Source organism: Carassius auratus, unplaced genomic scaffold (genome assembly GCF_003368295.1).
Source record: "Carassius auratus strain Wakin unplaced genomic scaffold, ASM336829v1 scaf_tig00026611, whole genome shotgun sequence".
In the NCBI taxonomy this organism is placed as follows: domain Eukaryota; kingdom Metazoa; phylum Chordata; class Actinopteri; order Cypriniformes; family Cyprinidae; genus Carassius; species Carassius auratus.
In genome coordinates this window covers 478,506-550,594 of record NW_020525536.1, presented here as the reverse complement: position 1 = coordinate 550,594, position 72,089 = coordinate 478,506, and the positions used below count along the sequence as shown (strand labels likewise).

Here is a 72,089-nt window from a genome sequence, read left to right as displayed (position 1 = left end):
CAGACTTGCCGTTTGAGCTCAGAGGAGAGCTGGTTTAATGATAGTGAGGCTCTGGTCTAGACCAGCTCTATCCCCAGACCAGTTTGTGTTTATAAAACATTTCCCCTTTAACTTTTCCTATTATTTGTCTAAAATATGTTGACTGTTCTTTTTTTGCATTTTAATGTCACTATAAATGTTTAAATTGTTAAATAAATATTACATTTGTTTTTAATTTGCTGTAAATCAGAAGCTTTTTTGAGATCGGCTGCTGCCATGCTCCCTAGTATGCTCCCATTTTAGTGGATCAGATCTCTTATGCTCCCAGATGCTGCGTTTATTCAACCAAAAATACAATAAAAATTGTAATATTGCGAAATATTTTTGTCATTCAAAATAACTGTTTTCTATTTGAATATATTTAAAAATGTTATTTATTCCTGTGACGCAAAGATGAATTTTCAGCATCATTACTTCAGTCTTCAGTGACATGTGATCCTTAAGAAGCTCAGATTAATAATGTTGAAAATGTTTAATTTAATTTAATTTTTATTTTATTTTATTTTATTTTATTTTGATGGAAACTTAGTTTTTATTTAATTTAATTAGATTTTTATTTTTTTTGATGGCTAGAAAGTTAAAAAATAAAATAAAGAACTTATTTGAAATAGATACGTTTTGTAAATATGCACACACACACGCATATATATATATATATATATATATATATATATATATATATATATGTATATATATATATATATATATATATATATATATATATATATATATGTATATATATATATATATATATATATATATATATATATATATATATATATATATATATATATATTGTGACGAGTCAGCTGCCTCCTCCCTGATTGTCACCGGCACCCCGTCCTAAATTGCCGCCCTTCACCAGGCTCCCGACTGGAGTGGGTGTGTGAGAGGAGGGGCGCTGGACGAGTCAGGGCTGGCGGCGTGTGATGGGGCACACCTGAAGGGAATGGAGCCTCATCACCGTCGCTGTTTGAAAGCCCAACGCGCCTCTCCTCGAGACCGGTCTCTTCCCCGTGCATGCACACTGGTGTCCTCGTGGGTCCAGGAAGGGTGCGTTGAGGGTCTCCCGTGCCACAAGAGACGTGAGCTGCCGGACCCGCGATCCGGAAGCGAACCGCACCCGTTTACACGGCCGACGGGCCAGGATGCCGGGCCGTCCATCCCCTGCCAGCGCCGCGGCCAACGAGAGTGATGCGGCCGCTAGAGAAAGCCGCCGCCCCTCGCGCCCCGGACCGAAGAGGGGAGCGCGTGCGGCCACCGGACTCCGCCCCTTACCTGGACCCTTCCTCGATGAACACTGCCCAACCCACACGAACCCTGCAGCACGACGAGGACACCAGATTCCCCGTTATTTTGGACACTTTCCCTTTTGGCCACCTTTTATCCCCTTGTTTTATTTGATTTCTGTTAATAAAAGCCTCTCCGAGGCCTGACGCCACGCCCACTGTGTCTGTCTTGGGCTCCTCCCGTGACACTAGTGGAGAATGCGGGCAAGGCGGAGCCTGGACAGCGCAGTTGGGAAACATCTGGTGACGTCACTCCCTCTCGCTTGCAAACGTTCCTGAGAACCCGGACTGGGACGGAGGAAAACTGGGGACAGCCTCCCAGCCACAAAAAGGGTAAGTGACTTTTCGGTTATTGTCATTTTTACCCAGTGGTTGGTTGAGGCTGTCACTAAAACCCGGTTTCTCTGTCCCTGTTCTGGTGCGCTGCGAGAGGGAGGACCGCCCGGAGAGGAATCCCCGCCCACTCCGACCGTAAGGAGCCTGGTTGAGGATGGTAGCACTCCCGTGTGGGCGGCGCCCTGATGACGGGGATGTCGCTTGGGAGGGGGAATGTGACGAGTCAACTGCCTCCTCCCTGATTGTCACCGGCACCCCGTCCTAAATCGCCGCCCTTCACCAGGCTCCCGACTGGAGTGGGTGTGTGAGAGGAGGGGCGCTGGACGAGTCTGGGCTGGCGGCGTGTGATGGGGCACACCTGAAGGGAATGGAGCCTCATCACCGCCGCTGTTTAAAAGCCCAACGCGCCTCTCCTCGAGACCGGTCTCTTCCCCGTGCATGCACACTGGTGTCCTCGTGGGTCCAGGAAGGGTGCGTTGAGGGACTCCCGTGCCACAAGAGACGTGAGCTGCCGGACCCGCGATCCGGAAGCGAACCGCACCCGTTTACACGGCCGACGGGCCAGGATGCCGGGCCGTCCATCCCCTGCCAGCGCCGCGGCCAACGAGAGTGATGCGGCCGCTAGAGAAAGCCGCCGCCCCTCGCGCCCCGGACCGAAGAGGGGAGCGCGTGCGGCCACCGGACTCCGCCCCTTACCTGGACCCTTCCTCGATGAACACTGCCCAACCCACACGAACCCTGCAGCACGACGAGGACACCAGATTCCCCGTTATTTTGGACACTTTCCCTTTTGGCCACTTTTTATCCCCTTGTTTTATTTGATTTCTGTTAATAAAAGCCTCTCCGAGGCCTGACGCCACGCCCACTGTGTCTGTCTTGGGCTCCTCCCGTGACAATATATATATATATATATATATATATATATAAAAGCTGAGCCCAGTAGTGTTTATTTCTGCATAAATAGAGGAAAGGATTTTTACATTGGGACACATGACCTTTAAAATGTGACCAGGGTCCATTTTTGCATGTTAATATCAATTACAATAGCAATAAGTGTGCAATTACAAGCTAGACTAGTAATTGCATATTAGGTCATTAATTTGTATTACTGAGGACTTAATTATGTAATTAGTTACCATATAAAGAGTGCATATTTCAGAGGCCTATAGAATTTAACAGGAACACAAGTGTTATGTAATGCAGCTTTTAAGCGATGAGATACTACCAAACATGCTATTATTTATCCTGAGATTAATGGTTTTTCCTGATGGCATTCATTCCTCTTGGGATTCTTGGAAATCGTGGAGCTTTGTCCCTAGAGGAAGTCTTTGAATGTGAGAACGGGGATAAAAGTCTTGAATCCTTCAGTCTGCGGAAGCCAACAACAATAACAGCCTTCAATGACACACATTTGTATTGTTGTCATGTGTATGATCTCACAATCATAAGGAGTTAAACAGAGACTCTAGGCAAAGGCTACATTTTGTATTGGCCTGAGACAAAATTGCTGGCTTGGGAAAAATAAAGGATGGCTTAAAAATATTCACCCCTCAAAAAAAAAAAACATCCACCCTCCATATCATTCCAAAGGCATAATATTATTATTTTATTATTTATTTTTTTTTTTTCTGTAATAATCTAGGATCTTTTAGAGAATGTCCATGCTTTCTTTTTCCCAGAAAAAAGTGACTGTTGAGCTCTAAAGACTTAAAATATAGCATACACCCTAAATATAATTCAGTTACTTTGTAAATATCACAATAATAAATAACTAATCATACTTTAATATTTGAGTTGAATATCAAAATAAATGTCTAAAAGTACCAACAGTTGATTTTATCTAAAATAGTTAGTTTCTCTATTATTATTTAGTTTTTTCACCAAAAAAAAAAAAAAAAAAAAAACACCTATTATTTAACTAACCAATTATATATTTTTTTTAGATAATGTTCTTGTTAAATTTCAATTCAAATGCTCGCAAATGGAGAAATTATACTGATCAGTTTTAAGATCTTCAATTATTACTCATTTCATATCAATATTTTCCGTTTTAACAGCAACTTAAGAAATTGATTATGTTGGACATGATTAACAATCACGCTCAAAGAGAGGGAAATTTGATTTTCCCAGCATGCTTTGATAACAGACTCTATAAGGAATTGTTGGAAATGTTGAAATTAAGGGTTATTTTCTGTGTTTTTGCACAAAATATAGGAGATGTGTTAATCATTAATGTTCTAATAAATAATGTAATTTATAGTGTGTGTGTGTGGGGGGGGGGGGGGGGTTGTTGTTGTTATTTTGGAGACCAAGAGTAAACCAGAAAAATTTAGTACATCATACTTAAAAATTTCTTTATTTTGTGCTTTTTTTGATCGTTTCTGATTCTCGACAGCCCATGGTCACTATCGACATTAGTTTTATGGAAAAGAGCAGTTTTTAGATTATTCAAAAGAAACATCTCCTTTGTGTTCCACTGAAAAAGTAAGCTATATGAGTTCAGAAGGGTTTTAATCAAGGTTTTATCAATTGGCTGAACTGTTCTTTTAAAATTCTTCTTCTGACTCCTTTTCTGGATGCTTTCTATGAAGCTGGAAGTGGATGGCAAGTTACAGGTTGGGACGGATGCCAGTGATTCTACTTGTTTAATTGTAAATCAAAGGTAGTCTATAACCCACTGTCTTCTGCGGCAAAAATATATTTTATTGCTGTCGTTTGGCATGCAAACTAACACTGCAATCTCCCTCTCTTTTCCTCCACTGCTCCTTAATGCTGAGATTCACCTTCATGTCCGTGGAGCCCTGGCCGTGACCTCACCGTGACAGGGAGCAGATGTCCAATGTGAAAACAACTGTTCAGACACCTGGCTAGAGGTAGGCCAATCTCCTCTCCTCTCTTCTGTGTACCCACAATCCACTTGCCCTATTGACCGGTTCAGCAGCAATATTAAACTCCTAAAGCAGCCATGACGTCTGGAGATGAGAGGTTATTCCAGTTGCCATAGATACAACACCCTTTTGGACACATTTGAAGATGTCTGCCTCGCAGGTGCCTTATGGTGAAAGAAATATCTGCGCTTTTAGTATTTCCATGATATGTTAGAACATCTGGGCATCTTGTTTTTCTGAAAGGTTATGGCTTTGATTGGAATGAAACCATCAATGATTATGTTTAGCTTTTGGAAGATGTGATCTCACCTTGGAATTTTTTTCCTCTCGCATTCTCTTCTATTTCTTGTGTAGTATTTCTTAGAGGCATCAAACTCAGTCAGATAAACATTCAACTGCTTCAGCAAACTTATGCAAATGAGTGATGAGGTGTTAATTACATCAGGTATTACTGCAGGGTTTTAAAAGATATGTTATTACATTGAATATTTTTATTGTCTAATTTTCTGCTTAGTATTCATCACACTGTGTGCCATGAATAAAACTGTTCTGTACAGTGGAAGCCAGTATATCAGGGGTCCACCATGCTTTTTGGTGCAGGACAGGGTCATATAGTCCTATATTCAGTTTGGATTTTGATTAAATTTATTAAGTGATTTTATAGTTAAACTGACATCAACTAACCCTCTACAGTTTTTATTCACATTGTGTCACACATTGTGAAACGCTATGTGCGTGGACTTCTGTTGGATTGTTTCCTTTGGCGGAGGAAAAAAGGCTTGTTCAAAAATATGATGTATAAATATATCTTTCAAAATACTATAATATTTATTTTTAAACATTTTATATGTATTGTGTGTGTGTGTGTGTGTGTGTGTGTGTGTGTGTGTGTGTGTTTATATGTATATGCATCTCTGGCTTGTGTTGCTTAAATTATACACTGTTATTCTTGTAACGTAATCTTTGAGCAATTACATTTAGTTTTTTTCTCTTAGCTCTTCAGGTACAAATTCTGTAAAGTATTTCTTATTTATGAGATGACGTGACCCATACTCAGAATGTGTGCACTGCATTTATCCCATCCAAATTGCACACACACAGCAGTGAACACACACACACACCGTGAACACACACACAGAGTAGTGGGCAGCCATTTATGCTGTGGCGCCTGGGGAGCAGTTGGTTGCCACTGAAGCCCCTTTGTAGAATATGGTTCTTTATAAGTAAACAACAGCACAGCAACGGAGACGGGTGCTGCAGTAGATGAGATGATATCAGTCTGTACAAAAAAAAAAAAGAGGAACCAATCGTACTTCCCCTGATATGTTCACATTCCCTTTTTGAACTGAATACATGAGATGCTACACACACACAGACAAAAGCACTAAACAGAACCATCACTCCAACGTCCCTTCTTGAGTTTGTATGTTGTAATCTGTCACAAGATAACAACTCCTTGTACTCAAACTCACCCACACACACATGCTCACACACACAAACAAACTCAATGAATGTGTGTGTTCTCACGCCAGTGGAACCGCCTCTTCCTTTCATTTGGATCATCATTTGGCCAGTACAGTGAAATATGGTTTTGCCGTTGGGCAGATCCTCTCAGATCTCTATTGTATATCTGTCTAATGAATTTTAGATTTAGAGTGCAGCCACAGTTCGTACTAGCCTAACATATGTTGCCTTAACGTTGGGAAATGTAATGTTTAACAAGCTTAGATGTGCTAAAGCTCAGTGTATAGTTTGTCCATTTTCTGCTGTGGACATAAACCACGAATCATGTGATCAGATGTATAAGTTTTATAAAATTAGTATGCATCCCTCTGGAATGATTGATTCTGATTGGTCAATCACAAACGGGGAATGTTCTCAAACTGTTCTGGCAAAGTTCTTTCTTCTTCGTTTGGAGTTATCTGGTGTTTAATAATGTTCTCAAAAAAGTTAGGAACAAAAATAAATGTTTTATTTCTGCAGTATTGTAGTTGGACGTTCATCTTAAAGGGGAATCCGGCTAATTTATGGTGTTTCTTTGGTGATTTTTGGATGATATAAACTGTTCTGTCTAGGCTAAAATGGATGTTTCTTTATTATTGCCTTAAAGATTGGTTTTGAGTGTCAAATGTAGGATTTTAGTTACAAGTCCAGCTCGGTTTTGCTGGTCGTAACTCATCCATCACGTAACTCTCTCAGTTTGGTGGCAGGTTGCTGGCAAACAGCCCTTTACTGTATGCCGTCAGCTCATAAACACTTCAATGCAAACTAGCAACATTTTAAAATGAAATTTGCATGCTTAACTTTTCTATCAAAATTGCCTTTTTACATGGCAGACTGCATGAATAATAAAGCAACACAAACTAAGGTAACAAGAATTTAGATTGAATTTGTCTGTCTCAAATTACTCTTGAGAAAGACTCAAAATGCAGTGCATTAGCAATCCGATTATTGTAGAGTTGGCCATTACGGTGAAAAAAAAAAACAATTTATTCCATTATCACCAATGAAAAAGTTGGTGATGTAGATGCAAATATGGTTATTCTCTGACATTATCCGGGTGCAGGTTTGCAAAAAATACAGTGCAGAATATCTGAATAGCTGTAACATTTCCAAACACAGCATTTCATCTTTATTTCCTTATGTTTTCTTATGTTCAGCATTTATGATCATGACATCGTACCAGAATCTGAGTGCTTTCTGAAGGAACTATGAGTGACATATTGTGGTGTTGTACCAGGCTGAAATCATATTTCCAATCACTTTGAATAGTAATAGTATACCTCTCCCAATAAGCAGCACAATTTAATGTATCATTCATTTTTCATGGCTTAAAAAAAAAACAAGAACCACTAATTAGTTTACAATAAAAAAGTACAATTAAAAAAGGGATTGAAACTGACAGACTATGGCAGACTAACAGCTGTATTTCCGATGTCTAATCCATCTTTATTTGAAAAAAATAATAATAATTCAGGACACTTGACAACCAGAAAGACGTTTCTGCTCACTGAACACCTCAGAAGATTTCAATCAGGTAATTACCTCTAAAACATGCAATAATAACCCAGGCATGTGTTTCAGCCAAACCGGCGTAATCAAAGACTCATCTGGAGAGGAGTTTTCTTTCGCACTTCTCTCATCAAAAGCAGTTTGATTCGTGCATTGTATCCATTTGCAATGTTTTTATTATATCAATATAAAAAAACAGTTATGGATTATATTGCTTCACAGATATTCTGTCAGAGCTTTAAAGCAGCTGCAAAAGAATAGTTCATCCATAAATGTAAATTGTAGCAAATATAAAAAGTTTATATCTTGCATATCTGGGTTTTATGTCGCAATTTAAACATATTCCCAGAATTCCTTGAAACAGTTATTATTATTACTTTATTTATTTTTTCTGTGGCAGAAACAAGCATCAATATAATACAGCTTACATTATTTGTTGTGGGAAAAATCTGCACAAATGTTGTAGGAAAAGATATGGCACTCTGTTATTTATTGTACATTAATGATTGTTCTAATGATCATCTAATCATCTAATGACTTTCTTTTTTTTTATGTATGCGATTGCTGGAGTAAAAAATTTGACGATTTCATAAATTAAATGTTTAATTAGTAAATGTATTTTATATATATTTAAACAGATTAACAGATCACAGCTGATCCGTGATACATTTAGCATGCATGTGATTCACAGATATATTTGCCAGTGTACGTACACATTCAGGTGATTTTAAACCACAAGAAGCAGCTGCAAAAGAGAACTGGATTAGTTACTCATGCTGATTTCCAAAGCGTGCATGCACAGATTAATACCAGGCACACAGATATCAAGTTGATTCCTCTTTCACATCTCCTTTTTTATATATAAACCCATGCCCCTCCAGCCGGTTCGTGAGAATATTTCCAAAAACATAACCGATCCGTGGTGTAAAAAAGACTGGAGAGCCAGACAAATTTAAGTCATTATTTATTTAAGACATTCTTTTGAGGTTAGTCTTTTGAATAAACGAATTGATCCAGTGCACAAACCTGACCTTAATGATTCTTTTACAAAAAAAGAAGAGAAAAAAATGCCTGAGCATTTAATTACAGAATGTTCATTTCTGGCGAACTATTGCTTTAAAGAGAAGATATTCCACTCAAATTTAGTTTAATATGAGTTCACAAAGTCTGCAACTGAATCAGTTTAAATGTTAATGCATTTGAATAGATTTACTGGACAGACACACTCTTCAGAAATATTTTTGTGAAGACGCATGCTTCACAAATAATTTTGTTTGTGTTTTCTGTTGTTTTATGGCTAGCTAAAAAAATTAAGAATTTCATAATGATGGGTTTGTCCGATACTGTGATGACCAGCTACAAATTATAGCTACATTGGTCTTTAACTGCCACTTTTTCTGTCAACTGCAAGGACATGCAATAAAAGAGCAGGGCCATGCACATGGGGTTGGCTCCTGAGGCTAGAGGCCAATGACCCTTTGCCCTCATCGGCTGAGGTGCCCCCTATCACCCCTGCTCAAAGCGGTCTGTTCCTTGGAAGGTGGAGACCACAGTCCCCAAAGTTTCGTTGCATTACCAGGTTGATGCATTACGTTCCACAAGTCATTACGTTCCTTGATCCGCTGAATTAGTAAATAGTCGGTAGCCTTGCTTTTAGTTTTTGTTTTTTTCAGTAATGTCTCAGCCTTTTAAAAGTGCTAACAGCTTGAACAAAAGTTGTTGGCACACTTTGTAGACAAAAAAAAAAAAAAAAGCCTTCACAAAAAAAAAAGAAGACAGCGAGAGAAAGAGCGATAGGAGGCTGCTAAAGGCAGTTCAACATACAATACAATATTTATTTGTAGAGTACATTTAAAAACAACCAAAGTCGACCAAAGTGCTGCAGCGAATAGAATAAAAATCTCAAATAAGATGGATAAAACAAGACTATCAAATTTTGAAAACAAGACTTACAAAACAACAGTTGAACCAACGATCAAAGGGTATTGAAAGCTAGAGAGAAGAAATATGTCTTTAGAGCAGACTTAAAAGCAGAAATAGAGGGGGCTACTCTGATATGAAGAGGCTGACTATTCCAGAGTTTCTGACCTGCAGTCGCAAAAATATGATCGCCTCGTCTACATCTAGTCTACATCTAGACACGGTGAGTAGACCGAGATCAGAAGATCTCAGTGTTCTATGACAAATGGTACTAAAAAAATATGCTTTATTGTAAAAAAAAAAAAAAAAGTGTTCCCCTGGCTCTGTTTGCCCCAGGTTAGGAGTAAGTTGACCCGAGTTGTGTCAGTGGGTAAGATGCACCATCTGGGTGTAAAATGACCATCTGACTGAATCTGATTCAAACCCATGTGAAATAAATAATAATTTAAAAAGTTATTTAATAATTTCCTTTTACTGAAAGTCATATTGTCTTTTGTTAAAATAAACTTTAACAACAAAACAAACCAAATGAAGTTTCAATTTCAACATTTAATTGTTTGCATCTCTGAGACAATATGTTGAACACCAAAGTTATAGCCTTCCTAAAAACAGACTAAACAGAGTTTAGCCATTAGTGACTACCGATGGAAAGATACTTTTATTTATGTATTTATTATTTATTTTCATAGCAATATCTGGCAACACTGCCAGAACTTAAACTGATAGCAATCTAAAGAGCCCACAGAGATGGTGTCTCTGACAGGATACCACATATGACAAGGCAAACACCAAAAAAAAAAAAAAATAAATAAAAACACACATCACAATATTATCTGTCAGAAACTTTATCAATACTATCAAAACAGTAGCATATAACACTAGTACAAAGTATGTTATGTCTATGCTATTTCATATTGTAGTTCAAAAAGTCATGGTAACAACATCCATAAGGACACTAGACAAAGTTATCATCTATATAGCAATGGTTATTAATGAAAACTATATACATAACAGCAATAGGCCTATGTACTGAAAATAATAATAATAATAATAATAATATTTAACTGATACAATTATATACTCCTAACCTAAAGTAATGGCGCAATGCTCATTCCTCCAATACAGAGAAAACATATTTCACAAACATCTACATATCTGTCTTTAGTGTTTAGTGTATATAATGAGTGGGGTTATTGTAACACAATTCCCACCAAGAACTAATTTCCAAACACTGGCTACGGCCATGGTGCCTTCCATTCCCCCAATGCATTTCTCCTTTTCACAGTCTGGCAGAAATGATGGCTGGTTCCAAAATACATGGTCACATGGCAGTAAAAGTGTACAGTTGCCAAGATGCAGGGGTGGGCAAACTTACGCACTGGCTCAACTTACCCCACTCTCCCCTACTTCCATTGAAGATGCGACAGAAGCAGCCTACACTAATCAAAACCTCTACAATAAAGTCAGTTATTACAGAGTGTGCTGTCTTCTCTTTTAACTGTATATTTATATCGTATTAACAAGAACCCACGCTCCTTGTGCCCTTTTTTTGTTTTGGGCCATTGCCCCTCAAAATGTCTGTACACAGCCCTGCCCGAGGCTAAGTGGTGCTCCTTAATGGCCTTGTTAAAACTCTTCATTATGCTAGGTAGTGCTAAAGTGAAAAAAAAAAAAAAAAAAAAAAACTAGATCTTGGTAAAATATCACTTTTCCTGGCTGTCTGAACTACTTTTAGTGGACTGACAAATGCTCGAATGCTTGATTGAAAAAATGCTAGACTTACGCTAAAGAAGTAAAGGCCCATTAAAGGCATAATGCATCATTTGCATAATTTACATTAGGTTTTTCCCCAACCTGTATACATTTCTTACAGCTGTTTAACACAAAGTAATAAATTCTGAAGAATGTAATGTATGTAGCCTAGCATTCTTTAACACCAAGAATGTTAACTTTAAATATAGCTATAGTATCTTTAAAGAAACTGAAAATATTGTGACAAATTGTAGCAGTATGTAAAAAGAGGAGAGGAAGGAATCTTGGGTTTTGCGGGGTCAGCTTTGAGAACGTGACATGGGGACGGGGCGGTCTGCCTCCTCTTTGTTGAATTCTGGCTATCCTCTGTTGTTCATTGTTGCAGAACAGACGGTAATGTAGGGGACAAAGCAGTGGTCTATTGATACCACAGGTTAAGTTGACCGTGCTTTACAACTACTATTGAATCAGAGGGACAGATAAGGATGTTGATCATTTGAGAATTGTGAAATTGAATTTATTTCTCAAGGAATGTTGGAGTATGTAGGAGGAGGAGGGTTTTCAGAGATCCTGTGATGTTCATTACAGATCTTGAACATCACAGAGAGAGGCTAAACAATGGTTCAGTACTTTTGTGATTGTAGTCTAACCTAATTTTAGGACTAGGAGGCCTTGCTTTCATGACAACCTCTGGAACATGGTGTTCTGCTTCGTTACCACATTTGTGGGTTACATGGTTTCCTTCCTTCTGTTTTCACAGAAGTCTACATAGTAGTGTGTACAGTGTGTCACTTATCTAAACCATTTGAAGGAGAACAATGCACGGCATGAGAGAAAATTCACAAGATAAGATGTCTTAAATATCTCACCAACAGAGCAAAGTGATTGGATGATGGGCAAATGACTTCAAGTCTGCTTCTTCATAACAGCGTTCAATTATGAAGACAGAAAGGTTTGTCATCAAAAGTCCCTAAAAAAAAAAAATGCTAGTGCTCATAGGGAAACTGCTATATTTCTACCCTTCTGAAAGCGTCTCCTACTGTCAAAAGAATGGATTTCCATTTTCAATCATCCCATCTTCTGTTTTTGTTCAGATCAATGAGAAAATCCACCCAAATTTTGTAGTCAGCATCACACAGAGTTATAAATGTGAACTGGTGGATCAACAAGAAGATAATGCATTGTAATAATTATTAGGAATTAAATGAGAAACACCTGGGGGGTAAAAGTCAGTTTTTACATTTCCCTAGTTAATTGTGAGGCGAGTTTGCATCTGATCTGGTTGCTAAAGTGTTCTGGGTGGTTGAAGTGTTAGTTAGTCTCTAAGTCAAAATATGACTAATTTCCCTCCTGCATACAGGCCTGTGGTATTTTTTATTTTTTTTTAACCGACTAATAAAATCAACTTGACCTAGCACTATTTATTTTTGACATTAATATAATAAAAAAAAAAAAAAATATATATATATATATATATATATATATATATATATATATATATAAATTGTATTATACAAATAATAAAATATAAAATAATTAATACATAATACATAAAAATATATTAAAATGCAATCAAATAACACTTCTCTCGGTTATGTGTTGCACATACACAAATACAGACCCGACACAAAGAGCTGCTCAGACAATGAGTTACAGTGCTGATACACAGAATGTGAGAGAGCCTGGCATTAACATAGTTTGAATTGTAGACAATAGCTGATGAGACGGGCATAAAAGAGGACTGGCAGATGTGGACACGAGTGAGGGGCCTCAGCACCAGTGAGAAGGACTGAGCGTGAGAGGAAGTTCAGCGTTAGGGCGTGGTGCACTAACCAACAGTTATATCAGACCGGCAGATGCTGTGCTCTGTTTGACTCCGATTGGATGTGGTACGCAAGATCAAAATGAACAGCAAGGTAAGTGAAATCAAATAATAAATATTTGTGCTTAGTTTTGGAGTTTCTGAGCTTGAGTGATACACAGATGCTACAAGGTAAGCAGATGTAGAGATAGAGAGGAACATGATATGCTTAGCAAGAGGCACACGTGCTTCAAGCATGTGAGATCACTGTGGACCAGCCTATTCGTTCATCTGATCCATCGATCATGGAAGACCCAGAGGACCATCTGTCTTTACAAACAAGTAAACACAGTCACTCACCTGCAGAAGAAAATGAAGTACACAGCCACAGTTCAATACATGCTTGCCCTCGCATGGATCAAAGTGGCTACTTCTAATGAAAAAGTTCTTATAGAGGCCACAAAATAAAATAGAAAGGAACAATTAAATGTAAATAATAATAATACATTTTTATTTATTCACGTCAAATGGTCAGCTGGGTGTATTAAACCTATTTATTATTATTATTTATTTATTTATTTATTTTGCAATGAGGCAAATGTATTAGTGCATTTAATTTTTTTTTAGATTTGACATGAAAAACACAGGCACAATTTATATATATATATTTTTTATGACAGCTTAAAAAGTTGCATTCAAACTCTTATTTTAATAGTTAATGCCATGTTCTATAAAGTTTGAAATGTTACTTTAAAAGCTGTAGCCAGTATGAATATATTATTGCATAGATCCGTTGAGACATTGAATTATGTTCATACCCCGCTTTATGACTCAGTCGTCTCTGCATTAAAAGGTGTTAAACAAGACAGGAATGAGGGGCTTGATCTAATTTTTCAACAAATTGAATGTGTAGTAGTAACACGTGGCAGCGGTTCACAATTACAGGAAGTGATGTGAAGCAAGACTCACATGAATTGTAAGTGGGCACTACAACCATTCATTTTTGATGTTGTAGGGGAAAGCAAGGTTAGTTGTAACTTAGTTTGGTTTTTGCTCATTTATTCAGAAAATGTTTAGCCTAAAGTTTTGATATGATGCATTTATAATCTTTGACAAGAAGATTTTACTTAACTGAGACAGATTCAGTTAAACTGTAAAGACACAAAGGCTTTGTGCTGCATGGGCTCCATATGAAGATTTCAGCAGAACATGCTATGTCCACGTTTCTGCTAGCTTAGAGGAAGCTGGTACAGTCAGGAACATTGCAGGGCTTGTTGTAATAGTGTTAACAAATCAGACGAGACAGCATGAAGCTAAACATACAGCATTTATGTAGAGATCACTTAAAAAAAATGTGTTGATTGTTATTGATAACATTTCTGTATTTGATTATTAGAAAATGTTATCCCTACTTATCAACAAGACAAATATAACATTTCCTGCATTTGAATGCAAATCTGATTTTCACTGTTAGTTTTGAAATTGACTTACCCCACACTGGACATAGTTTAGCCCACATTAAAAAAAAAAAAAAAAAAAAAACTTTTATTGAGCAAGAACACTAAACTTGATCAAAAGTGACATTAGAGACTTCTGCATTTTTGTAAACAATAGTTCTATTTCAGATAAATGTTTTGAGTTTGATTGAAGGATCACGTCACACAGAAGACTCAAGGAATGGCTGTTAAAAATTCAGTATTGCATCATAGGAATAAATTACATAAATTTAAAATATATTCAAACAGAAGACAGTTGTTTTAAATTTTAATAATATTTCAACATTTTGCTGATTTTTATTGTATAACTGATCAAACAATGAGAGCTTTGGTGAGCATAAAAGACTTCCAAATCTTACATACCCCAAACTTTTGAAAAGGTAAAATAAAATAAAATGCTTTATTTTATAATTCGTGGCTTGCCAAGGGGTTGACACAGTTTACCCAGTGACGCATCATACCCCACACTCCTTCACACCCTAAGACTCTGCTGTCATTGGTTCATATTTAAAGCCATGAGCTTTGGCCAAGTCTGCGGCAGTCTGTTCTTTCACACCTACAGAACCGCTTTATTTTTGGTCCTGCAGTTGTTTGATTATACTAATGGAGAGCTTGGTGCCTGTAATGCCAGCCTGTCATCTGATGTGTCATAATCCAATGTTTGTGTTATGTACTTGCTCATCTCAACCCCTCCCTGCAGAAACACTGGCAGCCTTCTGTTGTTGGCCTTTTATTGGCGTACATTTCCAAAACAACCGCAACTGATTGGCTAATGATAATGTTGGGAAATGTCAAAACATTTCATCTCAAAATGCTTTCATTACACAGGCAGATTGTTTACAGTAGCAAGAGAGAACCGTAAAGCACCATGACACATGCATGCTTGCTAAATATTTAACATGAAATCTGAAATGAAACTACTTACAATATTCTACCATTCAGAAAATTAGGATTGTTATGCTCACCCATGCTACATTTATTTGATCAAAAATACAATAAAACCAGTAAAATTGTGAAATACTATTTCAATTTGAAATAACTGTTTTCTATGTTAATATATTGTAAAATGTAATTTATTCCTGTGATGCAAAGCTGAATTTTCAGCATCATTATTCCAGTCCTCAGTTCACATGAGCCTTCAGGAATCATTCTAATATACTTATTTGCTGCTCAAGAAACATTTATTATTATTATCATTATTATCAAAACTGGGGGGGGGGGCGTTGATTTTTATTTACTTTTCACTGTATATTAGTCATTTCCAAATAGAAAAAAGAAAAAAAAATCCTCCAATTTTACAAACGTCACATTATGGAAGTAAAATGGGTTCACATTACTTTAAAGTTGCAATAGCATAGAATACTTAAATAACAGCAATGCTTTGTGGGAAAATCTCAAAGCAATTTTCTACAGTCACCTTTTTCCACAGTCAAGGAGAAGTGTTTTTAACCTGGTTGTGTACTCGTGTTTATGGGTGTTTTCTCTTTTTCAGATCATTTTACGAGGGGCCGCCTTTTTCCTGTTACTCGTCTTCAGAAGTGAGTTATCATGATTCTTCTCCTCTCTCTTTCACACATGCACACACACCGTCTTTTATGACGTTACACGTATACATCACAACCATTTGTCAGCATAATCTGATAATGCATATTTTTAATAAAATCCTACATTACCCAAAACCACAAATGACCAGTGGGTCTAATCTTTTTCAGATGAATACTTCCAATAAAAGATTGATTTATAGCCGTTCTGCAATAATCACAGTGTTTGCCAGTAGAATTGCTCAGTCTCATGTGGCCATTCATCTTGTGAAGGGATTCATTGGAAAAACTGCACATAGCCGGAAAATGCACACAAATATGCCGTGACCCATCTCTGTTAGACCACAATTAGTCCTTGTTCTGTGGCAGGGTCTATGAGAGGCCTGCCTTCATTACAAACCGCTGCACTCTACATCACCACACTGTTATTATGCCTGCCACAGAATACATTTGCATTCATCTGCTGCTTGTGTGTGTGGAAACTCGAACTCTGAAGCCGGCGCGGATCACTGAATGTGTTCTTCAAACACTCATAAGTCATAATGGTGTCAGAAGGAGATTGTTGGTAATGCTCTATAAAAAAAAAAAAAAAAATCAGATGCTCTAGTAACAATCTCAAATATGTGTCTCTGCAGCCTTAATGGAAGTATCAATTTAATATTCTCTCTCTCTCCTTCTGTAGTTTTATTTGACACTTGTGATTTGTGTATGAATACAAAATGGTATTAGATAGTCTAAATGCCTTTAAAGGGGACATAACACACAGTTTCAGCCATAACACACACAGTTTATGAAGACATTTCTGCAAATGTTCGGGACACTGGCTTTTTTTTGCAGCAATTCCTGGTTAGGCAAAATTACTAATATTATTATCAGTTATTATTGCATGAATAATTTAATTGCACAAGTTAGCCTAATTCATGTACCCCCCCCCCCAACCCACACACACACACACACACACACAGAAAAAAAACAAAAAAAAACCTAAAAAACCTTCTGTAGCGTCCAACCTTTCATTCTTCACACGTATTTAACATAAAAACAGCTCTTTGCGCTTTGTTACTTTTAATATAATGCAAATGTTCAGCTTTCTGTACATTTTATCATGAAATAAAAACAATAAATGTGTTTTTTAGGCTCTTTAATGTGTTGTGAGAGATCGCTGTATTTGACTCAGCTCAAGAAGCATGTGAATCAATTAGAACTATTACATGATTAAACATTAATTACATTGTACTTTATCTTTCATGCATTCTGCTGTTCATTCATGTTTATTTCATGATACAACTGTATTAAAAAGGGAAAAGCACATATATTGATTGCAATTCATGATAAAATGTGCACATTTTGAACACAAAAAGCATTAATAAAACATTAAACATTATTTCCTATCTGCTTATTAACTTTATTCATGCAAAACACTGCTTTATTCTCAAAATATTACATCAATTAATCTCGTCTTGCTATGACTTTATTCTTGTATTTTGACTTTATTCTCAAAACAGGCCTACCACTTCCAGTAATCGTATTATTATTATGTGGCACCAAAACGCTTCAAATATAGATGATAAATAAAACATTTATAGCCTAATTTATGTGATGACATTTACACACAAATTAACAAATTACAAAACAAATATATTCATTAGTCTAGATTAGAAGCTCGGAAAATGCTGAAAATTAAACAAAAACAATAGGCAAGTTTTAATACCGTTTTTGCATCTGCCCCCTCACACTAATTGTCACACACTGCACGAGCTGACAACAACTCTGCTAAAAAGTTGTTGTTGTTTTGCAAAAAAACTTGTGCTGCAAGCTGTTTGCGTGATGATCTGTTCTGGAAAATATATCTCCATTTCTTGTGTCCAAACTTTTCTTAAAGCCATGTTGCTGCTGCTGTTTTCCTTCCGCTATATAGTGTTTATATGTGTGTGTGTGTTTGTGTGTGTGTGTGTGTGTGTGTGTGTATGTGGTGTCTATATTAATATTAATACAAACTGCATTTCTTGCTGTAACTTTGAAATCAATCCGTTTTTGGGCCTTAAATTGCGTAATATATTTCTATCAATTGCCCATTTTAAGCAGGGGTTTGCTGAAACCGTTTTCTGGTAATAGTATTTTTATATGCTATAAATAATTTTACAAGATAGCCATCAGCTTTCAAAGATTTTTGAAAAATAGCCTAGGTATATTGTTGAAAATACCCCTGGGAAATCAATATCCCAAGATCTTGAACTGTATCCCAGAAAATATACTTTTTCAGCAACTCCAAAAAAATATGAGATGTGATCAGCATCCAAAAGATCCCACATAATACCTAAAGAGACCTGAAGAGCACAAGATTTCCACACCCAAACTCTCCATCTTCATGAAGAAGTTTTCTAACCACAGCCAAAATGTTTCTGTGTTTCTGTCTATAAAGGTTTTGCAGCTGAGAACGTGACAGAAACAGAGACCCCAGCACCAATGACAAGCCCCACACCTCCGTTTAATAACACTGAACCCACAGACGAGGGTAAGGGTAGGAATTTGATTTCCTTTTTTACATTTTTATTTCCCAGCATAACCACATAACCATCCCAGGATTGCCTGTTATGTTTTATATTATAGTCAGTATATGTTTATTCTACACTTCCAATTTGTTTGCGGTTTTGAATCGAAGTGTTTCCAATACAGCTAAACTGAGTTACAGGTCCAGTACAAAATGTCTTCGTAAATTGTGTTCTGTCACAGAAGGAATTGATTTTTGGTGGCATAATAAACTGGCGATATTTGTCTCTAGTCCAATTCAATCATGAAAGTGTTTGCCTTGTTCATTCAGATAACTTGAAAACAACAGAGGTGACAATGAGCCCAGAAGAAGAGGATTCTAACCTCACCCTAACTGCAGCAAACACTGAAGACTCTACAGAATCCCCTGTGCCATCCTCGGTGACCTCCAAAAAGACATCTGCCGCACACCGTAAGCCCTGATTCTGACTGAAATGCAACTTTGGTTTTGGTGAAAGGACTTTCAGTGTGGGATTGGGGGATTGGGGGAGGGTAACGGAGCTCAGGATTGCATGAATAGCTGAGAGGCTTCCTCTTTACTCATGCAATTTATATCAAGGGCACACATAATTAGCAGGTAATTAGAAAATGTTCAAGGCTCTTTCCATGCTGAGAGGCTTAAAGATAATGCAGCATTTCAGCAGGATTGAGGAGCACTGTCGCGGCGAGCTGATATGCTTTATGAAGAATCAACCAACCATATATCCTGGGAGAGCAGGGCCATTGAAATATGCAAAAATTGAATTTGAAAGACAGGGCCGGACAGAGAATGAGTGCTGCTGGAATTAAATTAGAAGCTATTACGGACAAATCCATAGGATTGCGATAAGAAGCAGCATCTGCTTTTCACTCGGAAAGTCTTTGCTGTCAACCTACATTATGGACAAAAACGGGATTCAAAAGATCACTCCTATTCATAACTCTGTGAATTTGAGAAAAAGAATGTACATGCTAGATTAGGTTTCTCTCTTTGTCTTTTTCCTTGACCTCACTTCCCTCTCATTTTCTCATTGAAGCGACCCTTAACACCACCACCTCCAGAATCGAGGCCGCCAGACCTGTAAAGTGGGGTAAAACTTTCTCATCTTCCTCTTTTTTTCTTTTTTTTTTTTTTTTTTTTTACATAAATGTGACCCTAGATCACAAAACATGTCTTAAGTCACTGGGGTATATTTTTTGCAATAGCCAAAAAACATTGTATGGGTCAAAATTATCGATTTTCTTTTATGGCAAAAATCATTAAGATATGAAGTAAAGATATTTTGTAAATTTCCTACTGTAAATATATAAAAACTTAAGTTTTAATTAATAATACGCATAGCTAAGAATTCATTTAGACAACTTTAAAGGCGATTTTCTCAGTATTTTGAATTTTATTTTATTTTTTTTGCTCCCTCATATTCCAGATGTTCAAATAGTTGTATATCGGCCAAATATTGTCTGATCCTAATAAACCATACATCATGTATATGTGTGTGTGTGTGTGTGTGTGTATATATATATATATATATATATATATATTTCATTACATTTCACTGATTTTCTTTCAATTTAACCCATCAAATCTTAAAGTCATTTGCATAAACTGCATCTTATTAACACAACTTTGATTGAATCATAGAAAATTAGTGTTGGAGATCATGTGATGTGGATAAGTGAAAGATTGTTTCTTCTCATTAGATGCAGAAGGCTCATGAATCCATCACCATGATCACACACACCCACACATATTCTACTGGCTTATTTAGAATATTATGAAAATGATAGAGTCTATTACATTTTATAGGCATGTGGACTGTTTTTAGGTCTTGTTTATGATGTCAACATCTCTCTAAATTTTGCAATTTCCTCAACAGACAAGAAATGGGACGAACCGTTTAATTACAGTAAGTATTTGTTTAATCATTCCTTCATTAATAGTTCTCACTGATGCAGACTTCACGATTACTGCTAGAGCAAACCTCTAACCCAAAGTATTGTATGTCATCTGTAACTCGTGCCGCACTGTTTGATATGGATGATACTTTAAATTATGTGTTGTTTGTGCTACAATTTTTTCAAGTGACTGGACTTATAGATTCTCACTTAATGGATGAAAAAACACAACAGAAGGAATGTCACAGAAATCCAATAGCAGTGTTATTCAAATAACATTATTATAATTTAGTAATTATAGTTGAGTTGACCCAAAAATAAAAATTTGCTTAAATGTACTCACCCTCAGGCCTTCCGACTTGTACATGAGTTTGTTTCTTCATTGGAAGAGATTTTGAGAATTGTAGCATTATATAACTTGTGAATGGGTGCCGTCAGAATGAGAGCCCAAATGGCTGATAAAAACATCATAATAAACAAATCCATCAAAACTTTTTTAACTTTGTTGCTGGCAAAAAATACATAATCGATAATAAAGCTTCCTCCAATATAAAAGTGCATCCCCTTTTGATGTCTCACATCAAAATCCACGGACATATTTGTTTAGAACTAGACTTTTGGACTGTTTTCACTTGTAAACAGGGCTTGATCGGTGCATATTTCTCTCCTGATTCAGATGAGATTACTTTTTTTAATATTGGATAAAGCAACACTATGAATGAAAAGCTTTATTTTAGCCATATAAGCAACAGTTAAAAACATCTTAGTGTTGAATTTATTTACAAGCCTGCAGTTTAATTGATGGACTGGAGTTGTGTGGATTATTGTGGTGTTTTTGTCAGCTGTTTGCACTCTCATTCTCACGGCACCCATTCACTGCAGAGCATCCATTGTGATATAATGCTACATTTCTCCAAATCTGATCTGATGAAGAAACAAACTCATATACATCTGGATAACCTGAGGGTAAGTATATGTTCAGCAAATTTATGGTTGAACTATTTCTTTAAAGACTTTCCCTTAACAATAACATTAATAGACCACACATTTGTGACCCAGGAGCGCAAAACCAGTCTTAAGTCACTGGGGTATATTTGAAGCAATAGCCAAAAATACATTGTATGGAGAAGAATTATACATTTTTCTTTTATGCCAAAAATCCTTAGGATATTATGTAAAGATCATGTTCCGTGAAGATATTTTGTAAATATATCCAAAACCTATTTTTTAATTAGTAATATGCATTGCTAAGAACATCTGGACAACTTTCAAAGTGATTCTCTCAGTATTAAGATTTTTAAATCTAAAATATAATTTTTTTAGAAATGAATCTTTATAACTGGTTTTGTGGTCCATGGACACATTTGGTGATCTTGTGGAACTCATTACCAATTAATTGTCTGCTGATTTCTCTGGTACAGCAGCGTACGAGCTGCTGTCAGTGCATTCAACCACAAAGACTGGAGGAACTCAATCTCTCTGTCAGTGGAAAGTATTGTGTTTATAAGAAGCGCAGATGTGCCGAGCTCAGGAGCACTATTACTGTCTCAAGAGCTGTAGTTGAAAGCTTATGACCTGGCGACAGCCTCTGCTTCAATCACTTCCTATTGTTAGGGCAGCTACAAGAAATCTGATGTTCAGGAAATAGCCTCATTAGCTGTGACCCGAAGATGTCTCTGTTCTGCATTCATTCCCCAGGAACTAAGTTTATAAGAGCCTGAATATGTTTCAGAGTTTCATCAGTTAAGGGTGTTTAATGGCGGTTCGCTGTTACTTTAAAGCATGTGTTGTGTGTGTGTGTGTGTGTGTGAGAGAGGGGGGGGGGGGGTTACCTGCTTTGTGTGTACTGAATGCTGCATGTGATAAAGTTTGAGGATTTGTTTATAAAATTGACTTTTGTTGCTTCTCTTGCTGTGAGAGACACTCGATGATTGAAAGTCTGTTGTGACATCCACACACAAGCATGAAATTAAAATTAATGTGACTTTATGTATGTTTCCAGACTGCTCGACTGGATTCTTCTGTTAGTGTGTTCTGCATCGTGTTTAATGCATAACATGACTTAAGTTTATTGTTTTATTTATTTATTTCAGATTACTCCAATCTACGTCATGTAGGGTTAACCATCGCCGCAGTTCTCTTTGTGATGGGAATCATGGTGCTTGGTTGTAAGTAAACTCATTTTCAACTCTCAATCCAGTCAAAAATAAATGGACAAAAGCTGTCACTGGGGAGGTACCTTTTCAAAAGGTACACTTTTGTTCCTTTTAGGTTCTAATATGTTCACTTTAATTAATCATATGTAACGTTAAGGTTCCAAAATGGACCTTTTATGTACAAGCGACAGCTTTTGTTCCTTTTATAAACCATTACAATTTAAATCCCCAAACCTCTCTCCTCTCTTTTTTATTCTTCCTCCATCTGTAAGGTGGCAAAGTGAAACGAATCCCACGGTGTCATATTGGCAAAGGAAGGTGAGAAAAAACTGTTTACCATGAGTGTATTCTTGTCAGACAGTCACATACTACCAAACAGTATATAGTATACACTTTGCATTATGCAAATGTTGCCAAAATGTTCAGTACATATACAAAAGATCCCAATGTGTAGAATACTATATCCCCATAACGTATGAAGTTGACATTTTTAACCTCTTTCTTGATTCATTATTTGATTGGACTGACCAAATGTAATATTTTCATGTTTTTGTAATTGTATATAGTGTATAAACAGTATATAATTGACTAATATTACATTCTGAATAACATGCTAAAGTAGTAGGTGGTACACCATGTAAACTACACTTCTCTATTAATACGTTTTGTGTAAGCTCTACTGTAAACTGATCATTTAGACAAATCGATAGTTAATTTGAGAACATTTGCATACTGTGCTTAGTTTACATGCTATTTACTGCTTTAAAAGTGGTATGCTCTTTCGTACATATTCATTGTGTACTTTTTTAATGCATGTAGCGATCAGATGCCTAATAACATTTTGCCTCTTTCTGATGTGTCTTTATAATCATTATGGACTTCATTGTGTTTATACGCCATTAGGGCTTTTATATTGATTGTTCTAAAACACATGACTTCATTCTTTCCACATATAATGAATGCGAAGAGTTAAACTTGAATGTGCTTATTATACACCTGTCAGTGCCATCTGATAATGAAAATACACAACCATTGCATGGAGAGAATGTCAACTGAATTGACTCGTGCAAGAGAGACAACAAAACAGTATATAATTTTAGTAATATAAGAGAAGAATAATAACACTTCTCTATGAAAAGAGCCTTTTCAAATGATCTCGGCTATTAAGGCAAAAAGGCATAATTTTCTTTCTCTGCAAAATATTAACAAGCGGTAACGCTTTACCTGGAGAGAAAGCAGTTGTTGACTTGGCTTTAACTCACACAGAGCTGCTGTGAAAACCCTGCTGGAGGCTTTAACAGCTGATTTATACTATATTTAATGGAATATTTAATGCCCTGTGGCAATAAGCTGACTTATTAAATAAGGTGTCCATATTTTAGTTTTCCAGAATGAGGACTGTGGGTGCAAGGTCTATATCCCAAATATCAACCATTTAAATTGTCATTTCCAAACCTAAAATATATATTTTACAGTAAATTTTATGTATATTGATCATAAACACAGCTAAAAAAACTTAACATCATAGTTTTATCATATACTGTAGAATACAAAATGTTCCAATACAAGTATTTCAGGCAAATGTAACTTATTCAACATTTCAAACCTTTAACCCATGGGGGAGAATCAACCAATTGGCAAAAGTAGGCAAAAGTAGCCCAATACCATGAAAAACAAAATGTTTGTGGGAGCAGGCGGAATGGACACAAAACAATCTGGGGAGTGAAATATACATGTTACAGGTGCGGAGGATAATGGTCTAAAATTCAGCAGCATTAAGAAAACAGTCCCTCGCAGGGCTCTAATTCAAAAATGCACGGTGAATGGTGACTGTAGACTGCAAAAGCCGAATCCTGAACATTTTTGTCGATTAGAAATCCCGGCCAAACGCTTTTTTTTTTAGCTCCGAAAGGGGACATGTCCGGTAAAGAGAGGATACATGGTAACATCACCCTACTGTATATTAAATGTTTAGTAAAATTTGATAAAACTTTTACTTACCTTCAGGCCATCCAAGATGTACAGTACCTGTAAGTGAGTTTGGTTCTTCATCAAAACAGATTTGGAAAAAAAAATAGCATTACATCACTTCTCTGCAGTGAATGGGTGAGGTCAGAATGAGAGTCCATCACAATAATCATTCCACACAAATCTAGTTGGTCAATTAACATCACAAAGGTACTGGGTTACTCCGCCGCGGTACCCCCAAAGCAATCTAAAATAGTCAGAATATAAACACTTATTATAGGTGCACCCTAGTGATTCAAGACAGACTAAAAACACGGTTTGGAAAATGGATTCATGGTGTACTCGCTTATTATATACATTTTGTATACTTTGAACACAAAAAAAAAGTTACGGACCGCAGCTCTGATTGGTTGATTTCTTACCGGGAGCGGATGAATTTGTGCAAATGGCAATAGGAGCACTGGGAGGAGCCAGAGGAGCTTGATTTTTTTCACAAATTATCTGTCTCATATTCTACTGTCAGTACATAATGACAGGTTTTATAAATATGTAAAAAATAAATTTTTACAAAAGTTACCAACTGCAGCTTTAAATCTACCAACATATTTATTTAGAACTGGTTTCGCTTATTTATGCGTCACTTGTGGATTATTGAGATCTTTTTTATCAACTGTTTGGATTATCATTCTGATGGCACCCATTCACTGCAGAGCATCCATTGGTGAGCAAGTGATGGAATGCTAAATATCTCAAAATCTGTTCCGATGGAAAAACAAACTAATCTACCGTACATCTTGGATAGCCTGAGGGTGAGTACATTTCCTGCAAATTTTCATTTTTTGGGGTAAATTATTCCTTTAGGGACATTTCCACAAGATGTTACCGGTGAGAAAACCTGCTCACAAATATGATTGATTGTGGTTAGAAATTACTCAATCTAAATTTAATTTATTCTAAAATTAATTTTATCCTTACAATGAATCACATTGCATTGCTGCTCGTTTTAACAAAGTTAAACTCTGGAAATGTTGACAAACTTTTGCCTACATAGAAAACTAGTTCATTGCCAAAATGGCCTCCAGGTAAACTGATTTACTTGAATGGAAAGTTTTTTTTTTTTTTTTTGAGAAAATGCAAAACTAACAAATTCTCTCTCTCTCTCTCTCTCTCTCTCTCTCTCTCTCTCTCTCTCTCCAATCTCTTTCTAACATTATTTTATTTAATTTTTTCTGGGTGCATAGTTCATACGAGGTGACCAGAAGTTAACACTTTCCCGGCATTGATCAGCTGGCCCTGCAAATAAACAGAAGAACAGCAGAACACCCAGTCAGTCCTGTTTCCACAGCGGTTACAGACTTACATTTCCCCCTTGTGAGGACAACATCATAAGGACAAGATGGAGAGTTTGTGTGTGTGTGTGTGTGTGTGTGTGAGCGTGTTCATTATTTCAAACTGATCTCCAGGATTGTCACAGAGGCGCCGGGGAATAAGATGTGTGCTATCGTGCTGCACTAAACGCCAGCAGTAACACACCGGCTGGGACTTTGGCAGATCCCAACGTAATCACGCATCACAGACACAAAATCCCTTCATCCCTCTGCTCTCCTGCACCAAACTGCTTGGTTTAAGCATCAAACTTTGTACAATATAGGCCTGTACTTGTGTTTTATTATTATTATTTCAATACCATGCATCCTCAGATGTGTCAATCTTTGTGTAGCTCACAAGCGCCCTCAAGAGGCCTTCAGACACATTTATTATGAGATCTCCCAAGAGGAGAAGAATAAAAACAATTTGACTGAGTCTGTTTAGTGATTCATGTTTCTGATTCTTTACATTTATTTTTTAATAAATAAATAAAATACAGCTTTATCAGTGTATACCGCCTGAGTTTAGACTAAGTGGAGTTTCATATTATTATCTTGCATAAGCTGGGCTGTCAACAGTGGAAAATGAGTATATGCTGTTGTCAGAGGAAAAATGAAAATATCAAGACCATCTATTGGTGACATTTACCATTAGCATATCTCAGCTGGAAAATTGTGCAAGGTGTTTATGTTACTATTCTATAATTAACCCGAAAATGCAAATACTGTTATAAAAAAGGCAGATTTTATTTTTCTTCCATAGCAGAACGTTCAAGATGCTCTTTTGTAAACAGCAAAACTGAATGGTTGATACTGATAACTAAGCTTAAATTAAATGAGTAAATAATTAAAAACTTAATTTAAATAAAGCTGAAATTTAAAAGATTAAATGAAGAAACATGTTAAAAAAAATACTTTTAATTAAACTTAAACTTAGAAAACTGAAATGTTGCTTTGGTAACTAATTAAAATCATAAGTACAAAAACTGAAATAAAAATACATTTAAAATGTGAATGTTTGAAAGGCAAATATTTTAAGAAATATACTTTAAAAAATAATAGAAATACCAAAACATAAAAAAATACATAAAAATATATAAAAGTTATTCAAATTATTAAATAATACTAAAATAACACTGATGGCAAGCACAAAAAAACTACCTTAAATTAAATTTTTAAAAAATAACAATTAATTATTAAATGCCTTATTTTACATAGGCTAAATGTATTATTTAAAAAAAATACACATTTTTCAAAGGAAATTGTTTCATTCACAATAGCACCATGCTAATGGAGCAGATATCACCCATTGTGTAGATGATGATGATCAAACTGTGCATCTAGTCCTTTTTATGATCTCTATATTAATTCCACCCAAATCAGATACATATAATACTAGCAAAGTTGTTTAGAACCATAATGTTTATTTATGTCTCATTCAACAAATAGATGACATGTTGTCTTATAAAATATATACAGCAACAGGCATTTAAATTTAAACTTCAGTAGAAATCACACAAATGTCCATTAATTACGGCGACGGTTATCATAAAGAATCGAGTCTGTGCACTACCAATGCTCCAGACTCTATTCTTGTGCACTGGGAGTGTATAGTACATTATCAAACTGCTGGTCAAATGTAGTCAGAGAGATGAATGTATGGATTATTGAAAATAAGCCGTACAGTATCAACTACTGCATCAACTACCAAGCGGTGCTACAAAAGAGTTCAAAGGAAAAACATTACTGATGACATTTAAAAAAGAAAACTCATAAACGTTTCATAAAACTATTTTAAGTATACATTTTTGCTGACAGAGCATATTACATAACATACAAGAAAATAAGCTCTGATGTCGATTCTTATCTCCAAAGATTGTTGAGCAATCTACATCAGCATTTTCCACTCTGTTCTAAATTCAACCACTAAGAGAAACCGGTAACAGAACTGAAACGTGAATCTGTGTGAACAATTGTTATATTACATCGCTGATTTTTACAGTGTAAAGTCCCATAAGCAACCTGCCCCAAAAAACCCATGAGACATTTTAATAAAACTTGACGGTTTATAAAAACCTCTATTCAAAAGAGGGAGGAAAATGTCAAAATGATGTGAAACTGGCTTTCAGAATGACTCAAATGAGCTGATTTTTTATTGTTTTTCCCTTGTTTTTTCCAATTGCAGTCATCTGAAATTTTATTGTCTACACTATTGTCTAGCAAAGTATTTACCAGAATAGCAAATCTTGATTAATGATTCACACCTATGTCTATGTCAATGTTTTTGGACCCCAAAGGTTCTTCCTAATATCTTCTTCTGTGCTAGACAGAAGAAAGTAAGTCATATAGATCTGGAATATTATTGGGTTAAGTTAATGGTTACAAAAGGTTCATATTTGTGTGCACTGCCCCTTTAGCAAGATAGTAAGAAAGAACAGAAAACATAGTCTCAGCAGTGTTAAAAGTGTTTGCTAGCCTGCCGTCTTTGTGTAAATTCAGAGTAAAGAGCAGAGAAGCTCTGAGTCTTGAGACTCAGGCTAAAAGGGGTTGATTGATTTCCATTTTAATCAAAAAAAAAGAAAAGAAAAGTGGAAGAACAAAGATGAGAAAGAGGAGGATAGAAGTAAGCAGCTCGCTATAGTGTCTCAGTTTCAATCGATGATGTCATGGATACATTGGAGTCCAAAAGTCCACAGTAAAGATCTGGCATTCAAAATCTGAATATATACTTGTGTAAGATGTTGTGAAAAAAAATGCTGCATTTTTACTACATTCACTACTAAGAAATTGCTGGTATATTTCACAAATAGCCTATTTAAAAAGAGACGTCAAGTAACACATTATAGGGCTTTTCACACTGCACTTAACCACGGGAATTACTGTTGTTATAAACGTTATTAAATTAGGTTCACACTTGTAATTTAGAAGGCGGTTCGACAACACTTTTGCAGTGTTAACCTCACATTGCAGTGCCAGAATGTAACTGCTAGATGCTTAGCAATACACACCCAGTCGCTTTCCTCATTGACTTGCTTTGGACCCTCATGGAAACATTGCATATCAATAGTTGTTTCATTGAATGGAAAACTGTTTAATGGTGATTGAAAACACATGAATTGAGTGAAGAAGGATTGCTTTTACCTGGGGTTTAGAATGACCCAAGGTTAACTATTTCAGATGTGAAAAGCGTATAGAATCTCAAATCTTTTTTTTTTTTTTTTACTTAAAAATTTTTTTTTTTACAATGCATAGTGGACTTTTGGACCTCAATGTATGTGTTATGTGTCTGTATCCTTATTTCATCCGCCCATCAGATTATCCGGCATCCCAGAGCTATTTACAATCTGCTTTGCTTTAGAGGAGTTGGCCACGGTGGGAGAAAGGAAAAAGAAATCAACATCGTTATTTAATGCGGTTGATTAATTCACCATTTGACAAGTGGGTGTTCAAAACCACTTTTTTTCACTTGCATTTCTCTCCGGTTCTTTCTCTCTTCTGTCAAATAATCAGAGAGCCAGAGACTAGTTTTATCTTTTATCTGCCTTGAATTTGTCATTTTAAATGCATTGGGGACTGCAAACATTAGAGGATTGTAAGGGGAAATAGGGAGGATGTTTGCTTAAAGGTGCAGCTCATGATTTTTTTGGCACTGTCTGCCATTGGCTAGTGAATTAGGTAGTCCCGCCCCAAACTCTCGCCATTGGTTGCATCAGTTTGCTCAAATAAACCAGAGCCACAGTGTTTGTTTATATTTGGAAATGTGGAAAAAAAAACTATGAATAGCTTACTTTTAAGGTGAAAGTATCTAAAGAAGGAAAATATTACACACTTTTACGCACAGTTTCAAAAAAACGATTTGAACTTGATTTAAATAAAAAGTAATTGCAGGTGAAGAGGAAAAAGTCCCTAATGAGCCGTACTCGACAGTCAAAGGACTTTCTCTGTGAGTGCAACATATGGCATGTGTGCATGAACGGTATACATTGTGCTTTTAAAAACAGTTCATAGAAAATTTATGATAGCAACACACTCTCGTCTTCTGACGTTATAGAATCCACTATACTGTAGAGACACGTTGGGATGAGGAATCGCATGCTTGCAGCTCATCCCTGAAAGGATCCAGTGGAGAGAGGAAATGAAGAGGCCCTCGTGGTTAGACAGCAGCTTTCTGTCCTTGCTCTGCTGGCACAGAGTAGACCCTAGAGAAACAGAGAGAGAGAACAGTCAGTTCGCTATAGACTTTGATTAAATCTTTTAGACGCACTGTCTTATTTATTTATTTATTTTCTGCCTTTTCCCTTAACAGGAATTCTTCCCTCATTAAAACATTTTACACATAATGAAATTAATGACATATGTTTAAAATGATGCACACTAAGTGAAGGGCTTCATGAAAGCTGTTTTATTTTTAAACGGAGCGAGTCATGAGATTAGTCAAAAATTACTCACTTTTTGTGGGTTAATTAGATACTTTTGCTGTCAGCAAGTCGTTTAGAATAGAAATTAACAAAATAAGCCTAGCAACAAGACCTCCTCATATCACATCCTCTGAGATAATGAGCGGAGTGATTAACTGCATTTCCATCAGTGATAGCCGATGTTGTGCAACAGGGTTCCGGAAAAGAAAAAGCCCATTCATTTTTGGCATAAAAAAATTTAAATAAAAAATAAATTAAAGACAGACTTAGTCTGAACTATGAAGTTGTTAATTCATGGTATATACTTTTGTTGAAGCAATTAGTTCAAATTATTTACTTTTTATTTATTTATTTATTTATTTTTATTATCATTCAACAGTGGATTTCCTGATAATTCTGACTCATAATTCTGCAAAAAAATCTCCAACAATCAGAGAATCGAAGCAAGCAACTTATGTCAAAATAACTCTTTATTATCCACACGTCCGTTTCTCTTTGTATGCATTTGTCTGCATATTTTGCAATAAACTTAAAATCTTTCTGTGTCAACATTTTTATAACTATCTGTAATTTCTTAATTGGATAACATAGTTTGCAAAGCTTAATGGGATTGTAGTTCTTTCCATTTCCAAAAGTGCTGACAAATTGGGCAGGCATTGTTGGATTCTATTAGTTCATTTCAGACCACTGAATGTTTGACTGACCAAGCTATATAATAATTATTATATTTATAGATTTATATTTTTACATTTGTATAATGTTAGTTGTGATGCAAAGGCAACCATAATTCAACATCTAATATATATGACACAAGATATTCAAGGATTTCCTACCAAGCCATGTTTAAAGATCAGTAATAGTCTTTTTGAACTGTGGATAAAGTTATCATAGTACAATTAAATGTTATCTCAAAAGATAAATGAAAACGTGATTCCTGATGATGTGACCCATTTCAACATGCTTCAGACTTATTCAGTGTCTAAAGACAGAGAGCACTTCGGTATTACCAACAATAGCTGGATAAATTTACACAGCCCGACTGATATCTGTAAAGAATAGGGTCAGCTATGGGTCACATTGTACTTAAGGCAATATAAATACATACATGAGAGAGGAGCTTAACCATGAGTTGCATGCTGAGTAGAGTGACATTCAGCATATAGCTGATGAGAAAGATGAATGGCGCTCTTTGTGACACATTCATGCTGTTCAAACACATGTACGTACGCTTGCTTTCCTCGGGTAAATGGTGTTTAATTTGCCTCTGTGATGAAGCTGTTCACAGTTTATGGCTTTATGAACTATGGCAAGATTTTTTCCACCGCAAGGCATTTTTGGGGGGCTTTTATGGGTTTTGTTTTTTATTGAGTGTGCTTTCTGTGAACATGCTCAGAAAGGTTCGGTGTTGATCCACAGACCCTGTGGTTGCTGTGTGATTAAGCCCCTTTCAGCCACCCTATCACTCAACGAAAAACTCACTCAAAAGAAAAAATAAAAAGACGTGGCTCAGCTAACTGCATTCCCCTGAGGTAACCTGTAATCCTGCAGAAGAATTTAACCTCAATAAAGAAAGCCAGAGAGAGAGAGAGAGAGAGTGAAAACAGAGGATCTTTAAGCTTGCTGTGTGGAGGTAGGTGTCAGATAAATTCTGCTCCCTTCCAGCATTCTCTCACATATCACCATACTCAGCAACTCACTCAAACTGATTACTGTGCAAAACAGGTAACCATCTCAGCCAAATTCAGTTACACAACCTATCAAAACAACAGTGAGCTTTTTATATATATATATTTAACCGCATTGATTTTGTCACCTTAAAGGGACAGTTCACCCAAATATAATAATAATAAATAATAATAATAAGTCTGCAGGTATTTCGAAAATACTTGTTTCTTAAAACAACAATAACAACAACGCTACAGCTAGTTACTTTACTTTGAAATGTGTGTTCCGTGCCAGAATGTCTGTTTTTGTTTTGGTCTGGAGTGATTACGCCCACTGCCAAATTGTCGAATAGTATTTCGACACCTTGTGTTGCCAGTTGGTGAAAAACACAGCATATTTCAGCCATGGAGGCCAGCAAACAAACTCAGTCAATCATTCCCCCCAACCTAAAAAGCTTCAGCATCCATCTAACAAGCTTGATGACCAGGGAAATATTAAAATGCAGATAAATCAACTCATTAATTTAGGGGCCGTTCACATAGAACAGATTTTTCCATAGTTTTTCTATGTAAACATGCAAGATGGATGTGTATAGCTAGCATTTTTTTTGCAGCATCTCACACATGAGCCCCGCATTTTTAAGATGTTGTGTCAAGTTAAAAGAATTTTAAGACCCTGAAGACGGGGCAAGTGATGCAAGCTTTTGTTTACAGATTGAAATATGGCAGATGATGCATTTTAACCTCAAGTTTTTAGATCCATTCTGTGTCAACGGCCCCTTAGGCTTGTCGCATTACATTGTCAGTTGTGTGCATTCCAGTTGCATGTCATCAATCTGGCAACCCTCGTCAAAGTTGAGACTATAGAGTGGGGGGTGGGAAAAATAACTCTACATACTGCACATTAAAGTCAGTGAGCTGAATTCAAGAATCGGATCCATCTTGCAAAGGAATGTATCATTCAGGGTTTTGTGAACTAGATCAGCTGATTTCTATAAAAGGATCTAACTCAACAAATTGGATATAGACAAGCTAATCTCCATTCGAGACAACGTGAAGCTAAGTAGACAATGGCAGAATTTTCTTTTTTGGTGAACTATGTCTTTAAATGCACAGGGGACTGAATGACTGAATGCTTACTTACAGATGCAGAGACTTTAAGGCCCACTCCCACCATGGACAATAACGATAACTATAACTATAATTATAACTATAACTATAAAGTTTTAATAATCATTCTAATTCCACATCACAAATATAATGATAATGAAATTTAGAAATGATATCACTTGGATCACTTTCAGAACAAGTTTTTCCAGCTGATGGGTGATAAATACATTGACAACCATTCAGAATCCGCCCAAAGCTTATGCATGTCAACATAACTGCAGATCACATGCTATTTATAATAAACAACATGTTTGTGCATTGGAAGATGCAAATATAGTTATCTCTCTTTTGTGATCAGGCCTTCAAGTTTTAAGGAAATGGTCCAATCCTGCTTCAAATACTGAATCATTTTATGATGTCACTATTAATGCAATGTACAGCTTAATGGCATGTAATTTGTTATGCTGTTTAATCTATTGATTCAGGTGAGGACATGCAGTGGGAGTGTGGCGGTGTTTGCACTAAGAATAAAAATAATGCAACACGAATTGCAACACCTTTTTCTTCCTTGTTCCTTCTCTCTCTCTCTCTCTCTCTCTCTCTCTGATAAACATACAAACTGGTTCGGGCACTTTTGTCCCTATGCAAAAACACCATGATAAAAAGATATGGAAAAAGGTCCGTTTTCTTACTTTGCATCCACGTTTATAGTTTTCAGATGCAGCCATGACATTATTCCCACACTGTGAACTCTCTCAGGGTTTAGCAGGTCATATCTTGCTCAAGTTACTCAGCGCCTGGCTTGTTTTCTGATCTTTTTTCTTGCTTTTTGTTTCATAGGCTTGTTTCTATTAGCTCATGGCATGAGGGGCGTTTGACAGATGGCTGGAAAGTATAGTCATCAATGCACCAACCCGCTGCTAATAGTGGCCTATCCCTCCTGCATATGGCCCTCTTGTCTTGTTTACCAATGTCGTCTTGTGTTTATGGGTTACCAAGGATTCAGAGAACTGTTACCCATCCGACTGGTTGAACCACCCCAAAAGTCGACGGGGTGGATCATGCAAGCTGCCTTGTAAATCTAAGCACTGATGTGTCACTCAAGATAAAGTGTCAGGTAAGCTAAAGGTGAGACAAAAAAAATAAATAAAAAAACTCCCCCACCCATTTTCCAGCAAGTGCTGCCAAATCCTTCTTAGATCCAGTATAAAAGGGGGACCATGTGGAGCAACTAATAAATAAGTAATTGTGCTTCCACAAACAGCTTCAGCTTCAATATTTTCCGAATTATTAGTGAGTTTGAAGTACATGAGATATTTCCATACCTCTACACACAAAGGCATGCACAAATCCACACTGCATTTGAAGGCAACATGGGTAATAGTGTGTGGAGTGCTCACACACATTTCTGTCAACTGGATGGAACTTTGCTATATTCAACACAGCATGCTTTAAGTCTTTAATAACATTTCTTGAAAATATGTTTATCTGGCAAACAGGTCATTTGAAATTATTTGCAAGCAAAACTAAATGAGTCTTACCCCTGTTCCCGGCTTTGCAAGTAGCGTCTGAAGAGGACAATAGCTGTAAAGATAAAAAGGATCTTAATGAATAACCTCACATACAAGTTACTGTATGAAAATTGTGTTGCTTTTTTTTTTTTCATCAATCCATCAATGGAACTGTTTGACTTGTCAAAAATTTGGCGTAGAGCTTTAGCTCCTGTGTTTCTTGTAAAGTAAACACCCATATTAAACTGACTTTTAACAATAAGGCAAACCTTACAGATATTCACTTACAGCTTGTATCATATAAACTTTAATTAGAAGGATGTGTCTCATTAGTAGTCATGGGTATTCAAAGTGTGTTCCTTTACTCACATTTTCATAGATTTGCATAGGCACTGAATGTACAGTACGTTACTAATCAATTGAAAGAATCTAAAATGGCATTTTAGGTATGAACAACTTTATAGAAGTACAAATGTTCATTAATTATTTTAAGCTTATAGAATATTGAATTCAAATTAATAATAACACAGGTATAACATGGATGATCCATAATTACATTACATTACAGAAGCTGTCAGTATTTCCACATTGTGCATTTCAGTTTATATCCAAATACACAAAATTTTGCATGCAAACATAATACAAATACGATCTAGTTACCATTTGCTTGAATCTTTTCGCTAATCATGATCATATAAGATTTTTGCACATACTGTTTGTGAAAACTAATAGAGTGACTTTAGTATCAAACTGAAGTGATCTAGTAAATGTCTGTGTTTGTGTGACTGGGATTCAACCTACCTACGATACCTCCAATGGCCAGAACGATGACGCTAACCGCAGCTAGGATGATTACCAATGTTCCACCTAAGAATAAACAATTGTACTGTAGATTAATTTGTGCACGTGTTCTTTTAACTCCAGAAATATAATAGTCAGAAATATAAAAGTTTTTATCAACCTTCATTAGCTGCATCCTCTCCTGTGGATTTATCTGATCCAGGACTTTGTTTAGGAATATTTACAGGATCTGCGTATACAGTATGCACTGCTTTCTCTGGAAAAATAATAATAATAATAATAAATTAACACATACAAGGTTGATATTCATGGATGAACTGCAAAAACATTGTAAATGATTACAAAATTCTTAATGTTAGTACTGAATATGTTTAAACAGGGACCCATTACAGCCTTGTAAAATGGTTTTATGGGGCTTTTAGCCATTTTATTAAGGCAACTGTGAATATTGTCCTCTAGAGGCAGCAAACTGAAGTACTGAAGATAATGATTGTTTTAAGCAGGTAACCCAAACACTTCCCTGTCTGCCATTGGTTAAGCAAGTGTTTTTTTTTTTTTCTGTTTTCTGTTTACAGAGTCACACAATAGTTTTAATAGTTGTCGGAAAATGTTTGAGACTCTTAATATTCCGTAATATCATAACTGTGACTGCGGAAGAGAACAAAACTCAAACTAAATTCAACTCAGATGAATTTATGTTCTTTGCATTATTGAACTGAACTGAATCAACACTAAAGCGATTTGAGCTGAACAATGACACTATTCTCTTGTAGAGCTGCTTTATTGAAACTAATGAACTTTGCAACACTGACACTACTACATTTAATCAACATTGCACTAAACTGAGCTGAACAATGACAATATTGTCTTTTTAGTGCTGCTTTAAGCTGAAATTGTATACATTTAATAATTAATGAAACATGAAATGCAACATTATACCAGATTTGAACCCATATGAACAGCATAGCTTTATATGTCAATAGGCCACATCTCCAAGCCAGTTCTTTAAATTAAACACTAACATTTTTTTTCACCTTTTATAGGAAATTAGATGGGAAATTCATCTCAATTCTGATCGCGCCCATATCAGCAAGATTTACTTCCCTCCATCTCACCCCCCATCTGCCTCTGGCCAGAACTGGTGAGCAGGGCTTGCCTTTACAGCTCAGTAATTCTATCAGAGAGCAATCTTTCTGCTGATGAAGACAGACAGCTCCACGCACTGTAGAGCTGAATGAACTGTCAACGTCCATTAAAGAGACGGACAGTGGTGTGGATGGACCCGGGGCTATCAGCGGCACTCTGCTGGGAGACGCTAATTGATTTCTTTCAGGAATTAATCTGGCAGATGAGCTGGTCACGTCTTACAGTAACAACCTGTCTTTATGTTACATGAGAGGAAAACCCACCTTTAAAGACATAGTCTTCATCGTCACCTGGGTAAATGGGAATATGAAGACCGAATAGAAAAAAAGTTAAAGACAGAAAATTGCATTCAAATATAACAGTTATAAAATAACAGTTGTTGTTTACCAAACAATAGTTACTATCCGGATGTCATGAAAACATGTTCAAGTAAAAAGTAAAATACAATTATGTTTTTATTTTTTATTTTTTATGATAAAATTATTTATTTATTATAGACAAACATTATATATTTTCATTATATATAGTTTTCATTTAAATAATATATTTTTATAATATACACATATTTTCATATAATTGGTGAAATGTTGGATGTAATGCATTACTAAGTTTTGTATAATACAAAAACATTTACATATTTATTTGAGAAGTGTTGGGTGTAATACATAAGTAATGAATAACTGTAATTTAATTACTACTGCATTGAAAAAGTAAATTAAGTGATTCTTCTTAATTTTTCAGTAATTTAATTACAGTTATACTGGATGTATTTGCATTAAATACTGTATAGACTATAGAACAGAAGTGGATTTAACATCAAAATGTAATATTTGGAATATTTTTAATTTGTGTCATTTTTCTATCACTTATTTGAAATAATTTAATAAGCAGTTTCATATCTATCCTTGTATTATTCAGCTGGGCGAAGTTGATATGGGATTTAGAAAGTAATTAGTAATAAGTAATGCAATACTTTTTAGATAGATTAATTTTACATGAATCAAATTACACTGTTGAACGTGATTAGTAGCTAATAATTCATTTGTTTTTGTTTTTTAGAGCAACTTATCCAACACTTATTTTGAGAATGAGACATAATATTATGCACATAATATTATTTCATGGTCTTAAAAATTATTTTCCTTTATATATGATTTCAATAGTTACTATTAGTTAATTTGCTTTGTGCTTGTGGAATGAAATATGACCTGGGTATGACAAGATGAGAGCCACACATATTCAGAAAACATGAGAGATGTCATACCCATGACATCTCCTGAAGAATTTCCTTCTGTGTCTTCTGATGTTGCAGCTGTTGATTTGAATACATAAATAAAAGGTTAGAGGTCACATGAGACTAAAGGTCACAACTAAATAACTTCAAAGGTTATTCCACTGCCAGACAGTGAAGGTGAAACAGCCCAGTTGTGCATCACTATTTTAACTTGTATAAATATATATAGCACTGCATTTTTCATCTAAGTGGCTGATAAAAAATTTACATAATTTGACGGAATCTCTAGTGTTAGCACAAAACTTTCAGAGTGTTCAAGGCACTTTGGATGAAAAGCATCTGCGTAATGGCGAGTAACATGAGGTTCACAAGCCTGTCACTGATACAGATGCTTTAAACAGACATGAGAAGAAAAAGATGGATTGAGTACAAAAATAACCATCTGTATGGGACAGAGAACTTTTGATCAAAGTACGGCAGAATAATGTAAACCTAGATAGAGTGAACTTACCTGCACCTCCAAGAATCAAAAACAGAAAGAGTAAACGCAGCATCTTCTTATTCTAGGAAAAAAGATAAGGAGAAAAGTACACATTAGAACACTACACCTAGATTTCTCAATAGCTTTGATACATATCCCACCCCATGAACCTGACCTAGTGTAACCTAGATAAATCCACATAGAAGAACTGCTTTATCTCTCTAATCTCAAATGGATCACAATAATCTATTGCACCATGCCATAGTTGAAAATATATGCCAGTGTTAATAAATAACTAGAAATATAATCAGCCCAGTATGAAACTGAACTGTGGTTATCCAGGCTAAATATTTCAAATTCATCAGAAGTCTTTAGTCCTTATCCCATCATGAATTTACTGTGGGCTGACTCATGGTTCATGGCTTGTCAACTTTGTGGCCTGGTGTGCACTTGTGAATGCAACTTTTTTGTTTTGTTTACCAAAGCACTTGAACAAGCACACTCAATGGGAAACTTATGCTGAGCGCCATAAGCTCCATTAAGAACCATGCAGGCTAGTCATGCTAAGCAGTTTTAGTTTAGTTTATCTTCCCATAACAGTGAATTCCTGAACCGTGTGGGTAGTTATCAGTTTTGCCCCCTTGAGATCCTAATCTCAAAAGAGTTTTGTGGCTTTAGTTCAGATATATTATCTTCATCTTCAAGGCCATTTCTATGCTAGTCTTCTCCTAAAAGTTAAATTAAACTTGTGATATTAGGCAATTTGTGAACCAAGTGATTTAACAGCCTTCATTCTGAAATCATCAGACAAGCTGCTAAATGACTTGAATCAATCCTGCTAAAATAAATGCACATGGAGGATCGTTCCTCTTCACCTATTATCACCTATCAAGATTTTACTTCTACATGGTACTGTAACTTTCCCAGAACGGCCTTGTTGTGGACATAATCCAGGCAGATGTTTGACACATGCAGCTGGCCAAGCTGGGCTTCCGCAGGCTGTTATTACTCTTAACAATTACGTGTATTTATTTTTGTTTCCACTTTGGACTAGGAAATGTGAACTAGCTGGGGAATGATGTTTTCCGGAGACCCAAAATGGTTAAATAAGGCTTTTGCTCGGTGCCAAAGCTCCAAATTCCCCTTCCGTGGCCTGCACATCAATTTCACAAGCCGCTGCTCTTCATCCAGATATTGTTGTTGGTGCCCATTGTGTTGGGCTTCCACTTCCTGTTGCTAATTGCTGTTATGATGTCACAATAACTGGGAACCCCAAACAGGGAAGTGACACTTGGACATTATACACCTGCTTTCTTCATTCATATTATACTACCCCAACTGGATGTCCACTTTGGACAGTTTTCCTTTGCAAAGACTGAAGCTAATAATAGGCCTATTTATAATTTAATCAGTCATTTTGTGCTGGCACAATTAATGCTTTTAAAAGAATGGACAATCTCAAATAGATACAAATTAGAATAAAGGTGAAAATGTGGAATAAAGACAACAAAAACATGTTTACACAGATGAGTCGAAAGCAGTAGCAAAGGGATCTGAATCAATGAATCGTTCATTGAATGAATTAATCTAAATGAACTGAAGAGAGAGAGTCATTTAGGTGAGCGCATTTTATTATTTCTTCTACTCTGACATTAAAAATAGTGACATAGCATTTTTCTGCATGGAATATTAGTGTTAAATTCAGTTTGTTTCATTTAATCACGAGTCATGTTGACATAGATATGTATACGTAGAAGCCTCATTAGCGACTTTTTCCATGGGCCGCTATATGTAAGCCGTTCACCCTATTTGAAGGGTCAACTTGAGGTCATTCACCATAACAGCCGACTACCTATATGTATAGGTAGATGCCCCATTCAACTGCGTCTAGTACGTAGAATGCTTCCAACATTTTTAAACAGTCAACTTGATGTCATTCACTATAATAATCAATGAACATTCAAAGATGCCACAATCCTCCACAGCTGATGATTGTAAAAATTGCCAGGGTTTAAATTTCAGAAGAAACGGGAAAACCTTTCACAGGTGAGAATGTGTTGGTTTTATGTTTTAATGTATTAACTAAATATTTGTCACTTTTGAAACATTGGTAACTTATGTTACTGTTGGTGAATGACGTCAAGTTGACCCTTCAAATATGGAGGATGTATTACGTATAGCGGACCATAGTAACAGTAGTTACTATGTTTAAGTTCAAAACTTGTAATTTTAGAGTTAAAACAAAACACATGCTCACCTGTGAAAGGTTATACAGTTTCTTTGGGACTTTAAATGCCTGTGATTTTTAATACCATTGGCTGTGCAGGATAGGGGCATCTTCGAATATTCATTGATTATTATGGTGAATGATGTCAAGTTGATCAATAAATTGGGGAACGTGTCTATGTGCTTGACGCAGTCAACTCTACCTATACATATAGAGGCACGTTCATCTGAACGCACCACAAGATGGTGTCACAAGAACATTTCTTTGTGGTCGAAAAGCTATAATGTTATTTTAATAAAAATGCATAACGTTATTTATACATTTAATGTATTCACAGAAAAAAAATAGTTCAATAAAAGATATATTTTTATTTACAATAATATATATTTTTAGTAGATTTAGTGCCGTGCCAGTTCGACGATGCTATTTGTTTGTGGTTCTCACTGAGGTTTTATGAATATCTCACTTTGAATGGAATTCCATTGTTAATTTTCAAATAGTAGTTGGGAAAATTCCTATTTGTGAGTTGTCTGGATATCACCAGTACTCCCCATAAATAAATACTGGATCAGCATGAGGGACAGGTCATGAAAACATAAATAAATGCAAGAGAATGAATAATGCTTTTGACACTGTCAAATGAACTTAGTAGTTAGAACAACCTGTGAGTACTTGGAACTGTGCTGAGCGGAGAGGAGAGTTTGCTTTGACCCTGACAAGTCTATATTTGTAAGTCTAATTAGCAAATTATCATATTATAGTAACAGCAGCTGAAAGGAGCCTGGAACACTTTGTTCTAATTTCGCAATCATGTTTTCATCTGTGGCTTACTTGTCTTAAATGTGTCAAAAACTGTTCATAAGTGAAAATGAAAGAAGCACTGGTAATGATACCAGTAGGTCTATGTCAGTCTTAATGATAGGCTGTCTTGGCAAACTCATCCATAAGGGACTGCAGTAAATGTGAAAAAAAGAAAGAAAACAGGCTCTCCATAAAGAGAGAGAGAGATTGCGGTGGCTTAACTCGTTTCGTGATTTGGAATTTCCACGCTCAATTCACGGCAAGAGAGATTTTCGCAATTAAGCTGTTAATCAGAAGTTTTGGGACTGGTTGTCAGAGCAAGCACAATCCAAGCTTGTAAAAATGTGACAGCAAATCTCCCATCAACAGTAACCTAGAGACATCTAAATCCCCCTCCGACCCCCTCCCTAAATTCCAATTTGGTGCACCCGCCTGCCTCGGAGAAATAATAAGCTGAACCAATTTGAAAATATTTATCAGTGCAGTCCAACGCCTGCGAGTTGACAGTCCTCCTGAAGCTTGCGTCGCCGAGCAAGTGGCTAATATATTTGTGTTTATTTGAATTCAAATTGAATTTGGTCTGTTCTCCTGTTTTTGCACTTGTTTTGCCTCCACCTAATTTGTGCTCTATCATTAATATGTGCAGTCCTGCAAAAGAGGCCCGACATGAGCCTGCAGCAAAGCCATCAATGAAAAACCACTTTTATACCTCGTGAAATCATAAATCAACACAAAGTATAACAGGATTTTATTTTTATTTTATTTATTTATTTTTTTGGCTTTGTCCTGCAGTGTGTGATTTCTGTGTCTTCGTCTACTAGGATTATTTGGGTTTATGTTGCCAGAATTTTTATGTGTGGTGCGTTCTTGGTGTTTTCTTCATTATGATGAAATCATTGGAAAATTAGCCTGAGAAAGTTTTGTGGATGACAGACAGACAGACAGACAGACAAATAAAACAATGATTAGCTATTTTGAAATTGGTTAACATTATTCAGATTATACATATTCTTGCTCATAGTATGTAAACTCTTCATAATATGAGCAGGAATATGCATCTAAAAAACAGCTAGGGTCGTAGGGTCAGCTGATTACATGTAGAATTTAAGCAGACGAGGAAAGGGTCAACAAAAACAGATATGAAGATTATTTTCTACAGCACAAAAACAATTTTCCACACAAAACAGGAGCAAATAAACTGGTGACTAAGAAACTGCCTTGCTCCATTCTTACGGAAAATAATCTGGTCTGATGTCTTACTTCATCTGAGTCATAAACTCTCATTCATGTCTCAAACATATCTAGGCCAGACTCACTAACAACTCCCAGTTGAATCAGTAAATCCGTTTATAATGTTTGTATTATAGCTATGTAACATTCAGGTTCTATAAAAGCACAGACATGCACAGTGTCCTAACCAGACGAGACAATATTATAGCTGATATGGCTGGTTAGAACAAAAGCACTTAATGTGCATTAAGTTAGCATTCAAAAGCTTATTTTTCTGAAGACTTCTTGTTATAAACTAAAACTCCAAAGCAGTACAATGAGGCTGTATTACAGGCTGAATTTCCTTTTTAGTCACTAGCTGCCCCATTATGCCAATTATGCCAACTCTCATAGTGTGAGTACTCGTTCTGCCAGCTCTTTTCTTTATTTCACACTTTCACATGGCACAAGTGACATGTAACACTGTATATCACAATAAGATTCTAAACATAGAAAGCCATCTTTTGATCTACGGTTCCTCACTGCCAACACCTCGACTGAACCCAAAACCTCAACGCTGCAGATATGTGACTAAAGTTAATAGACATGGTTTCAGTAAATGTTTAAATTTGGCCTGGACTGAAAGTGAAAGACTTGTGGGATAGTAAAAACACAGTTTATGTGAGAAACACAAACAAAAGTTTCAAAAGTGTGATTGCTTGAAACAGAAGCTGTAAAACAGGAGGTTGAAATGCTGCTTTGGTCGAACAGTATTTCCTTTATGGTCTATGAGCAAGACATTCAATAAAAGCACAGATCAAAATAACACTATACTGTACAACAGTAAATATATGTAGTAAGAGGGAATTCGGACTGTTTGAATTAGATTTAAAGGCAACATTTACCAGAAAATATTTTTTTTTTATTATCTTTAGTCAGCCCTTATGTCATTCTAAACCGGTTTTACTATTTTTTTTTTTTTTCTTCTTTTCTGTGGAAACAGAGTTCGGTTTGTTTTCCATGTTATTTCAATAAGGGCTGAAAAAAGTCCTGATAAAAATATGAACGCATAATACCACTCGCACTTCTGACAGTTCATCTAATCCTATATTCCCTATTCATGGAAAAGAGTGACCAGCACATTATTCGAAGCATTTTTCTTTTTGCATTTCACAGAAGAAGACCAGCAAGTTAGAATGGCTTAAGGGTGAATAACTGGTAGCAGCATGTTTTATTTCGGGACCAACTATTCCTTTATTTATTTATTCCTTTTTTGAGCTTTGACAGGGGTGATATGTAACTAAAGAAGAGCAATGATGATAGACAGGACCTACGGTACAATAGTAGGGACATCAAACATTCATCAAAGGGTTTTAGAATAAAGCAGCACATAAAACATACTCAGAAGCACACTTAACCGCAGCAACCAACCACATGGAGCTCATATAATAGGACTATGGTTGTGATTACATAAAGTTTGTGTTACATGGTATTTTCTGATGGAGGTCTTGGTAAAAAAAATAAAATAAAAAAAATAAAAAAGTGTGACAAGATACGCAAACACCCCAAAAAACCCACACGCATCCAAGTATGAGGTGGCTCAGAAACTGGTGTGCTGGTACAGGGGAAATTTGCTAAAAAAAAAAACAACAAAAAAAAATTATTTAGCACTTCAAACAAAACCTCACATCTGGCAACTAGTGGTTTGACATTCTCTATATGTGTGACATCATTTAGGTCGCCTGATGAACTGCACAGAACTCAAACTCAACTGACAATGTTCACAAACATGACAGGAGAAAGAATATTCTTGAGTGCAGTCAAGACAAACATATTGCACAATCTTGCTTTAGTATCTGAAAGCTGTGCAAACAGTTTAGGTAAACTTTAGCAAAAAAAAAAGTCTGCATACCGGGTTTTCCTCCAAACCGTGCTCTGAGACCACTGGCAGCCTTGCTTTACAGACACACACTGTTGCATTTACAAAAATAAACTAGCATATTCTGTGAATCTGAGCTTTTGAGACAGAGAACTCCTTTAAGCATTATAGTTGCCATGCAGTACAAACTTTTGAAGAACTCCTGAGAGCAATAAATGCAATGGTAAAACTAACAGTAATATTAATAGTATGGTAGGAATAATAATATGTATATGCAATTTTATATAACCTGAAAATAGTGCCTGACATAGTTTATTTGTACCAAAAACCTGTTTTCATATTGGAGGAGGAAACATCTACAGCACTTCAACATATTCAACATTTGCACTGACCATATGGCTTTCAGTACAACAGCAAATAAACATCACTAGTGAAAAATCCAGCAACCAATGAAACACTGCATGCACTATAAATGCTTCTGCATGGGCATAAAATATTGACAGTAAAACAAAGTTTAATTACAGACTCACCACTTCCTTGGCCCCTGACGCACTGAAGAGGACAGGAAGCTGAGCTGACTGAAGCGGAGTTCTGAGAGCAGCAGAATCATTCTCTCAGATCTTAAAACTGCGCTTTGCACGTCATGTGCACAAAACTACACCAGTGTTTCTCAACCGTTTTGAGTACAAGGCTCTATATTATTCAAAGACAATATTTAGAAGCACACCATAGGCTAAAATATGCCTTCTGGTATAATGATATAAAGCTATTTGTTTTTAACCTTTTTATTCATAGAAAATAGAAGGGTCAGAAGGTTAAAGAAAGTGTCCATAATTAATTTTGTGATTACTTAAGTTTTAAGAACTATATGGAAGAATGGGCTACCAATGCTTTTTTCTCAAAGAACTGTGCATGCGCTGGAAGACAAGCGACAGGTTACATGAATTCATAGATATTTATGCATTGCACACTCAGATGAAGGTGAAGATGTATCTATGCAATACATTTGTAAATGCATTGCTTTTGTAAATGCATTTTGATACGTTTTGTATAAGATGCCACAAAACCAGTACGTTTCTAATATAATGCAAACATGAGCGATCTTTAAAGCGTAAATGTGTCAGTTCTTCACATATTGTTGAAAATAATGATATTTATAAAAAACGAAAATTGAAGTTTCAAACACGGTTAAATCTTTAAGGGTGAACCAATTTAATTATCCAATTTGAAATAACAAGCCACTGAGCAGTCAGCTTTGCTACCATGCCAAAGTTGCAGGTGACACTCATGTTTGCACATCGACGGCAGCAGCAGAACATAAAAGTGAATATTTTGTGGGGAAGTTATGTTTAGCAGTGGAATGAAGCAATAAAAGCTTTAAATGTGCCACGGTGTCAAAGATGCATGATTTTCAAAGTGATGCACTGATATGTGAAAGCAAGTCATCATGTGAGTTTCATGCATCCAATATTTGGGAACCAAAACCGAGAACAGACCAGGGTATCACGAGTCCTTCCCATGACCCAGTTTGACCAAAACTTATTCCTTCTCTCAAAAAGATGCATGCATGATATTAAATAATGATAATAACAGTATACATGCTATTATAAATAAATGACATGCCCCTATTAGGTATTGCTGAATATGCAAATATATGCATGTGGCAAACAGCGCTGTGCTGACAGAGTGTGAAGTGTGTTTATCACGCATACAGTGAGGCGTTTAAAGTGTGATAAACAGGCAACAGTTTTATTGTCTTGTCTTCTTTCAGCAACAAGAATCCAAGAAATTCTTAAGGGTTCACTGTGAAGTCAAGCAGTTTAAGCCATCCCAACACGACACACACACACACTGAAGTTTTGGAGTTGCTCAACCACATCCAGTGGAAACATATTAAACAAATGACTCTTTAAAAGAGGATGCAACTAATCCTGTTTTGTATAAACAAGGGACAAGTTCCCTATGTTACTGTTTATGATAGATTCAGAGATGCTCCATCAATCTTCTCAAGAAAAGTCACCTATAAATACATGCCATTTGCTAAACGCTAGTTACAATCTAGTCTAGTAAGCTGATAACTGACCTGCATGTTGATGCAATTGCTGGACACTGAAAGCAAGTGTCAACATGTTTGTTTACAGTCACAGAGGACACTGCCTTCATTGATGACTGTCAGCACTATGATGTCTATCTAATTTTAACTCAAAGCTGTAAAAAAAAAAAAAGATTTGTGTGTGTGATGTACTCTGTAGCAGTGCTTTGAGCACCTATGTTTCTGCAAAATAGCCACAAATGAATCTGCAGACATTTATTTTTCTTTTTCTTTTTTTCTTGTAGCTTGTTGCCATTTGCTCTGTATTGTATCACAGAAATGTACATATGAAAAACTATTTAAGAGATACAGCTTTTCGTATTCCTGAGTTAACTAAATGGTTTATTAAAAAGAAATGAAAAGCCCTCCTTACTTTAGAGACATACACTATATTGTGCTTTTAGAAGCAGTGAAGAAAAAGTCCCACTCACCAAATTTTAGTCCAGTGCTGGAGGTTTCGTTCACGTGCGCTTATGACTGTCTCTATTCTCACATGAGCTCCTATGTCAACTTTCCTTGTGGAATGGGAACTTCCTTGCTGTCTTAACCCCTGTGCTCATTTGACAGCGCTGTGATGTGAATGTCTCATTGGCTGAGGTTCCACATGAAATCTGACACCAGTAGGAGTTTCACCTACACCTTGCTGACTGTAAAAGAATGGATTTGTACAGCGTGTATTGTTGACATTTATGCAGGGACCTATTCTGTATCATATATCAGTTCAGATTCTGGTTCTCTTATGCAGTCAGCATTTTCGCATGAATGATTCATATAGGATAGTTGTAAATGCTGGGGGGAAAGATTCCATGAATCTCAAATGAATATGAATTGATGTTTCAAGAGTGCTGTATTTTTTTGTATGAATTACATGTTTGACAAGAACTAGGATTGGCTGGACCCCTCAGGTGCTGAATGCAATGATGAATATCACGATGAGTTACTTCTATATCTTTCATCTGCTCAACATCATTTCAGGGGAACCAGTCTCTTTCCTGTCCTTACATTGTTTTACATTTTCTTTATTTCCAGCAAGGCCAGATCTGGTTGATTTAATTGTATTGTATTAGTTTGAACTATAACGAAATTAAGTGTTCTTATCATACTTCTTCACTGACTTAAGAATATCGTTTAGCTTTTAACAAAATATATATATAGATTGTCACTGGTATGTGTTTAAGCAAATAATATACAAACTGAATTGTTATTCAATTTTTCTGTACATGGTGTTGCTTATAGCATTCGTTCGACTTTTTACAGCAGAAGTTTTTAATGAGGGTAGATTTTATCAAATGTTTTTCAGTAACTGCTGTAAATGATATTAACTAAGTAGCGTGTCACATTGTAAAGCGCTAGAGCGTAATATTTTGACAACATTGTAGCAATAAAAACATTATTTACATTGCTCGCTGAATGTTTAGCATCAGAAGGAAGCCCGTCTCATTCGGAAATGATTGACTCTTTTGAATCGGTTCATTTAAGTCCAGGATTCACTCACTTAACTCTATTTGTTTTACAGGAGGTGGGGATTTTGATTCATCCCAACGACTCAAATCTTTTGAATCTTTCTGTACTGTAGGCTACATTGCGTAGGTGGCTGCAAGCCTTTGCATGTTATGAGTGAGTCATTCACTCATTCTAAAGTCACAGACAAAACTAGTCTAATTATCATTTATTAAAAAGAAATACATGGATCTGCAAAGAGACAAGATATTTAAACATTATTATTATTTACCACAATTGTCAACAAAACAAAGCTATTACTTAAAAGTTTGATTCAATCGCGAACAAAACACTAAATTCTTCAGAACTTGTACAGAGTAAAGCCTGCATGTCAGTCAGCATCAGTCAATAGTAGGCTACTTAGATGGGGTTATTCTTTTATTTTTTTTTTTTATTTATTTGGTAACTGACCAAATTATGTCTAAAACTTAAATTGCCTGATTTTAAACCAAATTGCCTGATTTTAAACCCATGCTTAAGCTTTGTATAAAAGCAAAACCCGAAATTGCGTGGTCAAACTAATTATACTACTAGTTTTTCAGCAAAGTTTTCAATGATAATGTATCAAATATTGTTAAAACCTATACTGTATCATATTTCATATTTTATCAAAGTGATAAAAACTTTGCTAAAAAACTTGAAGACAACCTTCTACATTCTTTCTTCCCTCATCATATTTTTCTACCAAGTAAAAGTGAGCATAAGTTTATATTATAATTAATACTGAGTGTTTGAACTGCAGCAGCTCCCTTATAAATATATTAAACACATGCAAACCTTCCAGTAAATGGTTTAAAAAAATAATCTGACTATTATTTTATATATAGGATTTATAAATGTTAAATAAGTGCCATAAATGAAAGATGTTTGAACCTGTGAAGGCTTTGTAATATCAGGTGTTTGACTGATGCAATGGCTTTTGGTGATCAGCAAACATGTTAAGGGTTGAATTAGTCACATGCAATCCACCTAAACTAAGGAACAATCGTCATGTTCTTTAAATGTATAATCAAGCCTTAGCTTGCCCAGCCAACTCCCATTATAACATATGCACTGACACAATATCAAAGCAAATGATTCTCCTGAAGAAGTTTTCAGTGGATGCGAGCGAGGCAGCTATATTAAAAGAGTTCGCACAAAAATAAACATTTTCCATAATGTACTAAGCCTCAGGCCTTTCAAACCTTGATGGATTCCTTAGTGCAGTACAACACCAAAGGAGAGGTTTAGCAGAGAGTCTGAGTTGCGTCCTTTCATACAATGGAAGTGGATGGTGACCGGAGGTTGTCAAGCTTCAAAAGGATCCTAAAATCAGTCTATATGACTTATGCATTACATTTCAAGTCTTCCAAAGTCATGCAATAGCTGAGAGTAAGCCATTATTCACTAAAAATCTTGTATTAAAAGTGTTTGGTCACCATTCACTTTCAATATGTAAAAGAGCAGCTCGGACATGTACTGTAAAACTGTCCTTGTGTATTGTTCCTTGGAAGAAATTCATTCATACAGGTCTCGAAAGATGTGAGGATGAGTAAATGATGACAGAACTATTCCTGAAGTGTATTTTATATATATATTTATGAAAATCTCTTTGTACGCTTTGAGAATACGTGATCCTTGAAGGTTTGTATATTTGTCTTCCTGGCTCCTTGACGCCATGATGATCTTGTTTTTGAGTATCGGTCATGCATCTGACTCACTCATGTCTCTCTTTCTTCTAGTTGGCTGACGAAGGATTGTTGAAGCCCTGTAGGCAAAGGTGTTACTCCTCAGCTACTCTACGGTGCCAAAATAACACTTACCCGGAGGGTTCCGCCTGTGCCCTTTCTAACGGATTTTTCAGCTGAAGTCAGCAAAGGAACGACTGGTTCTGCTGGCATTCATGCAGCTGTTGAGAAGTTAAAGAACCAGTTATGGTACGCCCACACTTGTTTTGAAAGCTGGCTTTACAAACTGCATTGATATTCATCACTCTTGGATACATGACGTAAACGTGTCTGAGTCACAGGTGAACTGATAAACAGTTAATTTGAAAAGGTGCTTGGCACTGTTAATGACTTCTAAAGAAAGGAAGATAAAGTCTCTAACTATGGGAATATATATATATATATATATATATATATATATGAAATATCTTCCGTGTTCTCAAAAGAGTTAATCAAACACACCGATGGTTGTAAGTCACACAAAGTGTATTTATTTGATAAAAAAGGGGGAAAACAGTAATATTGGCATTTAAAATAATTAATATAATTATATAATTAATCAATTATTTTAACTACTTCAGTCTTTAGTGTCACATGACCTTTCAGTTTTAATTTTTTTTGTAATGAATAGGCAATTCAAAAGAATACGATTTTTTTGTAACATTATAGACGTCTTGTCTTGATGTCATTTTGAATCAATTTAATGAATCCTGGCTAGAAATAATAATAATAATAATATTTTTTTTATTTATTGTTTATTACAAATTATTTTCACATTTAATACACATTTAATACCATGTCGGGACAATTTTATTCTTATGATTTCAACATTTTAGATTTTCAGGATTTAAAATTAAATAATAATCTTTGTAATGTTATTACATTTTAGTCTCAATGTACTGTAAAAAAAAAAAAAAAAAAAAAAATATTTGTTTTTTTTGTGTTCTATTCTTTTTATTTTAGAATAAGCTTACCCTGAAATACAGTTTCTTGTGCTAGTTTTATTTTTTTTTTTTTGTGCTAGGGCAGTTATTTGCTCTTTGGTATTGCTAGAGTCAGAGTCAAGTGGTGGGACTTTCTCATTCTACATTTGATCTAGACGCAGATCTGTTTGGTGCAGGATGAGTCATGACTCTTCATGGACTATTCTCACCGAAGAGAAACATGTAATTTTATCAACATTTGGCAGTTCACTAGCATGACCTCAAAACGGACATGCACGAAACAGGAGATGGCTCATGATAACTATGTGCCAACCTTCTGAGCAAACATGCATGTCTTGGAAGAGCCCGCACTGCAGCTTTGATGGACTGATATGGTGTACAACAGCTGTTTTGAGAACGATCAGGATCTAGAAACTGTCTCAGCTGTGAAAACTCTTCACAGTTTCTTACCCAAAGACCACATAACCATTCAAGAAGGCAGGGAGGTGTTGTCTGAATATGCTCTTGCCGTCACCACAAACAGAAACAAGCCCTATTGTGTGCTTGTGTGCAGTGGAGGTGCGTGGGGAGGGGACCACGAGTCAAGAATAGGGGCAGCTTGTTTTGAATTGCAAAGGTTGCATCATAACTAGCAGGTTCCAGCACAAATGGCCTTTAGTACATGTTGTTCGAGTACACAAAGGTTTGCAGGGCCACAAGCCGAGTTGAAAAACAGGTCACATATTTCCATGATGCCTTGACTGAGCCTTAGGTGATCCGCACAGGTAGATGCACTGACATTCAGATATTAAAGCGCTCCATCAAACAATTAGTTCACGGATAGAGATAAAAGTATGAACAACAGCCCAAGGTGTTTCAATGGAGGTCTGAAAAAATGAGGCTCATTTAACAAAAAAAAGGATGAAATATTTTCCAATTGCAAATTGTATTTATTTATTATTTTTGTTGTTTGTCTAATGTTGTTTGTTTTGTAAATGAAAATCAACAGGCATGTTTTTGTGTTTGGCTTGGTATAGGGTTACAACATATGAAATATGGCAGGTCCTCCAACCTGATCTAACCAGGTGAACGGCCAGAGGGAGTTTGTAGTAGTCATACAGTAGTTAGAGGGCATGTTTGTATTCTAATCATCTCATCAAGTTTCAGCTTGCCCCACTATTTAAATGTTCAAACTGGAGAGACAAAGTCTTTGTTCTTTTCAGCTTTGTGAAGATGAATGAGACTAATAATATTTTGAATATTTTAAATATCAGTTATAACTCATTCACTGCATTTTGAATATAAGATTTGCTATATTTTAATCAAAACATGTGACTCAAAAGACCCGTGTTCTAATTTGAGATGGAGTGGCAATCTTGTCTGCTTTAACAAATGCTCTGCTGCCACCCGTGGCCTCTGTGGGAACTGCAGCTGTGATGTAAGACATATATGAAGGGCTGAAGTAAGAGTTGATGCACATTGAACACGTGAAGTCTTGTTTTCTGAGAGGATGAACACAATTAAGCCAGACATGCTTAAAACAATAAGAAAAAGCTGTTAGTGGTGTTTGAAAACTTGTTTTCCCTTTGAATTGAGTTGATTTTTCCGAGCCCACCTTGTCCATATTTTAATCATAAACTCAAAAAATGAGTTTCTCTTCTTATTTTATCTTGCATTATATTTGATAATCTTTAGACATTTGTTTTATAGTTTTTTTTTCTATTTTATTGTTGTTCTATTTGTTTTATTATTTGAAAAATAAGACAAGATACTGATGAGTAACATAACTTTTATATTAATAATAATAATAATAGTTTTGACACCAGATTTCCTCAGAACATAATAGTTCATTACATTAATATTATCATGGAAAATTATTGTTTATAATTAGTTTTGGCTGCTACCTAATTTGGCTATGTTTTGGTGCAAGGCATCAACGCTTTCTTTTCCCCTTTAAAAGTTTTCTAGCCTTTTTAACCATGCATGATTAAATGGTTAGGTTTTGTTAGTTGCATTTAGCATCGATTATTCCCCTGCTGTTTGTGACCCTATCACGCCCTTAATTTTCAATCATTTTCAGGTCAAGACCAGCCAGTCTATAATGGCTACTTACAGTATCATAAAGTGCTGGGGCGGTCCTGAGTTTTGGACATATTATGGTACTGGTACTAAGTTTGTATTAGTTCTAAACAAGACATAATCAGTCTTATTTTGGCCTACAGCAGCTCCTTCCCCTCTGCTTTGAGTGAAAATGCTTTTTTCCTGTCCACAATCAAAATCATGCAACCCACAGCAAGTTTGATGCATTAATTGCACCATAGTGAGCTATTTATGCATGGCATATTGCCAATTGAACCCATGTCAAAGGAAGCCCCTATGGGATGTGTTATAAGATGATATTGATGGCACCAGTGCAGAGTAAATGCAGCTAAGCTGTGAGTTTGGGCTATTCATATTCAGATCTGAGCCTTGGTGGCTTTGTGCAGTGCATTCTTAATGCACCAGTTATTGACCGACAGGAATTTAGATTAGCAATTTAATCTTGCATAAAGCAGCCAATAAGGCCTAAATGGAGTCTGATAGGTCTACATAATCACTAGATGGCAGTATTACACCAAGTATCAAGAGCTTGTTAAAAGGTTATTAATGCATAACACCATTTTAATTTATGTTTGTTGAGTTTTATTTACAGGTTTTAAAGACATTTAAAAGCCTAACTGTACCTTGCTGTATTTGGTGTCTTTTAAGTTGTCTTACAGTACAATGAATTCATCATTATTTGATCATCTTTTTCGCTTTATTCAGATCAACACTGGGCATGCAACTGCATTTACAGTCAGAACAATAAGACTGCAACTTGCAATCTTAACCATGTATTTCAGAACTTCTGAAAATTAGCTCTGATAAGCAATAGCATCAGCAAAACACATATTAATTAGTAAGAATGTGCTTTCCTCACTCACTCACCGATCCGTCCAGTGACGTTAAACTGTGGCAAACCCAAAACTGTTGATAAGTCATTGCATGCAATTTGTGTGCATGAGTTTAAAAAGGTCATAGAAAGAAACTTTCTCTGTAGACCGATAGTGCTGCGTGTGAAGATGCACATGCATGTTAAAACTACAGAGGACTTTTACAGGAAGTGGTAAGCACATGGAAAGAGAACATTTCTGCACTGCCTTCTGCAAATGCTTTCGTTTTAACCATTATATGATTAATGACCAATAAAAGAAAACTAAAAGAAACTTTTGAATTTTCTGTCAGATATTTTTTGATTCTATATTTTTTAAAATCAAAACTATGTAGTTTTGTGTGCATTGTGTTAAGTACTTTTTAGGTGATATTAATACAGTGGTCCATTTAATTTAATTTAATTTTTATGTAAAATTTGCTGTGTTGCCTGTAAGAGAATCAGAGATCCTTATAAAGGTAAAATTGAGGTAAGAAGCTTTTTTACATTAATAAAGACTATACCATTCAAAAGAAATGGAATACCATTTCCTTCAGGGAGGATCCATTGAATTTATAAAACTGAGATTAAATGTAATTATAGTGTTACAAACAACTGCTTCAAAAAAAAAAAAAAATTGCTGATCTTTAGAACTTTCTGTTCATTGAAGAATCCTAAAAAAGTATCATGGTTACCATAAAAATATTAAGCAGAACAGCTATTTTCAGCATTGATAATAGGAAATGTTTAGCATATTAGAATGATTTCTAAAGGTTCATGTGACACTGAAGACTGGAGTAATGATGCTGAAAAGTCAGCTTTACATTACAGGGATAAATTACTTTTTTTTCTTTATTGCAATATTTCACAATATTATTGATTTACTGTATTTTCGATCAAATAAATGCAGCCTTTGTGAGCATAAAATACTTCTTTCAAAACATTGACATCCTTTTTAAATCTTACCAACTCAAACTTTTGAATATTAGTAGTAGAAGTCAATTTTAACTAATAAAGCTTGAGAGAAGTTAACAATATTGATGCCCATCTGATTTAAATTTTTATTCAATTTTCTTCCAGAGAATAATAAGTTACAACTCGTCTCCATTTATTTATTTTTTTATCACAGTATTTTTCCCCCCACTATATATTATGATTTGAACCAATTAATTGAAAAAAAAGTGCTACAGGAGAATATAAATATGATTTATTTTTTCATCAAATCTCTTGAAGGGAGGTGTAGTAACTCTGCATGGACGGCTGCATGGAAAAAAGTGAAAGGCCACCTTGTTGCATGGCTAGGAATCTCATTACCTCGCCTTTGACTGCAAGACCTTTGCAGAAAAAGAAGCAGAGTGAATTAACGTTGCATGCTGAAAAACAAGCAAGAGGATACTTTATCTGTAAATCTGTATTGGTCTGAATTGGATGCTGCTGTCCTCTTGAGCTTGGCATAATGCTTTATTCACCTCAGGCTTCGTCATGCTTGATCTTTAAAAGGGGGTGATATGTACAGTAATGTTGATTCCATTGTTCCTCTGGACTCATGGGAGTACATGTCAATGAACAGAAACCACAGTTAACTAATGTGTTGACTCTATTTCCCCTCCTTCAGTCTGTTTTCACTGTGAGGTGTGTTTTGCTATCCTCTCTCTTTTGTTGTAAATCTGCTGTTTCAGCTCTGGGAATATCTTTTCACATGGCATCTAACTGGGCAGGAAATATCATGTTTACAATATTGACATAATCACTTGTGTGCTCTGATAATAGCATTTGTAAGGTAGGAAGCCTTTCTGCTGCTCAAAGCCCATGTGGATTGTATTTTTCCCAGATATTATGACAGTGAATTACTTTTTTGTTTTGTTTTAGAGGGAGGAAATTGGATTGCAAATGCACTATATACTGTAAATGGTATAAACACAATTTAGAAAAGGAAACTTTATGCTTGTTTTATCAGCCCAATTATCATTTTGAAATACTGATTGTTTGCAGGTTTTGGTAGAAATAGAAAACCTGATTCAATCAGCAGTTGTTAAAAAGCATTTATGGAAATTATTTTTGTCATTCAGGAATATCATTGACTTCAGATGCAAAAGCCTCTAAATGCCATCTGAAATTTTCATCTAAAATTAGGATTTTTATCAGGCTCCTATATTTATGTTCAGTTATTTCACTTTAATAGCCTGGAAAAGGACCTGCACATTGCCATTAAAGTAAAATGACTCAACCTAAGCATAGGAGCTTGATAAAGATCCAAATTTTAGATTAAAATTTCAGATGCCACTTAGAGGCTTTTGCATCTGAACTCTTCATATATATGTGCGCAAAAATCAAACACAGATTGTTTTAAATCTGTTGAGAAGACTGCATGTTCTCAGGAATGATATTGTAAATTGATACTATTCATTCATGCCTAGAGGGGAAAAAATGGATCCTTTTATGTACTGTATACAAATAGGTCATGTCCCCAGTTCCAGGATCAAAACTTGGCAGAGCTCTGATTGGTTTTGAGACTGGGATAATAGGTATTTAAAAGGCTGCATAAGATAGACTGTATAATTCTTGATTCCCATGAAGGTAAGCAGCGTTAGTTATTTTCATATGGCATGTGAAATGTCATTTGTAGTTTTTGAAAGAACCCATATATATACAAACAGGATTTAGTGGATAGTGCTATTTCTGTATGTTGCAATTTCTCTAAAAAAAAAAGAAGAAAAAGAAGAAAGAATGTATGTTGAAATTTACAGGATTTTCACTTACATTTGTTTCCAGCTAATCATGGGGCCAAAACTTTTACCGGTTTGTTTTGTGATATTTCTGTTTTGTGGTAAGGCTTTTTTTATCTTTTGGATTGTTATTTAATGAAATTTTAAAATTGTAAAACTAATTTCTTGATAAAATGAAAATTAATCCTTTTAAATTATTATTATTATTTTACAAGATAAATTAGAAAGATTTGATGCACTGGCATTCTACAGTAGATTTTATTTTGTAGCATCAATTCTCTCAGTCTTTCTCTCTTCACCTCTTAAAGATGGTGGCCAGGCTCGATCTGCAGGACAAGAGTTTGCCACTGCGTTCATGCAGAACTATGTATCTCCTTTTGACCTGCCACTATTTCAGCTTTATATCACCTCTCTGAATTCTAATTGCCTGGTGAAAGTCAGCGTGCCCAGTCTCACTTTTACCCAGGAGGTGCAACTGACTGCAGGTCAGGGCTTCACTGTGACCCTCCCCAAAACTGTTGAGCTCTCTGGCACCAGGAGGTCCCGCAAAACTGTTTTCATTCAGGCATCTGATGACATAACAGTTTCCTCACTAAACTCTAAACAGTTCACGGCGGATACGTCTCTGGTCTACCCTATGAGTGAATGGGGTACTGAATATTTTGTGTTCACTCCCACCAACTCCCCTCCATCCATGCTGAAGGAGTTTGTGCTCGTCAACGGGAGAGAGCAGAACACGGTGGAAGTGTTCCTTCGAGCGGCAGTCCGGTTTGAAGGCCGCTTGTACGGTGTTGGCAGTAAACTAGTTGTGGTGATGGATCCTTTTGAAAATGCACAAATTCAAAGCCAAGGAGACCTCACGGGAACCCGGATATCTTCACAGCTTCCCGTCGCTGTGTACTCGGGCCACATGTGCACGTGGCGCTTTTCTAAGTGCAATCACGTTTACGAGCAACTCCTGCCTCTGCAAAGCTGGGGAACTCAGTTCCTGGTGCCGCCTTTTAGCATCCAGAACCAGTTCGACAGCATCTATATCCAAGCATCTCAGTCAACAAATATAACCGTTCAGTTTGGCCGTACTACATTAACTGGTGTTCTTCAACGGGGGCGCATTGTAGAGTACAAAATCCAGTTTCCAAATGGCCTTAACATCAATGCTGACAATGGTATCCAGGTGTTTTTTCTGTTTAATGGTGTGCGAACATCCCGTGGTGTCATATATGACCCGTTTCTTATGAATCTTCTGCCCAACAACCATTTTTGTTCTTCGTACGCACTTGATGGGATAGCTGGCTTTGACAACCGAGCCCTTCTGATTGTTCCTACCGATAAACAAGCAGGGATTCGTTTTGATAGCTCGCCTTTACATGGAAACCTTCAGTGGAGGGTCATTGAAAACAGCGGGTACTCCTGGACTGAGCTGGTTTACCAACCTGGGGCAGGTGGGCACAAATTAACCCATTCAAATGCTTCTTATGGGGTCTATAGTGTGGGACTACAACAAGTGAATGGTTACGGTGCCCCAGCTGCATGCATTGATCCAGGTATGTCAAAATCATGCTTATGATTCCTTCTGTTTAAAAAAAAATGGAGTTATAACCAGTTTTTGCAAATAAAAACTCTTATATAAACCAATAATGCATTTTTTAAATGAGTAAAATGAGTGGTTTTAATTACAGTAGAAGAAGTTAATGAAATTGAATCATAGTAACGATAACCTCTTTTTATGTTTATGTTGTTTAAACATCATGCATCTCTTCTCCATTTATAGTAGATTTGCCAGCACCTCGCTCTTGCTTCAGCATCATCTGTAGTGAGGATGAGGAGTGCCAGATGAACGGTTCCTACCCCATCTGTGTGAAGAAACCACTTGGAATCTGTTGGGCAATGGGCGACCCTCACTACTGCACATTTGACCAGCGTTACTTTGACTTCATGGGCACGTGCACTTATGTCGTCACCAGGAACTGTCATGAAAATAACAATCTTCCTGCTTTTGAAGTCCTGGCTAAAAATGAAAACCGTGGCGACATTAGCGTCTCCTATGTGGCACGTGTGACTGTGAATATTGGGAAAATCACCATCAGTGTTGGAAGATCTGAGCCCGGGAAAGTCAGGGTAAATCATTTTTTTTTTTTTAAGTAATAGTGATTGCATGGATTTAGGTAATTTTAGTGTTAAACATTTTAGAAACCTAATGCGAAACCTGCTGCAAAAAAAAATGCAAGAAAAAATAAATAAATTGTGCTCACGATTTACTAATTAATTCCCTCAATGTACTTAAACGTGCATACAAATACTATTGCGTTCCCTCGATTTGCTAAATCATGCGCACAATTTATAAAAATGTTCTTGCATGTCATGTGCAGGACTTCATATAAATCAGCACTGATCAAAAAACAGTTAGGGTTATGCTTAAAACAAAAACAAAAAAAGAAAGAAATGTATTAGTTATATAGTTTTTATAAAGTGTTGTTATTTAAACTTTTAAATAAACCTGATTAATATATATTGCAATGTAATATTAAATAATTTTTTTTTAAATATTTCATGGTGAGAAAAAAAAAACACAAAATATAATTTGAGTTAATTGTATAATCTATAGTTTTTTTTTTAATTATTATTATTATTTATTGAGTAAGACAAGTTTTTCCATTTAATATAAATTATTATATTTTTATTTTTGCAGATTGACCAGAGTATGTGGAGCCTCCCTGTGGTTCTTGATGATGTTGGGGTGTCCATGTTCCAGTCAGGCAGTTTCATCACCATCCTGTTTTCTTTTGGGCTGAGTGTGCAGTATGACTGGGACCACTATCTCATGGTCTCCCTGCCCTCTGCCTTCATGGACAAAGTCTGTGGGCTCTGTGGCAACTTCAATGGTGATCCTAATGATGATTTCACTATGCCTTCGAACACCCTGGCTCCCAGTGCGACAACATTTGGACAGAGTTGGAAAGTCCACAACTTAACATTGGATGAGGGCTGTAGAGATGACAATGGGGGCCCTGGATGTGATGCTCAAGCACTTCGACAGTGGCTGAGTGAACAATACTGTGGACTCTTAATGATGGCACCATTCAGTCAGTGTCATTCTGTTATTGACCCAAGTATTTACATCCAGAACTGCATGTATGATGTCTGTATGACAGATGGCCACAGAAATTACTTATGTAAGGTGTTAGAGGTCTATGCTAGTGTATGTCAACGTGTTGGGATACAGCTAACCAACTGGAGAGAAGCAGCAAATTGTTGTGAGTAATAGTTTTATAAGCATTTGCAAAGCATACTTGGCTTGATATTGTAGCTAATGCCTTTGTATCTGTCTCCAGCTTACAGATGCCCAGAGAACAGCCGTTATGAATTTTGTGGTAGCGCTTGCCCTTTGACCTGCATGGGCCTCGGGTCTCCTGTGAACTGCACTTTACCCTGTGTCGAAACATGCACTTGTGATCCTGGTTTTGTTCTGAGTGGATCCAAATGTGTACCTTCAGTTCAGTGTGGCTGTTCCTACAATGGACACTACATTCCCGCTGGTGAGACTTTCTGGGCGGATAATGCATGTCAGCGGCTTTGTCGTTGCTCCACAGAGGGTGGACATCTAGAATGCCAGGTTGGAGGCTGTGGGACAGGACAGCACTGCAAGGTGGAGAATGGCATTAGGGGCTGTTATCCTGTCTCCCAAAGCACCTGTATGGCACTGGGTGATCCCCACTACTACACCTTTGATGGGAATTATTTTGACTTCCAGGTACTAATTTACTGACAAGAATTTTTTTTTTTTTTTTTTTTTTTTTTTTTTACATATTTTATAATGTATTATGCAATCAAAAATGAAGGGGAAAAGCAAGAATATATATTAAAAATCATTAGAGTCCCCCCCTATATATATATAGTCAGAGCTTCTTTAGTATAGGCATAAAAGTATTTTGTTAGTAATTCCGTTTTTGGTTAAGTAGCCTTTGTGGAGAATAATGGCATTATTACTTATTTTCTCCCTTCAGGGTAACTGTGTGTATCAGTTGGTTGGTGTTTGTATCTCATATCCTGGACTGGTGCCCTTTGATGTTCTGGTGCAAAATGAGTTTCGGGGAAGCAGAGTGGTGACGTTCACAAAATTACTGCAGATCAGAGTGTATAATCACACCATTGTTATCGATAGAGAATACAGCGGCTCTGTTACCGTAAGTTGCATGCTTTAAACCTTTGGAAAACAGTTTTATCTTTCCAAATAGCTTTATGTTACATTACGTCATTCAGTGAGAAATTTAAACAAAGTTGGCTTTCTTTTTCAGGTCAATGGTGAGCTGTGGAACCTTCCTCTTCATCTTATTGAAGGTCAGGTTTCTGTTTTCAGAAGTGGCTGGTCTGCTGTCGTTCAAACCTCTTTTGGTCTCAAAGTCACGTTTGATTGGAACAGCTTTGCCACCGTCACCGTCCCCAGCACCTACATGGGTGCCATCTGTGGCCTCTGTGGAAACTACAATGGAATTCCAGAAGATGATCTTAATGTCAGAGGAACAGCATTACTTGCTTCAGGACCGATAGAGTTCGGTGCCAGCTGGAGTGTAGCTGAGACCCCAGACTGTGTCCACGGCTGCACAGAGAGTTGTCAGGATTGCGACCCGACCAGAAGGAGTGTTTATGAGACATCTGATTTCTGTGGGCTGCTGCGAGACCAACATGGACCTTTCAAGGACTGTCAAACTGTGCTAGACTCTGCTCCATTTTTTGAGGATTGCGTTTACGATGTCTGTTTGTATAACGGAAGGAGAGATCTACTATGCCAGGCCATAACAGCATATGTGACTGCCTGTCAGGCAATGGGAAGTACCATCAGCCCCTGGAGAACTGCTGAATTCTGTGGTGAGAGAACCCCGGGGCAATTATATCTAGAGATTTTTGAGAAACTGTATACATGGTAATATTGTGTTCATACACAAGAGGTTTTGTTGGTATAGCGATAGACTTTCTAGCAAAGACACAGCAGTTCAAGTTCCATTCATGTCAACAAAGGCCTTGCAAAATGTAAAGCAGGATACAAAAACAAAGATGCTAAGGATAGAAGGGTGTGTTAGGACATTCCGCACAAGGCTATTGAGTCCGAGATCAAACCTGACATGTAATCTAGCCTGGGTGTTTTCAAACTTTTTGACGCCTTGGACTTCCAAATAAGAGGATCTCCTTGCAAATCTCCTCTTTCCGAAAATATAAAGGGAGCTATATTTTTTCCTATGGGAAGTCCTATTTATTACTGGGAAAATGGGTACATTATTTAAATATGTGTATATATATTTTGTACATGGTTTTAATTTTCATTTTTTCTTTTACACATTTACGTATTTGTTAGTTTTTTAGACTATTTTCTTAATTAAATGTCTTTGTTTTGTCAGGTGTTCAGTGTCCCGTCCACAGCCACTATGAGCTCTGTGGCTCTGGCTGTGAAGTCACCTGTCATAGTTTGGCTCCTCCCACTGGCTGCCGTAGCCCCTGTATGGAGGGCTGTGTGTGTGACGACGGCTACATCAGGAGTGGGGACCGCTGCGTCCCCTTCTCTCAGTGTGGGTGTCTCTATGGCAACCGCTACTACTTCCTTTACCAACAGTTCTATCCTGGCAATAACTGTGAGGAGGTGTGCATGTGTTTACCAGATGGCCAGGTATGATGACAATGAAAATATACTACTGTTCAGAGAATTGTTCAGACATTTTTAGGGGCCAATCACTTACTGCATCCATTAGTTTTCTTATTATTATTCTTCCTCCTCCTCCTTTTTCTTCTTCTTCTTCTTCTTCTTCTTTTTCTTCTTCTTATTCTTCTTCCACTCTGGAAGTCTATGGCAGCCCATAGAACTTCTTGCGGGATAGTTATTAAATTTGTCACACAAATAGAGGACAGCCTCTATATTAACCATAGCAAATTTGGAGTCTCTATTTAAAACTTTCTAGCGCCACCAATAGGCCACGTTTCCACTCACATTTCTGCTAATAACTTTTGAACCGTAAGGTCTAAAAATCTAATTATTTTCTCCTCTGATTCCTTGGCTCATTCCAAGTCCAATGCATATTAGCTGTTGTCTCGTAAGAGGGATGTGACATGAGCTGAACTTGCCACATATGTTTTTTAGATCATTTTTTAAACTCATGTTATACAAGTCTTGCCCCATACAGAAACATTAAAACAGTGCTTTTCTATCCACAGGTGGTCTGTAAAAAGTCATCTTGCGGCCCCTATGAGAGGTGTGAGTTGGTGGACGGCGTTCACAGATGCAAGCCAATCAGACAGGCCATTTGCGAAGCTTCGGGGGACCCACACTATGTGTCCTTTGATGGGCTGCGCTTTGATTTCCAGGGAACCTGTACCTACATTCTCTCCCAATCCTGTGGCCTGGAACAGACCAACCTGACCCATTTCTCCATCCAGGTGAAAAATGAGAGATGGTGGCCCAATAGATATCATAAAGTGTCTGTTACCCAGCAAGTGGCCTTAACGGTCTACGGCAGCACCATCATCTTAAGACAAAATGAGCCCCAGATCTTGGTAAGTGGAGGTTTGTCTGCTTGTTTTCTTCTCAATGAAGCTCCCATAATGTGATTTTGAGTCCCCTTAACGAGTAAAACTGATGTTGAAATACTCTCAATGTAGTAGAACTCTAATATGACACTATTTCCACAGGTCAATGGGGTTTTGACTAACCTCCCTTATAGTTCAAGCAGTTTAAATGGCCCCTTGGTCCAGGCCTATAAGGAAGGTATTTACTACATCATCAAGACTGGCTTTGGTCTCTATGTGACCTATGACCTGTCTTACCACGTCACTGTTACCATTCCTGACAACTACAGCAACAAGACCTGCGGACTCTGCGGCAACTTTGACGGCATCCCTTCGAATGACTTCCGTCTCCCAGATGGCAATATTACACAGGACGTAAATGTATTCGGGAGAGCCTGGAAAGTCGATGTCCCTGGAGTCGTGTGTGAGGACGGCTGTGAAGGCGACACATGTGTGGACTGTGATCCTCGATTGAAAGCCATCTTTGAGAAGCCTCCCTACTGTGGAGTTCTGGTTGATCCCAACGGGCCGTTTGCTGCCTGTCACGCTGTGCTGAACCCCTCAGTTTATCTCAACGACTGTGTCTTTGACACCTGCGCATCCGACGGCAGCATCAGGGTGGTTTGCGATAGTGTGGCGAGATATGCTTTTAGTTGTCTCAGAGCCGGAGGCGTTATCCAAAGATGGAGGACAGACAATTTCTGCCGTAAGTTTTTCTTCTAGGGAACTTTATGATTCCTTATCATAATTCGTTAAAAATATATTTGAAACCTATTGTAATTATGTAATAAACAGCATAGCTGAAAGAAATACACTACTGTTCAAAAGTTTGCGGTCAGCCAGATTCGTTTTTAAGAAATTAATATTTTTATTTAGCAATGATGCATTGAATTGATCACACGTGACAGTAAAGTGTTCTTATCCAATCATTTACATGTTTGTCTTCATCATTGTGTTCCAGCAATGTCGTGTCCAGCTCACAGTCACTACGAACCGTGCACGGACGTCTGCTCTTCTGCTTGCCCTGGACTGACTACAATAATCCAGTGTCCTAAAACCTGCACAGAGGGTTGCGCTTGTGACGACGGCTATATGTTTGATGGCCAGCAATGCACTGAACTTCAGCAATGTGGCTGCTATCAGCAGGGACGCAAGTATACGGTGAAGCGATGGCTTTGTGATCATGGTGTCTAGAATTCTTTCTTTTGTTGTCCTGTTTGTGACCGGGATTGTGTTTTCAGGCTGGGGAGGTGGTTTACCTGGACCAGTGTCAGCAGAAGTGTCAATGTGATCCAGTGAATGGACTTACATGTGAAAGAGCAAACTGTTCTAACGGCACACAGTGTTTCCTTAGAGCGGGAATGTGGGGCTGCTTTTACCCAGGTTAAGATGTGTAAAAAACATGAATAATGCACCAAATTACACAACATCTGTAATCGGTTATTAAATTATTTTTTTGTGTGTTTTATCTCACTGCTTCTGTCTACAGATCCATGTCAAGACCTCCACTGTCGAGAGAAAGAGACATGCGGCTTTGAACACGGCAACGCTGTGTGTGTGCCCCAGTACAACAGCACATGCTGGGCCTGGGGTGATCCGCACTACCACACCTTTGACGGCCATGAGTATAACTTCCAAGGCACCTGTAAATACGTCTTGTCTAAGACCTGTGGGAATCTGAGTGGACTGGTGCCCTTCTCTGTAACCCAGAGCAATGAAAACCGTGGAAATCTTGATGTGTCTTATGTGCGAGAAGTGGAAGTTACTGTATATGGCAGCACTTTTACAATGGTGAACCACCATACAGGACAGATCATGGTAATGAGTTACTGCACATGTTTTTACCAACATTTTAAGATACATACTCACTCAGGGTCATGAATATAAAATTAGACCTATAAATAAAGTGTTATCAAAATTTCTTTACATTAAAGACCACTATCATTCTGTTTTTCCTCTGTCAGGTGGATGGTTTGTGGTTTTATCTTCCTCTTGATCATCTTGACGGCCAAGTGAGGGTGAGACAGAGTGGCAATGCTGCTCTTTTGGAAACTAACTTTGGTCTGCGTGTCTCTTTCACTTGGGGCTGGCGGGTTGATCTGCATCTTCCCAGTAGTTACTATGGAGTTGTGTGTGGCCTGTGTGGAAATTTCAACGGTAATGGTGGCGATGAGTGGAGAGACCCTGCTGGAGTTCTTCTGCCAAGTCTGTATCAGTGGGCAAAGAGCTGGACAGCAGAAGACAGTGTCACATCTGCATGTCACGATGGCTGTGAGACCAACTGCCCTGTTTGCTCTAGTGACTTACTTTCCCTTTATGAAACGGACACTTTCTGTGGTGTCCTGACGTCTACAGGCCAGGGTGTCTTTAGTGCATGTCATGCTAAAGTGAACCCACAGGCGTTCCAGCAAAGCTGTGTGTATGATCTGTGCTTCAATAATGGAGACCGAAGACTTCTCTGTCAGGCTCTGGAGACTTATGTCGATCTGTGTCGTCGAGAGGGTGTGATTATTACAGATTGGAGACGGATATTAAATTGCTGTAAGTTTGATGAAACACTCAGTGCACATGTTTGTTTCCTTAACTTTTAACCATGAACCTCTTCTTGTTCTTCAACAGCTATGAGCTGCCCGCCTAACAGTCATTATGAGCCCTGTGCGTCTCCATGTCCAGCAACCTGTCCATACCCAAATCAACAGCCAAATTGCACTGGTACCTGTGTGGAAGCCTGTGTGTGTGACAGTGGATTTGTCCTCAGCGCTGGCACTTGTGTGCCCACCAGTCAATGTGGCTGCTTTTATGAAGGCGCCTACTACCAACAAGGCCAAACCTTCTGGGCTGATGAGCGGTGTCATCTGCTTTGCAAATGTGACCGTAACTTAAGTGCAGTAGTGTGTCGTGAATCTTCCTGTGCTGTCGGTGAGAGCTGCTCGATTGTTAATGGAAGTCGCAGTTGTCGGCCAGTGAGTCGCTCTGCCATATGCACAGGCTCAGGAGACCCACATTACCGCACATTCGACGGATTCCGTTTTGACTTCCAGGGCACGTGTGTGTATCAGTTGGCAGCCCTGTGCCTTTATAATGCGAGTCTTGTACCTTTTAATGTGACCGTTAAGAATGATCATCGTGGGAGCGGCGCGGTGAGCTTCACTAACACTGTCAATGTGACTGTGAACGGATTCACCGTCACACTGACCAGAGAACATCCGTATCAGTTACTGGTGAGTGCAGTCACATGATAATATGAAAATATTTACAGTAAACAAAAACTGAAGGATATTTGGATCCATTAATGATTCACACATTTGCATTGAGCATCTTAACAGGGAATATCATGATTCAGTTTTTTGTAACACTGTTAATTATTTTATTTGTTGCACTAATGAATATACATTACAAAACAGACTAGTGTAGTTCAAATCCCCAAACGAATGACTTAGTTCTTTTAGCTTATCAAATCCGTACTGAATGACCAGCATAGTCTAATTGCCAAAGAAATAACTGAATTGGTTCTTTTTAGTGAATCAGATTATTATAGAATATTCAGTGTAGTCCGATTTCCAGACGAAAGACTCTGATCTGATTCTTTTTAGTGAATCAGATCAATAGCATGCAAACAATATAGTTTGATTCCTGAAACGTGGCTTGCATGGCTCTCGGTGGCTCTCAAAATCTTGACAGTTATTAAAACACCTGTGTAAACAACAAATTTATTGCATTATTACATTTATTTTAATGCAATTAAATAGCTTTCTTGTTTGTTTGTCCTATTGTTTTCTTCAAAAATACTAAAAGATTTATGAATGGAACTTTTAAAGTACTGGAATTAGAATCAGAATTGGAATTCTTAAATTCTTTGTGTTTCAATGAAATGAGCACTTCTGTAATAGTAAACAAATGTGTTTTCATTTCTCTTTAGTTTGATGGCCAGCTAGCAGAACTTCCCTTTTGGATTCAAAATGTGTTTGTAGTTGTCCGCAGCGGTAACATTGCTGTTGTGAAGACAAACTTTGGTCTCCAGGTGACCTTTGACTGGTCCAATGTGGTGAGCATCGCTTTGCCTTACAATTACACCAGTGCAGTCTGTGGACTTTGTGGAAACTTCAACGGTGTTGTTCAGGATGACCTTGCGATGCACAATGGTATGATGGCACCCAATGCCAGTAGTCTGGGACAGAGCTGGCAGGTTGCTGCAACACCTGGCTGTTCCTCAGCTGGTTGCCTTGGTGCTGGATGCTCAACCTGCACTGCGACCCAGAGGGAGAACGCCCAGCGCTACTGTGAGATCATCACAAACTGGACAGGGCCTTTCAGAGAATGTCATGCGCAGATTGATCCCAGATCTTACCTAGAGGATTGCATATTCGACACCTGCCACTTCCAAGGACATCAGGTTGTTTTGTGTGACGCAGTGGCAGCCTACGCATCTGCTTGTCAGAGTCAAAATCTCACGGTTCACCTGTGGAGAAATGCCACATTCTGCCGTAAGTAACTAACTGTTTATTTTTTTCATTATTATTATTATTATTATTATTTATTTATTTATTTATTTATTATGAATATGAAGCTGAATATGTGTCATTGATGGAAGTAAAATGAAAAATTAAACTGATTCAATAACTAAGCTCAAATCATTGTTACTCTAAATTACTGCCAAACATGTTAATTAACTATTTTTTATGTTGTCAACTAACAAGAAATTGCACAGGCTTGTTTTTTCGTAAAATGTTAAATGAATAAAATCTTTGAATATTTGTTTTAAATATTCTATTTATTTAACAAAAATTTTATCTCCTAAAGTTACATGCTGATTTATTAAATTTAGTCATAGTATACTCATTATTTTACTCAATGTAAAACAAAAATAATAATAATTCTAAAGCATTGCTGATTTATCAGTACTAAAGCAGTATTTAGAAATACCTGAATAAGATTTTATTTTTATGTTTTCATTTTAGTATTATTAATTTTTTATATTTCAATGTACTTTAGCTTAAATTAGTTTTTATTTCAGTATTTTTATTTGTATTTCAGTTTTAGTTTTAGTAAACAGTTTTTTTTTTTTTTACTTTTTTTGGTATCGATTTTTTTAAATATAAAAATATATTTTATCTAATATTTATGTTTTCTATTTCAAATAGCATTTTTTTATTTATTTTTTTATTTAACATTTATGCATTTGACAGACACTTATCCAAAGCGACTTGAATTCAAAGTACAAATTTGATCAATTCCTGGTTTGAATCGAAACCCATGACCTTGCATCGCTAGGACCATGCTCTAATGATGCATGGTCCTAGCGATGCAGCATGGTCCTAGCGATGCAAGGTCATGGGTTTCGATTCAAACCAGGAATTGATCAAATTTGTACTTTGAATTCAAGTCGCTTTGGATAAGTGTCTGGAACACTCAAAATATAAAAAACTCAATGAAATATAAATTATACTTTCTCTGATCCATCACAGCTCTGTCCTGCCCACCAAACAGCCACTACAACCCCTGTGCTCCAGGCTGTACTGAGACCTGTGTTAATCTCTCTGTGCACAACTGTAGCAGACCCTGTGCTGAGGCCTGCCAGTGTGATCGGGGTTACATCTTGAGCGGCCAAACCTGTGTGCCACAAGCAGAATGTGGCTGCTTCTATCGGGGACGCTATTATAACAAAAACCAGATGTTTTATTCCCATGAGCAATGCTTAGAGCGCTGCGTGTGTGGGGCAAATGGAACTGTTTCCTGCCTGAAATCAAGCTGTGGTCCAGGAGAAGCGTGCAGGGTGGTGAATGGAGTATTGGGATGCCACCCTGTCAGTTATGCAAGATGTGTGGCTTCCGGTGACCCTCACTACATTTCCTTTGATGGCAGGAGGTTTGATTTTCAAGGAGCATGTGTGTATACACTCGCTAAGGTATGTGATCGGGCTGAAGGACAGCTGATGAATTTTTCTGTGGACACACAGAATGAGCAGATGGCAAACACAAAGGTTTCTGTCATCAAGAACTTGACTGTGACTGTTTACAACCTGACAATCAGCATCAGACGAGGCGAACGCTGGAGAGTCATCGTAAGTCTTCATCTTGTCTGGCCTCAAAGATTTTATTTTTATTTTATTTTTTTTAAGAAATGTATACTTTTATTCAGCAAGTACTGTATGTAGTATTGAAATGTAAAAAAATGACAGTTAAGTATAATGTTGTTATAAAAGGATTTCATGTTGTCCCTAAAAAAATGTACAACAGTTTCCACAAAAATATTAAGCAGTTTAAACTGTTTTCAATATATATAGATATATAAAATATATTTTTTTTTAAAAATTGTATAGCGTACAAAAAAAGAGAGAATTTTTTTAATTTTAAAACGTATTCAAATAGAAATTATTTTAAATGGTAAAAACTCTTAGTTAACAGTGCATAAAGTTTTCCATTTTCTAAAGTGTTACAATTTTTTATGTATTTTTGATGATTTAATGCTGCTTTGGTTAGTATAAAATATTCTTTCAAAAACAATACAGACATAAAAAAACTTGTAAAGAAATTACTGTCCCCAAACTTTTAAATGGTAGTTGTTACATATTATAAAAGACTGTGTGTGTGTAAAAATTAAGATAAAGTATTTAAAGTATTTTGTTTAAAAAACAAATAGCCAATATGAAAGAATTGAAAAACTGACAAAAAGTGTAAAGAATGTTCTGTATGTTATGCTGGTTTCCAGGTTTTTTAAATTTGAAAGAAAGGAAAATTATACTGAAATCATATTTGCGGTTGGTTCTCTTTCACAGGTGAACAATGGATTTGTCACCCTCCCTTCATCTTTTGGCTATCAAGTCACCATTAACCAGGTTGGTCAAAGTGTCCAAGTGCAAACAGATTTTGGCTTGAGAGTTCTGTATGATGCCAGTTACCACGCAGAAGTCTATGTACCCTCAAACTATCAAGGTCGCATGTGTGGACTTTGTGGAAACTACAATGGCAATCCAGCAGATGACTTCTTGTTGCCCAATGGCACACAAAGCACCAGTGTCGATGCATTCGGACAGACATGGGCATTGCCAGCAACTGATGTTCAGTGCGGAGGTGTAAGTTCCCCACAGCAGTGTGATCAGACCAAAGCTGAGAGATACCGCAGAGATGATGCCTGTGGCCTTATGGCAGCTGTCACTGGTCCCTTCAGTGCCTGTCACGATCAGCTGAATCCTGAGCAACATGTGATTAACTGTGTATTTGACATGTGTGTTACGGATGGAGACAGAGCGATACTGTGTGAAAATCTTCAAGCTTATACCATTATTTGCCAACAAGCCGGGATACAAATCATGCCATGGAGAAATAGTTCATTCTGTCGTAAGTTTGTAAAGCTGTTCTTCTTTTTATCAATGCTTTTAAGTTATGCATTATAATAATTTTGCTTCATTTATACACCAGCGGCCAAAAGTGTGGAAAATATTAGATTTTTTTATGTTGTGTTCACCAAGGCTGCATTTATTTAAGCAAAAATTTAGTAAATAGTAATATAGTGAAATATCATTACAATTTAAAATAACTTTTATATTTGAATATATTTTGGAATGCAATTTATTCTTGTGATGCAAGATGTGACTCCAGACTACAGTGTCACATGATCTTTCAGAAATCATTCTAATATGGCAAATTGACGCTTAAGAAACTTGTATTATTATTAATGTTAAAAACTGTTTTTCGACTTAAAGTTTTTGTGGAAACCATGATACCTTTTTTTTGGATTCTTTGATTTAAGAGGAAGTTCATTGAACAGCATACAGTATATATGAAATATTTTTTTTGTAACGTTATAAATGTCTTTATTGACACTTTTAATTAATTTTATACATCCTTGCTGAATAAAAGTATGAATTTTTATCCTACTTGTTTCTTGAGCATCAAAAAAGCATATTAGAATGATTTCAGAAGGATCATGTAACACTGAAGTAATGGCTGCTGAAAATTCAGCTTTACACCCCAGAAGCAAATTACATTTAAAATACAAAAATATTTAATGTTTGCAATACATAAAATATAATAAAATAGAAACGTTGTTTTAAATTGTGATAATAGTGAGTATGAGATTATCAAAAAACATACTATATCATTTAAAAAAAAAATGATGACAATAACCTGATGCATGTTATTTTATATGTATTTTTGCATTTTCTTTTTTTAAGCGGTGGACTGTCCAGCTAACAGTCACTATGCACAGTGCTCTAATAACTGTGTGAACACCTGTGCCAGCCTTAGTGGCTCCGTTAACAACTGCCCAGATGTTTGCATGGAAGGCTGTCAGTGTGATGAAGGTTGGCTCTCAGATGGTGATGCGTGTGTGCCTGTGGGAGACTGTGGATGTGTCCATAATGGCAAATACCTAAAGGTGAGATTTAATGCTTCTCAAGTGATTGTTACTGTCTGGTAAGAGCTTCTCATTTTCAGAGCTGCTTATCCTCAGATTTTACCCTAAATTATGATTTCAGCCATCCATCATTCAGCCAAGAGTGCCATCTTTTCTATGATCTTTCCACATAGGTTGGCGAAGTCTTAGTGACTGACACCTGCGACATGAAGTGTGTGTGTCATTCTGCTGGGCTGCTGGAGTGTGTAAGACAAACCTGTGCCAGAGGAGGGATCTGTGAAGTTCGGGGTGGCCATCGAGATTGTTACACTGATCGAGGCCGCTGTGTATTTGATGCCAATGACCAGTTGCAGTCCTTTGATGGTGTGACGGGGAAAGTGGAGCGGCTGGGAGCCTTTCAAATGGCTTTCTTATGTGATCAAGAGTCTCCTGACTGGTTCCGTGTGGTGTTGGATCTACATGCATGTGCTAGGAATGATTCCAGTAAAGTGACAATGGTCCACGTCTTCTTCCAGAGCATGATCATTACAGTCAACAATCAGTGGCACAGCTGGGTCAGTGGAAAAAAAACAAGTTTAAGATTCTATAGTATTTCTTCTCTAAGAATGTTTGTTTAAAATATTTGTTTTGACACAATGAAACTGTTGAAAGCATATTTCTCTTGGTCTCTCAACAGGTGAATGGAAAGAAGATCTCGTATCCCTTTATGTCTAAAGAGGGGGTGTCAGTCTCGTCCACAAATGAGGCTGTGATCATTGAGAAGGTGTCTACCATGAGACTGACTTTCTCTGGCACTGGAGAGGTCGTGTTATCC

General features: G+C 36.7%; 2 protein-coding genes across 3 annotated transcripts in view; both read left to right on the top strand.

Moving 5' to 3' along the window:
* The first annotated feature begins 13,005 nt into the window (after positions 1–13,005).
* LOC113078809 (FXYD domain-containing ion transport regulator 5-like) lies at positions 13,006–26,425 on the top strand. 2 transcript variants are annotated; one of them, XM_026251122.1, is made up of 9 exons: positions 13,006–13,152; positions 16,026–16,071; positions 18,497–18,595; positions 18,896–19,036; positions 19,641–19,694; positions 20,481–20,510; positions 22,593–22,667; positions 22,928–22,973; positions 25,865–26,425. In XM_026251122.1, exons 1-9 carry the CDS (start codon positions 13,141–13,143, stop codon positions 25,887–25,889), a joined length of 528 nt encoding a protein of 175 aa, XP_026106907.1. In that variant the 5' UTR covers positions 13,006–13,140; the 3' UTR covers positions 25,890–26,425. The 2 variants fall into 2 exon arrangements, with proteins under 2 accessions (XP_026106907.1, XP_026106908.1); XM_026251123.1 differs by having other exon boundaries at positions 13,009–13,152; positions 18,497–18,589.
* A 35,205-nt stretch (positions 26,426–61,630) lies between these two features.
* LOC113078819 (IgGFc-binding protein-like) overlaps positions 61,631–72,089 on the top strand; it is a 10,814-nt gene continuing 355 nt past the window's right edge. The window contains exons 1-15 of the mRNA XM_026251132.1: positions 61,631–61,634; positions 61,762–62,027; positions 62,570–62,908; positions 63,044–63,551; positions 63,897–64,081; positions 64,162–64,231; positions 64,410–64,738; positions 64,885–65,461; positions 65,540–66,141; positions 66,840–67,404; positions 68,386–68,981; positions 69,696–70,257; positions 71,094–71,296; positions 71,449–71,829; positions 71,952–72,089. The exon at positions 71,952–72,089 is cut by the window's right edge and continues 149 nt beyond it. Coding sequence (XP_026106917.1) covers positions 61,631–61,634; positions 61,762–62,027; positions 62,570–62,908; positions 63,044–63,551; positions 63,897–64,081; positions 64,162–64,231; positions 64,410–64,738; positions 64,885–65,461; positions 65,540–66,141; positions 66,840–67,404; positions 68,386–68,981; positions 69,696–70,257; positions 71,094–71,296; positions 71,449–71,829; positions 71,952–72,089 — 5,325 coding nt within the window. The remainder of the gene's footprint in view (positions 61,635–61,761; positions 62,028–62,569; positions 62,909–63,043; positions 63,552–63,896; positions 64,082–64,161; positions 64,232–64,409; positions 64,739–64,884; positions 65,462–65,539; positions 66,142–66,839; positions 67,405–68,385; positions 68,982–69,695; positions 70,258–71,093; positions 71,297–71,448; positions 71,830–71,951) is intronic.

Coding starts and splice junctions, on each gene's coding strand:
- LOC113078809 (XM_026251122.1), top strand. Junction 20,511..22,592: donor GGACGAACCGTTTAATTACA/GTAAGTATTTGT, acceptor TATTTATTTCAG/ATTACTCCAATCTACGTCAT. Junction 22,974..25,864: donor TGTCATATTGGCAAAGGAAG/GTGAGAAAAAAC, acceptor CTGGGTGCATAG/TTCATACGAGGTGACCAGAA.